Source organism: Stenella coeruleoalba (assembly GCF_951394435.1).
Source record: "Stenella coeruleoalba genome assembly, chromosome: X".
Lineage (NCBI taxonomy): Eukaryota > Metazoa > Chordata > Mammalia > Artiodactyla > Delphinidae > Stenella > Stenella coeruleoalba.
The window spans coordinates 49,436,067-49,497,014 of record NC_137152.1 but is presented as its reverse complement, the minus strand read 5'-3'; the positions used below and the strand labels follow the sequence as shown (position 1 = coordinate 49,497,014).

The 60,948-nt window shown below is 39.3% G+C and overlaps 1 protein-coding gene across 1 annotated transcript; it reads right to left on the bottom strand.

The window, feature by feature from the left end:
• Positions 1–249: 249 nt before the first annotated feature.
• On the bottom strand, positions 250–31,602 carry ZC3H12B (zinc finger CCCH-type containing 12B; the record flags this gene model as incomplete). Its single annotated transcript, XM_079910226.1, has 5 exons — positions 250–1,670; positions 2,852–2,958; positions 3,618–3,852; positions 5,289–5,428; positions 30,998–31,602. The coding sequence occupies 5 exons, from the start codon at positions 31,600–31,602 to the stop codon at positions 250–252; spliced, it is 2,508 nt and encodes an 835-aa protein (XP_079766352.1).
• Between the last annotated feature and the right edge of the window lie 29,346 nt (positions 31,603–60,948).

Below are 60,948 nucleotides of genomic sequence, written 5' to 3'. Positions count from 1 at the left end.
CTTTACTTGGTCACTTGCTAGCAGTGTGACCTCGGCAAGTCACCTAATCTCACTGAGCTTCAGTTTCCTTGTCTAGAAAGCAAGACATTAGTAAGACTTACCTCACAGGGTTGTTATGCACATCAATGACATAAACACTCTGTAACTTGTAAAGTGTAACACAAAATTATTAGTTACTATTATCATAGTATTAGTGCATTATTGGTATTCATATTTATATTTGTAAAATGAAATAAGTCCTATGTCATGTCAACGTGCAGCCCTAAGCTTAGAAACAATCAAGGCTGCTAGTTGCTGGGCATCTGCTGTGTGGGGATTCTTCTCCATCACTGCAAGGACGATGTTTGAAGGGAAAATATTGCAGAGGTTCTTGTAGGTCTGATACTGGTGCTCTGGGATCATATGCTCCCTGGAATCATTGCACATTCCAACCCAAGGATTCATCCAAAGCTGCTCCATCTTTTCAGGCACGCTCCGTACCATGACTGGCTCATAGCATGGTTGCATGAGGCTGTTACTCAAGGGATAGGAGTGGTAGCCATAGGAGTCAGTTGCACAGGGCAGTGGGTCCCAGCTGGCATGTTGTTCCCGGCACAGAGGAGGGCGTCTTTGCCTCATGGGGTTGCTCTCATACAGACGGGAATCAGAAATGCTGTCCATCCGAGTCATCACCAGGGCACGTCCTGGCTGGGGAGTTGCCCCAGGATGGATATTGGGAGGCATGGGATAGTCCCCAGGACAGCTGGAGTGTGCTCCAGTTGTCGGGTGCTGGGCATGTAGAACTAAGTGGGGGACTGATTGTTTGTTGGGGGCTTGCTTAGAGTCCTCTGGGCCATAGCTCTGCACTCGCGTTAAGGCTTCATGGTAACCATGAGGAAAAGGCTGAAGATGGTTCTGAGATGCTGAGCGATGCAGCTTCAAACTACCTTCAGGATGAGTATCAGCTACAGCCAAATACAGGTTGTTGTAAGAGGAATAGCTGTCGTTCCTGCTATGGCTCATACGATTGTCAGGACAGAGGTTGGGATTCCGGGCGTACAACCCCCGGTCTGTTTCAGCCATGTAGTACTCTCTATTATGCATGCTGTTGATGTTCAATTTGGAGAAGTCACCTAACATTGAATAGTAGCCGTGGTCCCCCAAGGACTCAAACTTTGGGTATTGCTCAGAGTAGCTAATAGGGGTCCCATGGCTATTGGTAACCAGGATCGGGGGGTACTGCATGCTGGTCATGTGCTCCAGTGAGGACTTCTGGTGGGAGAAATGAGAGGATCCTGGCACTGGGCTGCTGGCTGAACGGGTGTTGAGTGCACCCACTGCATGGCTTTTGGCGGGTGGGATTGTGGGGACACTTAGAGCAGTCACAAGTGAGGGGACAGAGCTGGCCTCAGGCTTACGGGCAATGGACAGCCATTCCTCAGGCTCCACAGCCACGGAACGGATGCTGGGATCCGATTGGCGCTTGGGGGCCACACGTTTGACTTCTGAGGTTATGTCACCTTTGGTACTAGACAGCCCTGTGCCACACTTGGCCAGGGTGCCTTCACTCATGGTTTTCACTGTGGACAGTTTGGCACTGATGCGGAGCTCATCAGCCACCGAACGCTGCGGTTGGTTGGCCCGCTCCGGATGGTAGTATTTGCACTTGTGGCCGTAGGTGCATTTTTTGCCTGAAAAATAATGCCTTGTGGTAAGACTCTCTCTCAGAGTAGTGCAACTCTCTGTGCCAGAAGCTGTCGTAACAATCTGGTCACTCAGGTTAGAGTTTTACTGTTTGGGGTTAAGGCAGAAAATTAACTGTTCATAAAGATAGGAGACAGACAACACCGCGGTGGCATCACACACTGTGAGGGGAGAGAGAAGTGGAAACCTGGGGAGGAAACTGCAATGCGAAAGCTAAGAGTTGAGCCATTGAACAGCCTTCATTTTCCTGTAATTCACAACTTTGCCTAGGTATAACCCACATGCTGAGGCAGTGTAGGGCAGCAGCAGGCAGGGTGGTTCAGTGCAAAGAGCACCGGCTTGGAGGCCGGTCAGACCTGAGTTTGAATTCCAGCTATGTCACTTACTAGCCCCGTGACCTTGGTAAGCGATTTTACTTTCTGTGCCTCATTTTCCTATTCTGTAAACAAGGCTCATAATAATACCTTTATTATAGGGTCATTGTGAGGATTAAATGAAAATAATGAACATGAAATACTCTATGATATGAATAAATGATAGTTGAGAACAAACACCTAGTCATCCTATAAATAAATGACTATCCAAAAATAGTGAACATTCAAAGTAGCCTCAGACCAGGCATCCCATGTCATATTATTAGGCTCACAAATTTGTATCCTAGGGACTTGGGTAAGATCATGAAAGTACTCTAGAAAACTATATTTTAAAAAGAAAATGAAAATAAAGTTTGAAAGCAAACTGGAAAGTACAGATTGGAAGAAAAGGGTATTATTAGTTGACAGAGTGTGCAGTCACCTGCCTGAAAGACATGTCCTTCTTCAGGCCAAACCCAATTTGGCATTGCCCTTTCTGATTCCATAGGCCAAGTGGGTTTCTGCACTTCCCTACACCCAGCAACCCTGCTCAGGACAGAGGCAGCTAGAACACATGCATCATTTTAACTAGTGACAATTATTCTTTCCTTCAATCCTAGTTACCTTTTCCTCATGTAATTTCTAAGATGTTTCTTTAAATGCCTAACTGATAATACATGAAGACACAGACTTTAACTCAGAAAGTGGACAAGCCAGGATTTTCCCTTTGGAAGGGAAACCTTGAAGAGAAAAGTATTCACAGAGTTCTCATGTTTCTCTCAGTACAGAACTTGGTTCTGCACATAGGTACTCACCATAAGGGCATGGTTGCTTCTTGTGTTCAGGGACAACGGGTCTCTTTCTTAAGAAGTTTTCAAGGCTTGGGCCATGGCGTCCTAAAGGATCATCTGGAGGCATAAATCTGAAAGCAAGCAAGCAAGAGGCAAATGTCTTCCATTCTGTCTCCACTATCCCTTATCAGGAGTTCAGACCATCACTACCTCTTGCCTATACTGTTGTCACAGCCTTCTAATGGCCCTTCCTGCCTCAAGTCTATCTTCTGCTAAGCCAGCAGTTCTTCCCTCTGTTTCCACTTTAACACAAAAAAGGAATGATTTTTCCCGTGCATCATTCTTCTGTGGATTATAAGTTCTAGCCATACTGGCATGCCTGCTGGTTCCCCCAACATGCAATCCACTTTCACATCTTTATAGCTTTATTCATGATGTCTTCTTTACCTGAAATGCCCAGCAGCCCTCTTTCCTCTGCAGAAACTTCATCTCAAATGTTATCTCCTCTGTGGGGCTTTTTCCTATCATTTCACATAGACAAAGCAATTTAAAAAAATTCTAACCATAGCACATGTCATGACACATTGTGGGAATCTTTCTCTTCTCCAGTACACTTTGAGCCTCTTAAGGGTGAGTCCTGTTACTCATTCAGCCTTTTATCCCCATGGTGACCAGCATAATGCACTGTACACAGTAAGTGTCCAGCAAATGTTTATTGAAATGAAATGAAATCTATCCCTAGTAGTAACTTGGATTTAGGCTATTCAGAGCCTACAGGAAAGAAACATACTTGTCATTCACAAAAGAATACATCAGCAACCGCTCCTCTATAAACTTCTTCCATTCTGGCTTTTCAATTTGAAGGTCTCGGTAGTTATCATTGGATACAATGATGCCATCAGAATCAAAAGCCAGTTTGACTATGAACCGGTCATCATAGCAAACAACTCTCCTGCCCTGGACCCTTCTGGATGGTGTGAAGACAAGAATCTTTTCCTTCTCCAGTTTACGTAGGATATCTTGATCTGTTGAAATACGGATTATATGCCAGAGGGTAGAAATAACCTTTGGAAATCAACAGCATTATCCCCATATTACAAATACAAAAGTTGGTACTAGATTAATATATTATTTGCCCGTAGAGAGAAAGTGGCCTCTATTCCTGGCTATGGCACCAATTTGGATTGTGACCTTAGGCAAGTTACCTTCCCCTTTGCATTCCAGTTTTCTTTCTGATAAAATGAAGGAAATAGATTCAATGACATCTAAGTTTTTAAAACCTACCATGAACAGTGAGAAATAACACTGATATCCTAGCATTCTTGAGGCTTGTTTTGCCCTTTGGCTGAAGCATCAGCTTTTGGTTGCTGAAGAAACCAGGGCAGTATGCTGAGGATGTGTCTGCCAGAAGGAGAATAAAGCATCCCTCCTAGGGACAACATTTTTGCCTTCTGCCTGAGGGAAAGCCATGACTAAGGAAAAACATTAAGCGGTAGCACGTGAGTACTGACCCCCTTTCCTTTTAGCTTCTTAATTACTGAGGAAAGAAGCCAGGATCCACTCTCAGACTGAGGCTGGGAGCCTGTTCAGCAGCTGGCAGATAGCTCCATGACACGGTTCTGACAGCCATTCACTGAACCTTCTCATTTTGCACAACAGGCAAGAGCTGATACTCAGAGGACTGGGGTATTTATGCTCTCAAATGCTGTAAAGAGCTAGCTTCATATACTACTACAAGTGAATGTAGTGATCCTCCTGCCAATAGGGCCACATCATGACTTTTGTGGACTTTAGGCACTTTTGCCTTCATGGGTCCCTTCTTCCATTAAAGAAATATTAAAAATTATACTTTACAACTGGGTTAGTATAAAAACAAACAATCCAGTTAGGTACATTATTATACATTCATTGTTATATTCAATTTTCCCCTCTGATGTTAAAAAAATAATAAAATTAAAACTTTTACATGGGACCCTAAAAGTATCTATCATAGGCCCTAGGCACTGGGCCTCCTGTGCCTCATGGATAAGTTCGCTCTGAATGCCATGGGACTTTTCTCTTTTTCTATTCTACCCCCTAATCTGCAAATCCCACAGTCACTTATCTGGTACAGAATAAGATCCATTGTCTACTATGGTTTCTTTAGTATTTTGGAAAACTCAGATTCATCCCCCTTTAGTCTGAAGTCTGTGGTCAAATAGAAAAAACACTCCTTTTTTTCAACTGTGTGCTTTATTCTTTGCTTGAAATTGAAGTCTTTATTTAACTGCTGTATGCCACAGCAAAATTGTTTATTTGGATCAGGAAAAATATGCTTTAAAATATACTTAATAAAAACATTTTAAGTATACTTAATAAATTTAGAAAAGTAATTATCTAATTTGGGAGCATCAAGCTGTCCCCAAACTATCTTGCCAGCTTTGCCTCTGGATGAGAAGAAATGTCTTATATGAAATGGTACCTGTAATTGGTGCATCAGGGCGGGATTGCTCCTTTCTCCACGCAGGCACAAATACAGTAATGTCTTTATGGCCTTTATCTAGAAACCATTCCACAGCAAGTTGTATTCCTCTGCAGGAGAACTCTTCTTTATTCCCATGGCTTCAGGAAGATAGAGAATGAGAGTAGAGAAGATTGACAACAGGTAGCAAAGAAATACTCCGAACAGGCTTTTTCTTAGCACCAAGGCATTAACGACAGACATATTATTTCTTGAGGATGGCAAAAATGTATTTTTAAAAAAAACAAATTCTTTTTTATTCCATCATTACAAATATTGCAGTTATTATTACACATTCATTCAAGGCCACACCTCCCAACTTATAGCAGCCTTAGTGACTATTTCCTATCATTATTTCCATTTTCTCTCATCTCTTTCTGTTTCTATTACCACTTTCTTTTCAAAGATTCAGATGTTTATCAGATGAAAAAAGAAGAGGTGTCACCAGAGGTTTAGATAAAGTTTATATTGAGGATTAATTGGAGATGAATTTTAATCACATATAGTAAGCTTATAAAACAACTGATAGCAAAAAAGGCACACATAAATGCTGACTGAAAAGTTATCACATTTAATTAAATATGATGTGCCAACAAAAGTCACAGTCTTGAAAATTTTAAGATGTGGGAAATGCTCACAGTGTAATGCTAAAAGAGAAAAGAAAGGATTTGGACTACATGTAATGTAATCTAAATTTTATAGAAGAAAGTATATGTACAGTATTCTTTCCTTATTGTGGCTTCACTGTGTGCAGTTCCACTTACCCACGGTCAACTGCAGTCCAAAAATATTAAATGGAAAACTCCATAAATAAATAATTCATAAGTTTTAAATTGTGCACCATTCTGAGTGATGAAATCTGGTGAAATCCCATTCCATCCCACCCCAGGAGGTGAATCATCCCTTTGTCCAGCATATCCCATCTCTGAGTCACTTAGCAGCATCTCTGTTATCAGGTTGGCTGTTGCAGTATCATAGTGCTTGTGTTCAAGTAACTCTTATTTTACTTAATAATGGCTCCAAAGTGCAAGAGTAGTGGTGCTCGCAATTTGGATATACTGAAGAGGGGCCATAAAATGCTTCCCTTAAGTGAAAAAGTGAAAGTTCTTGACTTAAGGAAAGAAAAAAAATCATATGCTGAGGTTGCTAAGGTCTACTGTAAGAACGAATCCTCTATCCATGAAATTGTGAAGAAAGAAAAAGAAATTCATGCTAGTTTTGCTGTCGCACCTCAAACTGCAAAAGATAAGATGGAAAAGACACCGAATTTGTACAGTAAGATATTTAAGAGAGAGACACACTCATACAACTTTATTACAATATACTGTTATAATTGTTCTATTTTATTATTAGTTATTGTTGTTAATCTCTTACTGTGCCTAATTCATAAATTAAACTTTATCATAGGTATGTATGTATAGGAAAAAGCAGAGTATATACCAAACAGGGTTTGGTATTATCCCTAGTGTCAGACATCCCCTGGGGTTCTTGGTACGTAACCCCCACCCCCACCCCGTGGATAACAGGGGACTACTGTAAAAAGTTAGAAAAACTATTTTAGCAGGGAAGAGCCAATTTTGACTCCATGCTGGATCTGTTTCTTTGACCTTAGCATTTGCTTTTCGTTGCTTTTGTTATTATAGCCATACATAACGGCCTGCCTCAGGGAACCCTACCCACCTGTGAATGGCTGCAAGAAAAAAGAAATTAACACATCCCTTCCCATTCCAGGAGATGTTTTTCAAGACTGATGGCCCTTTTTACTTTACTTCCTCCCCACCTCTCCCTCTCTATTCTGACTTTTTACTTTACTTCCCTCTCTGATTCTATAAAAGAAACTGGCAACCAGACCCTAATAAGATGGGTTTTGGGGGGACCCTAGTCTGCCATCTTCTCAGTCTGCTGGCTTTCCGAATACAGTAGCTATTCCTTGTCTCAACACCTCGTCTCCCAATTTATTGGCCTGTTGTGCGGCGAGCAGAGCGATCTTGGACTTGGTAACAAATTTAGCTTAGCCAGCCAGGAGCCTTGCTGCTTGTGGCTAGGCGGCGCCAGTCAGGGAATACTGGGGCTAGGCCCTAGCAGCTGCGGGGACCATTTGTCCTGAGGGTGTTCCCTTCAAAATTCCCTGAAGTGGCGCTGGCTACCCCAGCTCTTGGCAGTTGAAGCAAGGAACCGACAAACTTCTATAAATCGACAGACTCGATTTTGGAGAGTAAGTCGCTCTGCCGTGCACATTAGAACATATTTCCCCCTCAATTTGGGCTTTTCCTTTACAGGACAAACCAATTTGTTTGGTTGGGGTACCCTGTTGGAGAGGGGAATTGTTGGGGAACCGGTTTGGTGGGTTTGGTTTTGGTTTTGTTGATGTTGGAATTTGTGCTTTTTGTGTTGGAATATGTGTCTTTTGTGTTCTGGTGTTATAAAACTTATAAAAATGGGAAATACTCCATCTATCCCAAAGGAGAGCCCTTTGGGGCGTATATTAGATAAATGGGCAAAACATAGCTGTGAGCCTATGACTAAGAAAGATATGATATACTACTATAATAGGGTACAGATCCAATATATGTTAGGAACAGAAGAACAATGGCCCCTGAATGGCTCATTCAGTTATTTTATTTTTATTTTTATTTTTTTGCAGTACGCGGGCCTCTCACTGTTGTGGCCTCTCTGGTTGCGGAGCACAGGCTCCGGACGCACAGGCTCAGTGGCCATGGCTCACGGGCCTAGCCGCTCCGCGGCATGTGGGATCTTCCCGGACCGGGGCACAAACCCGTATCCCCTGCATCGCCAGGCGGACTCTCAACCACTGTGCCACCAAGGAAGCCCTCAATTATTATATGATATCGCAGTTAGAAGTGTTTTGCAAAAGAGCAGGGAAAAGAGATGAGATTCCATATGTAGAAGCATTTATGCTATTGCATCAGGAGGAAAAGGAGTCAGAGGGCTGTCACCTTATGGTGTAGCAGTCTGAAAGAAAACCTAAGGGGGAACCTATTCTACAAGGGGAAGAGGGAGAAAATGAGAGTGGGGATATGTTATTTCAAAACTTAAGCCTCCCTCTAGCCTATCCAGCTCTCCCAGCGGCCGAGCAAGCTGCCCTGGCAGTTGTTCCAACTGCCCTCTGACCCATGCTGCCAACATATTCACCACCTCCTATTTACCTTACCCATGGGGATCAAATAATAGTTTCTATGTTAACCCCTGGAGCACAGGAACCTGGTTTAGTATCACCATCTAAGACCCGACAGAACACCCAATTTGGACCGGGAGCCGTTTCCGCAGCAGGGCAATTTCCCTTGCTCCGATATCCTCTAAGAGGCCCGGGGACTCCCTTGGACTTGAGGTGCCCGATTCTAACTTTCCCACAAGAGCCCCCAGGTAACATTGACAGTGAGGAATAAGTTGATTGACTTTCTAATAGATATGGTGTCACATATTCTGTGGTAAACACCATAGTGGCACAGAAAACATCTCAGTCTATCCTGGTCATGGGAGTTTCTGTAGAAGTACAAAACCATTTGTTCTTACAACCTCTAGAATACCAGCTAGGGGACCTCACCCTACAGGGCCATGGATCCCAAATGAATATGGATCCCTCCTCCCCCTAGGTACAGGCCCTTTTGGCTATGCATTTCATGGCCCAGTCTGCCCCAGCCATCAGGTGCAAAATTCAGAAAGCAACTGCTGGTCTTCAGACCCCAAAGAACGATTTGCTCCAATTGGCTTATTTGTTTTTCAATAATAGGTATATGGCCAAAAATGCTGAATGCATGGAGAGAAATATGCAAAAGGCCCAAATGATTGCAGTGGTTTTGTCTGCTCAGAGACCACCAACTGTGAGGCTGGCTTTTCCTGGACCACTAGGCCCATGGATACCCAGACAGGACCAATATACCCTGTGTGGACAAAAGGGGCACTGGAAGGAGAGTTGCGATCTATGTGCCCTTTGCAAACAGCCAGGTAATTGGAAGAAGGAATGCCCCAGACATCAGAGAGTGATGGGGGCCCCTCAGCCATTGACGGTTTCACAATCAGAAGACTGAGGGGGCCCGAGGCCAAAAGTGGCTCTGCCTAGAGATACCATCTACATAATAAATGTTGAGACTTGGGTGGTCATTGATGTGGCAGGCCTCCTGATAGAATTTTGCTTATAGATACTGGTGCAACCTTTTCGGTCTTAACCCAAAGTATTGGAAAACTTAGTAACCATAAAGAGTATGTAATGGGGGTGTCAGGGAAAAGGCAGGGGCACACTTTCCTGGAACCCCTTTTGTGCAACATCAATGGCCAGCTGTTTTTACATTCCTTTCTGTTTGTGCCTGACTGTCCCATCCCTTTAATGGGAAGAGGTTTATTAACTAAGTTAGGGGCCACTATATTTCTTGAGGGGCAAGGGAACCACCCTCACAAATTTCTTAAACCTAGGGAAGATCCTCAAAAATATTTGTACATAGATTACCAAAATAGGAGGCCACTGGTCTGACTAAATTAATCACAGCTGATATTCAGAGCCTGATTGGAATTTTGGAAGAGGCCTTCTCCCCTAAGCTAAATGAGGAAAAGTAAAACTTTCCAACATAGGTAAATGGGTATGTTAGTCCTTCAATATCATTGAGGTAGCCACCCAATTCTTTGAAAAAAGAAAAACAAAACTGTCCTTGTTTTACAAATGTAGTCTTTACAAAACCAGGAGTGTGGCTCCAAAAATAATCCAAAGCCCACCAATCCTTTTACCACTCCCAAACCTTCCCTATTTATCTTAAGAGGCTTGTAAGTATTAAACAAAGGGGAAACAAAGTCATCCTAAGAGAAACTTGCCTGTATCTTTGAGATGCCAATGTGCTATCTGGTCTTCTCAGGAACCCTTATCTCTGCCATCGTTTTAAAATGCAAATTTTGAAAAAGAAGGTAAAGTAATTTAGAACTTGACTTGTTTTCCATAAATATTAGTAAAAAGGGTTTAGCAATCTAGACAAGCGAGCTTGATTTGTTCCATCTGCCAGAAACCCAATTTTAATCCAACCTCTTAAAAGATAGTTTCCTTACCCAGAGAGGGAAAAGAGGAAAGAAAATAGGCAGGCCCAATTATTGGCAGCCCTACAGGGGCAACCCCCATCCAGAGAAACCCTGACCCGTCCCAGCAGAAGCCAAGACGGATGTTGGGTTTGTAGAAAGCCTGGCTACTGGGCGGGGGGAATGCTTCCACAAGGGCAAGCCTCCTCAGATGCCTTGTCCAAAATGCCAAAAAAGTGGCTGTTGGGGAGCCAACTGCCCCTTGGGCTAAAGGGCCCCGGGGCCAGGGGCAGCCCCTCAGATGACCCTGGATTGACGGGACCCTCCGCTCCAAATGGCCCCCCTGTTTAACGTCAGTATTACTGGATTGGAACCAAGGGCGAACCTGGATGTGGCAGGTAGGACCATATCTTTCTTATTGGATACAGGGGCCGCTTACTCTGTCCTAGTTTTCCTTCTCTGGACCCTTCTCCGACTCCTGTCAGGGTACAGGAGTCTCAGGTAAACTTACTACTAGGCCCTTTACTGTCCCTTTGTGTTGTTACTGGGAAGGATATACTCTCTCTCATTCCTTCCTGGTCATACCTGAATGCCCCCTTCCACTGTTCCCAGCAAGCTGGGAACCAGATTGCTACTTGGGGGAACCACCCCAGTAACACCCCTCCAGTTCTTAGTCTTAGAGACACAGCCCCCTCTGAGAACTGGCACACCAGCCTTAGATAAGTTGTCAGTAGACCCCCAGGTCTGGGCTGATAGAATCCCAGGGAGAGCTATAACCGCCTCCCCAGTGCTTATCACCTTAAAGGAGCCAACCTCTTTCCCCAATCAGAAACAATATCCAGGGCTTCCCTGGTGGCGCAGTGGTTGAGAGTCCGTCTGCCAGTGTAGGGGACACGGGTTCGTTCCCTGGTCCGGGAGGATCCCACATGCCGCGGAGCGGCTGGGCCCGTGAGCCATGGGCGCTGAGCCTGCGCGTCTGGAACCTGTGCTCCGCAACCAGAGAGGCCACAACAGTGAGAGGCCCGCATACCACAAAAAAAAAAAAAAAAAGAAACAATATCCAATTTGCCCAGAAGCCCAAAGGGTACTGCAGCCTCTCATATCCAGATTTTTACAACACGGGCTACTTATTCCTTACAGTTCTCCTTGCAACATCCCTATCTTACCTGTTAAGGAGCCGAATGGAGAATACAGACTGGTCCAAGACTTAAGAGCTGTCAATGAGGCAGTTGTCCCACTCCATCCAGTAGTCCCCAACCCATACAACTTGTTGGGGACCATCCCAGGCACAGCCTCCTGGTTTACTGTGTTAGACTTAAAGGATGCTTTCTTTTCCATACCTCTGGACCCCCAGTCCTACTACCTCTTTGCTTTTGAGTGGCATGAGGAAGGGAATAGAGGACAACTCACCTGGACAGTCCTACTTCAAGGGTTCTGAGACAGCCCTCACCTTATTGCCCAGGCCCTGGCCAAGGACCTCCAAGATCTATACCTGGAGGAAGGGACTATCATCCAGTATGTGGATGACCTTATTTGCTCCCAAAACCATGAGAGAGCCTTAACTCATGCTACCCAGACCTTCAATTTTTTGGCCAAAAAAAGCTATAAAGTTTCTAAGTCTAAGGTCTAATTGGCACAGCAGGAAGTCAAATATCTGGGAGTAATCCTCTCCCCAGGGGAACGAAGTATCTCCCCATATAGAATACAAGGGATTTAGATCTGCTGGAACCAACTATCTGAAAGCAGCTCTGAGCCTTTTTAGGCCTCATGGGGTATTACAGACTATGGATTCCTAATTACAGATTAAAATCACAACCTTTTTATGAGACCTTGAAAGGAAAATCTGACTCTAAACCTCTGCTCTCGGGCCCTAACCAAACCCAAGATTTCTAACAGCTAAAGACATTACTATCTCAGGCCCCATTCTTGGGAATCCCAAGAACTGATAGACCTTTCCAACTATTTGTGGCAGAAAATCAAGGGATGGCTTTAGGAATCTTAACTCAGGAACTTGGCCCTGTCTGGAGACCTGTAGGATATTTGTCAATGAGACTGGACCTGGTGGCTACTGGATGGCCCAACTATCTTAGGGTAGTTGCTGCCTTGGCCTTATTAGTGGAAGAAGCCTCCCCTGACAGTATATACCTCCCATCAGGTTACCTCTCTCAGAAGAGAAAGGCCATTTCTTGCTCACAGATAGCAGGATCCTCAAATATCAAGCATTACTGTTGGAGAATCCAGACTTATGTGTCATGGTCTGTTCCTCTTTAAATCCAGCTACCCTGCTCCCCCTACCTGAAGAAGGTCTACCAGTTCACCAATGTGAAGATAATATATCATTCCTTGTTGCCCCGACCAGATCTAACTGATATTCCACTTACAAAACCTGAGGAGGTTTGGTTTACTGATGGAAGTAATTTTGTTTCTGAAGGATGTAGAAGGGCAGGGTATGTGGTGGTCTCCTTGACACAGGTTATTGAGGCCCGGACTCTTCCCCCAGGGACCTCAGCCCAATTGGCAGAAATAATTGTTTTAACCCAAGCCTTAACCATGGCTGAAAATAAGGCCCTTAATATATATACTGACTCTAAATATGCTTTTTTGGTTCTGCATGCTCATGCTGTTATCTGGAAGTAATGTGGCTACTTGATGGTCCAAAACAACCCAGTTAAGTATGGACCTCAAATTCTCTCCCTCTTGGATGTAGTCCTCAAGCCTTTCCATGTACCAGTGATTCATTGCAGAAGTCACCAGAAGGGTGACGATGAAATAACAAAGGGAAATCGGCTAGCTGATCAGGCTGCCCGACAAGCAGCCCTTCAGCACTTTGTGATAGAGGGTGCCTTAGTTCCTTCCCTTAGTTCTCTCCCTTCCCTGTCTTACCTGCCTAAGGAAATCAAATGGGCCATAAATCATGGGTACCACCTTGACCCAGATGGATGGTACTGGAGAGAGGACTTAACTCACCTGCCCCAGTCACTCTAGTGGAAAATTATTAAATTTTTGCATGAGGCCTGTCACCTAGGGAGAGATGCCTCATACCAGATTGTTTCTTCTATCTTCTCTGGGAAGGGACTTTACGATGTAGTTAATAAGGTAACCTCATCATGCCCTATTTGTCTGACTAACAATCCTCAGGGAAAAAGCCACCCCCATTGGCCCTTCTAGCTCAGAGACACAGAACATATCCAGGGGAAGACTAGCAAATGGACTTTACAATGGTTCCTCCCTACTGAGGATATAAGTACATTTTGGTGTTTCTGGACACCTTTACTGGTTGGGTGGAAGCTTTCCCCACCAGGACAGAAAAAGCTTCGGAGGTAGCCCAGAAGCTTTTAATTGAAATAATCCCTAGATTTGGCCTCCTGTTGTCTCTTCAGAGTGATAATGGTCCTGCCTTTGTTTACCAAATTATTCAGCAGATATCCAAGGCTCTAGATATTGAGTACCACCTTCATTCTTCCTGGAGACCCCAATCCTCAGGAAATGTAGAAAGAGCCAACCAACATTTAAAGAATACCTTAAGAAAAATAACCCAAGAGACCTCCCTTAGTTGGAAGGAAGCCTTCCCTATTGCTCTTTTAAGGGTCAGAACATCCCCAAAGGCCTTACTTAACCTTAACTCTTATGAAATGCTGTATGGTAGCCCTTTCTTATGAGGGGACCTACTGACATACTCTGTCACCTCCTTTGGACAATTCCAAAAAGCCCTCCAGAAACATGTGGTAAAAAGGCTTCCTTCCCCAGAGTCTTCTCCTTGCCTCTACTCTCCAGTAACACAAGTATTCATCAAAACTTGGAAGGATGGCTCCCCTGGTTCTCAACTTCAGCTGACCTGGAAGGGACCCTATCCAGTCTTGCTGTCTTCTCCTACAGCTGTTAAAGTACTTGGGATCGCCATTTGGATCAGCCTGAAGTGATCCACAGTGTCTTTAGAGGAAATTTTTTGGTTTGCGGGTATACACCTCTTAGAGAGAAGCATTCTCAATCTTACCATCATGGTCCAGGAATCCTGGAAGGCTATGGTAGCAGCCATTGAAGAGCAACAGTCAGCCCTAGATTCTCTGGCTGAGGTGATTTTACAAAATAAGAGGGCCCTCAATGTTATAACACAGCAGTCCCCAACATTTTTGGCATCAGGGACTAATTTCATGGAAGACAATTTTTCCACAGACTGGGTGGGGGGCAGGGATGGTTCAGGCAGTAATGTGAGCGATGGGAAGCAGCAGATAAAGCTCCACTCACTTGTCCACCACTCACATCCTGCTGTATGGCCTGGTTCCTAACAGGCCACAGACCGGTACCGATCCACAGCCAGGGAGTTTGGGACCCCTGTTATAACAGCTGAGGCCGGGGGTGTCTGTGCCCTGTTAAATGAAACATGCTGCTTCTATGTTAATATCTCCAGCCAGGTTGAAGAAAACCTTCTGGCTTTAAAGAAAAACATCAAAATAATAGAAGATCTGAAAGAGAGAGCAGGACAGGGCCCTAGTTGGCTTTCTACCTTCCTCTCCTCCATGGAGACCCAGATATGGACATAACTGTTGCCCTTGTTGGGACCATTAGTCCTGACAGCCTTTGTTTTGTTATTAGGCCCTTGTATCATAAACCTACTTGTTCGACTCATTTCAGAACGCATACAGGCTGTTCGATTCCAAATGGTTCTGCGAGGTAGCTACCAGCCCATTCAGCCTGGCCCTGAGACCAAGATCTACATGGGACCCCTTGATGATCATCACTCCAGCCTACCTCCTAGCTGAAGGAGAGCAAGAGGAGGGACCCAATCAAGACTCCGCCCCTTAACAGCAGGAAGCAGCCAGAGCAGTCATCGCCCATGTCACAAAGAATTGGGTCCCATACTCTTGAGGGGGGAATGTTAGGTAGTTAGTCAGACATTAGCAGCAAGGAGGTGACAGTGGTGAAAAGACAAGAAGGAAACTATCAAGTCACACCCCAACCCTCTGGGCACCCTCCCCTGACATTAAGAGCAAGGAGGCAACAGTAGCAAAAAGACAAGAGGGGAGTAGTTGAGTCATACCCCAACCATCTGAGGACCCTCCCCTGACATTAGCAGCAAGGAGGTGACAGTGGAAAAAAGACAAGGGGGGAATAGTCAAGTTATACCCCAACCATCTGAGGACCCTCCCCTGACCCCACCCAGAATGGGTGAAACTATGGTCAGGTGGTGGGCAATTTATCCTGATAAAGATAAAGAGGGAACCCAATAACACAAGGGAACTTCTCTGGGCTGCACATGCCCAGACCAGACAGGCGTATAACCTATAGTAAACCCAAACTCATTATACCATCATTATAATAAAATCTGTAAATGGTTTTGCCCATCTGGGTAGGCTTTTCTTAGTGAATTAAGGGTAAGGGCATGCATAATAATGAACTTGTTACATAGTTCGGGACTGTCAATCAAATAATGATCCCCTGTCACCCATGATCATGACCCACCTCCTCACAGAACGTTCCTTACAAACACTCTTAAGCCTGTACAGGAGTGCTGGTTTCACTTCACAGAAATAGCCCACTCTCTCTCTGAGAGTGTAACTATGCTTTAGTAAACTTTGCTTTGCACTTAAGCCCAAAGTGGTAGCCTGCAATTCTTTGCTTGCTATCACAAGGACAGAGATTACTGGTCTGGGTCTTCCTTTGACCTCCTTAGTTGAAGCTATTTGACACAAGGCACGCCAACCCAGTAACACTACATAAGGGCCCAGTATGCAAAGTTTAGAGATCAATAAATATTTAAGGAATAAATGAATGAAAAAATGGAAAATAAATCCTGCAAGATGACCTGTTTTAGCCTGAACCTGCAAAATGTCCTTTTGCAATTTTAAAAAGCTAGGACCTAAAATCCTATCTAAAAAGCAATATAAAACCTAGGACCTGAAAGTTACAGAATGTTTTAGGGACACTACAACTCACTTTGTTCTGTCAAGTGGCTTAGATATGTCTCACGATCTAGGTTCCAAGCCAAATTCTGTCTAGCAGATGGGTCACTGGCCTCTCTTTCTGACTTTTTTTTTTGTAGGGTTCAAATATTTGGGCTTCTCCTAGACTTAAAAAAGAACATGGTGGGGTGGCTTCCCTGGTAGCCCAGTGGTTAAGAATCCACCTGCCAGTGCAGGAGGCACAGGTTCAAGCCCTGGTCTGGGAAGATCCCGCATGCTGCAGAGCAACAAAGCCCATGCATCACAACTACTGAGCCTTGGTGCTACAACTACTGAAGGCTGCATGCTTAGAGCCCATGCTCTACAGCAAGAGAAGCCACTACAATGAGAAGCCTGTGCACCACAATGAAGAGTAGCCCCCACTCACCACAACTAGAGAAAGCCCATGTACAGCAATGAAGACCCCACACAGCTAAGAAAAAAAATATATGGTGGCGTTTACCTTTGAAAGCCTTAACTCCACTGAAATGGATCCCCCCCAACCCCCAAGGAAACAGCTCTCTGAATGAACAAACCCTTTAGGATTTTACCATACATCAATATGTGAATTACAGGTACACCACTATTGCAAATGTTAAACAAATGCTATTAATGACAAAGCATCATGATTTCAATGCAGTCTCATCCAATACATTGAGGAAAAACAGACATCAGTATATAGTTTGTTTAAGTACCAATCTCATGATAAAGTTACAGGAGAATGGGGAAAACAAAATGAATTCAGATTAATGGCACTAAAAATCATGAGCAGACTATGGCACTGAACTTTTGACCGTGTGAAATGTGATTGCAGAATAAATGGGACTCATCAGTAACTTTCCTAGTCATACAAGGAAGAGATGCTAACAAGGACACAGTTGGCAATTAAAAAAAAAATATGTTGTCCATTATGCACTATTTTAACATGCTCCTAAAAATAAGGTTGAGTGCTGATTTTTTTTTTTGCTCTCTTTAAGTTGTGTGAGGTATCTTTAACATAGTAAATCAACTACTATAAAAGACAAAAGTTTATCTTCCTATCAGCATGAGAGTTTACTATTGGCAAAGACTAGATATGTTGAAACTAATTACCTTGGTAATTAATCTCTTCATTATTCCTTACAAAGCAAAAGAACCATAAAGCGTCCTTCATAATCAGCAATCCTTGAACAGAATTCCAAATATAAGGAAGATCTTATATCACCATGAATTCAAAGTTCTCAAAGAAGTCCTGGGTTCTTCTCATCCCCACCCCCAAAACACAAAACACTTAAAGAAGAGTGGGTCTTGGGAAATGAGTCCAATCTAAAGTGTTTTGGGTGGCCTGATCTGGAAAAAAAAATTGATTTTAGCAGATCCATACCTCTTCCCCTCAAGAATCACTCTAGTTTATGCCTATTAGGGAGGGGGGCAAAGTTACCTTTGGTCCTTTGGGCACAGAAATCACTCTCTGCTTTTCACCGCCCATTGCATCATTCTGATTCCTGGAATATTGTGTACAGGTCACTTAACTTTCTTGTTACTATGCTTCTAGTTTCCCCTCATTAAAACAGGGGAGATGTCTAGCCTCCTTTACATAGCCTATTATGATGCTGTGATTTTTAAACATATTTTAAAAAGGGGGAATCAAGATGGCAGAGTAGGAGGACATTTGTGGGAGCTCACCTCCCCCCACAAACACATCAAAAATATATCTACATGTGTAGCAACTCTCACTGAAAACTAACTGGAGGCTGGCAGAAAGGCTCTTCTACAACCAAGCCTATAAAGAAAGATCTGCAAGGAGTCAGGCAGAGAGGAGAAGTGATCAGTTTGGGACCTGTGCTACTAGCGGGGGACACAGAAGTAGAGGGGTATATCATAGGCTTGGAGATACTCCCTAGGAAGTGAGTGGATGCCAAATATATGGTTCTAGCCACATATTTGGCATTCCAGCACTGGGGTCTCACACTGGGAAGATGAGTCCCCTTACCTTGTTTGAAAACTGGTGGGACTTACTAGAGGGGCTGTGAGAAACTGAGACTCCATCATGAACAGTATGCATGCACACTTCCTTACTCCCAGGAACAAGGCAAAGAAAGCATATTGAAAACAGCCTGGGACTCTGGCTGGTTTCTCACAACTGCCCCAGAATCCACTCCAGCCCTCACTGGGCTACTGTTCCAACTCCACTTGCTCTGGCTCTGCCCTCCACTAGGGTGGAGGTGCTGCTGCTGGGGGAGAGTGCACACTTAGAGAGTATGGGACCAGCTTGGACCCAACCCTTAGGGCTTCTACTCCAGCATCTTGGACCCCAGCCCCCATAGGGTGGTGACAACCATTGATCATAGGAGAAGCCCCAGCTCACATCTGTTTCTGGCTCTAGCTCCTCCATATCCAGCCCTACCACCAACTAGGGTGGTAGCTGTCAGCACACACCTGGGGAAGATGTGACCTGTGCTCATTTCAGATTCAGCTCTCCCACCAAAGTCACTGGGCACACACAGACTGCATAAGGACACTCCCACAGAAGAACACCGCTTCAAGATCAGGAAAAGTAACAGTTTCACTTAATTCTATAGAGACAGAGAAAGTTAAACAAAATGAGAAGACAAAGGAATGTGTTTCAAATGAAAGAAAAAGAACCTGCCTTTGAAAAAAACCCCTAATGAAAGAGAGGTAAATAATTTACTAGATAAAGAGTACAAACCATTAGTAATAAGAAGGCTAACTGAACTTGGGAAAAGAATAGACAAGCAAAATGAGAATTTTAACAAGGAGCTAGAAAATATAAAACAACTGGTCAGAGCTGAAGGATACAATAACTGAAATGAAAAACACACTGGAAGCAGACTAAGTGATACAGAAGATGGCATAAGTACCTGGAAGATAGTCTAATGGAAACCACCCAATCAGAACAGTAAATAGAAAAACAAAATTTTAAAAAAATGAGGATAGGGCTTCCCTGGTGGCGCAGTGGTTGAGAGTCCGCCTGACAATGCAGGGGACACAGTTTCGTGCCCCAGTCTGGGAAGATCCCACATGCCGCGGAGCGGCTCGGCCCATGAGCCATGATGGCTGAGCCTGCGCATCCGGAGCCTGTGCTCCACAACGGGAGAGGCCACAACAGTGAGAGGCCCGCGTACTGCCAAAAAAAAAAAAAAAGAGGCTAGTTTAAGGGATCTATGGGACAACATCAAGCATACTAACATTCACATAAGGGTCACAGAAGGAGAGGAGAGAGAGTAAGAGGTAAAGAATGTAGTTGATGAAGTTATGGTTGAAAAATTCCAGAAGAAGAAGAGATTTCCATTCACAGGGAGCACAGAGTCCCAAACAACACAAACCCAAAGAGACACATACCAAGGCATATCATAATTAAAATGGCAAAAGTTAAAGACAAAGAAAGAATTTTAAAGGCAGCAAGAGAAAAACAAGAGTCACATAAAAGGGAACTCCCCCAAAGCTATCAGCTGATGTTTCTGCAGAAACTTTGCAGGTCAGAATGGAGTGGCATGATATATTTAAAGTGCTGAAAGTGAAAAACCTACAACCTAGGATATTATACCCAGAAAAGATATTCAGAATTGAAGAAGAGAAAAAGCACTTCTGAGACAAACAAAAACTAAAAGAGTTCATCAGTATTAAACTGACCCAACAAGAAGTGTTAAAAGGTATTTTCTAAGTAGAAAATAAAAGGTTACAACAAGAAGTAAAAGTTTATAGGAAAGAAATAGTCCTGCTAGTAAAAGCAAATATATAGTAGATGTGGTGGATCAACAATTTACATAAGCAAGTATGAGACTAAAAGAAAACAGTTGTAAAATAAACTATAATTACAATAGAGAGTTAAGGGGTAGACGTGATGATATAAAATATGACATAAAAAACACAAACTGTGGGGGGAGGGGAGTATAAAATGTAGATTTTTTAGAACGTGTTTGACTTAAATGACTATCAGTTTAGAACATGATCTATACATTTAGTTGTAGGTCAACATATACAAACCCCATGGTAACCTCAAATCAAAAACCTATGCTAGGGGCTTCCCTGGTGGTACAGTGGTTAAGAATCCACCTGCCAATGCAGGGGACATGGGTTTGAGCCCTGGCCTGGGAAGATCCCACATGCTGTGGAGCAGCTAAGCCCGGGTGCCACAACTACTGAGCCTGTGCTCTAAAGCCCATGAGCTACAACTACTGAGACCATGTGCCACAACTACTGAAGCCTGTGTGCCTAGAGCCCATGCTCCACAACAAGAGAAACCACCACAATGAGAAGCCCGCACACCGCAACAAAGAGTAGCCCCCGCTCGCCACAACTAGAGAAAGCCCGCATGCAGCAATGAAGACCAAACACAGCCAAAAATAAATAAATAATTTTATAAACATCAACAACAAAACCTATGATAGATACACAAAAACTAGAGAGAAAGGAACACAAGCATACCATTAAAAAATCATCAAACCACAAGAGGAAGAAAAGAATAGAGAATAACTACAGAAACCACCAGAAAACAAGTAACAAAATGGCAATAAGTACATACTTATCAATAATCACTTTAAAAGTCAATGGATTAATGCTCCAAATCAAAAGATACTATATATACAAAACCCTAAAATCTCCACAAAAAACTACTAGAATTAATAAATGAATTCAGTAAGGTTGCAAGATATAAAATTAATGTAAAGAAATCTGTTGCAGTTCTATACACTAAAAATGAACTGTTGGAAAGAGAAATTCAGGAAACAATCCTTTCCACCATCACATCAAAAAGAATAAAATAGTTAGGAATAAAGCTACTTATGGAGGTAAAAGGCATGTACTCAGAAAACTGTAAGACACTGATGAGAGAAATTGAGGAGGACACAAACAGATTGAAAGATATACCCTGTTTTTAAATTGGAAGAATTAATACTGTCAAAATGACTATATTACCCAATGCAACCTACAGATTCAATGCAATCCCTAACAAAGTATCAAGGGCATTTTTCACAGAACTACAACAAATAATTTAAAAATTTGTATGGAAACACAAAAGACCCCTAATAGCCAAAACAACCTGAGAAAGAAAAACAGAGCTGGAGAAATAATACTCCCTGAATCCAGACTATACTACAAAGCTACAGTAATCAGAACAGTATGGTACTGGCTCAAAAACAGACACATAACTCAATAGAAAAGAATAGAGAGCCTAGGAAAAAACACACACTTATGGTCAATTAATGTACAACAAAGGAGGCAAGAATACACAATGGAGAAAAGACAGTCTCTTCAATAAGTGGTGCTGGGAAAACTGGACAGCTACATATAAGAGAATGAAATTAGAAAATTCTGTAACACGACATAAAAAATAAATTCAAAATGAATTAAAGATCTAAATGTAAGACTGTAAACCATAAAACTCCTAAAGGAAAACATAGGCAGAACACTCTGACATAAATCAGAGTGATATGTTTTTGGATCTGTTTCCCAAAGCAAAGGAAATAAAAGTAAAAATAAACAAATGACACCTAATTAGACTTAAAAGCTACTGCACAGCAAAGGAAACCTTTGACAAAATGAAAAGACAACCTACTGAATGGGAGAAAATATTTGTTAGTGATATGACTGATATGGGGTTAATGTCCAAAATATATAAACAGCACATACAACTCAACGTAAAAAAGCCAAACAACTCAATTAAAAAATGGGCAGAAGACCTGAGTAGACATTTTTCCAAAGAAGACATACAGATGGCCAACAGGCACATGAAAAGATGCTCAACGTTGCTAATCGTCTCCGAAATCCAAATAAAAACTAAAGTGAGACATCACCTCACACCTGTCAGAATGGCTGTTGTCAAAAGGACCACAAAAAATAACAAGTGTTGGTGAGGATGTGGAGAAAAGGGAGCCCTACTGTACTGTTGGTGGGAATGTACACTGGTGTAGCCATTATAAAAATACTAAGGCGATTCTTCAAAAAACTAAAAATAGCATTACCATATGATCCAGTTATTCCATCCCTGTGTATATATCTGAAGAGAACAAAATCACTGATTTGGAAAAAATATATGCACCCCAATATTCATAGCAGCATTATTTACAATAGTCAAGATATGGAAGCAACCTTAGTATCCATAAACAGATGATTGGATACAGAAGCTGTGGTGTATATACAATGAAATATTACTCAGCCTTAGAAAAGAATGAAATTTTGTCATTTGAAAAAATTTGAATGGACCTAGAGGGTATTATGCTGGGTGAAAAAATCAGAGAAAGGTAATTACTGTATGCTACCACTTATATGTGGAATCTAAAAAATAAAACGAATGAAAATAGCAAAACAGAAACAGACTCACAGATATAGAGAACACACTAGTGGTTATCACTGGGAAGAAGGATGGAGGAGGGGCAATATGGGGTAGGAGATTAAGAGGTACCAACTGCTATGCATAAAATAAATAAGATACAAGGTTTTATTGTATAGTGCAGAGAACAGTCATAGGGAAATAGTCAATATTTTATAATAACTTTAAATGTAGTAAAATATAGAATTTTACTATACTGATTCAATACTATAAAATACTGAATCACTATGTTGTACACCTAAAATTAATATAGTATTGTAAATAACTGTACTTTAATAAAAAATAAAAATATAATACTCAAAAAAAGAATTCTGTAAATCTATTCCCTGCTACTAGAAATTATGTCAGATGGATTTGAGAAGATGGTGGAAGAGTAAGACGTGGAGATGACCTTCCTCCCCATAGATACATCAGAAATACATCTACACATGGAACTGCTCCTATAGAACATGCACTGAATGCTGGCAGAAGACCTCAGACCTCCCAAAAGGCAAGAAACTCCCCATGTACCTGGGTAGGGCAAAAGAAAAAAAAAACAGAGACAAAAGAATAGGGGTGGGACCTGAACCAGTGGGAGGGAGCTGTGAAGGAGGAAAGGTTTCCACACACTAGAAGCCCCTTCGTGGGCTGAGACTGTGGGTAGTGGAGGGGGGGAAGCTGCAGAGCCACGGGGGAGAGCGCAGCCACAGGGGTGCAGAGGGCAAAGCGGAGAGACTCCTGCACGGAGGATCGGTGCCGACTGGCACTCACCAGCCCAAGAGGCTTGTCTGCTCACCCACCGGGGTGGGCGGGGGCTGGGAGATGAGGCTCTGGCGTTGGTCGGATTGCAGGGAGAGGACTGGGTTTGGCGGCGTGAACACAGGCTGAAGGGGGCTAGTGCACCACGGCTAGCCAGGAGGGAGTCCAGGGAAAAGTCTGGACCTGCCGAAGAGGCAAGAGACTTTTTCTTCCCTCTTTGATTCCTGGTGTGAGAGGAGAGGGGACCAAGAGTGCTGCTTAAAGAGCTCCAGAGACCGGCGCTAGATGTGGCTATCAGCACAGACCACAGAGATGGGCATGGGATGCTAAGGCTGCTGCTGCAGCCACCAAAAAGCCTGTGTGCGAGCACAGGTCACTACCCACACCTCCCCTCCCTGGAGCCTGTGTAGCCTGGCACTGCCAGGGTCCCGTGATCCAGGGACAACTTCCCCAGGAGAACGCATGGCATGCATCAGGCTGCTGAAACATTACGCAGGCCTCTGCTTGCCCCGCGTCCGTACCCCTCCCTCACCCCAGCCTGAGTGAGACACAGACACCAAATCAGCTTTTCCTTTAACCCTGTCCTGTCTGAGTGAAGAACAGACGCCCTCAGGCGACCTACACACAGAAGTGGGGCCAAATCCAAAGCTGAACACCAGGAGCTGTGCGAACAAAGAAGAGAAAGGGAAATTTCTCCCAGCAGCCTCAGAAGAAGCAGATTAAAGCTCCACAATCAACTTGATGTACCCTGCATCTGTGGATTACCTGAATAGACAGTGAATCATCCTAAATTGAGGAGGTGGACATTGGGAGCAAGATATATTATTTTTTCCCCTTTTCCTCTTTCTGGGAGTGTGTATGTGTATGCTTCTGTGTGAGATTTTGTCTTTATAGCTTTGCTTTCACCATTTGTCCTAGGTTTCTGTCCATCCGTTTTTTTTTTTTTTTTACTTAAAAATTTTTTTCTTCAGTTATTTTTTATTTTAATAACTTTATTTTATTTTATCATCTTTCTTTCTTTCTTTCTTTCTATTTTTTTCTCCCTTTTATTCTGAGCCATGTGGATGAAAGGCTCTTGGTGCTCCAGCCAGGAGTCGGTGCTGTGCTTCTGAGGTGGGAGAGCCAAATTCAGGACACTGGTCCATAAGATACCTCCCAGCTCCACATAATATCAAACAGCAAAAATCTCCCAGAGGTCTCCGTCTCAACACCAACACCCAGCTTCACTCAATGACCAGCAAGCTACAGTGCAGGATACCCAATGCCAAACAATTAGCAAGACAGGAACACAGCCCTATCCATTAGCAGAGAGGCTGCCTAAAATCATAATAGGTCCACAGACACCCCAAAACACACAAGCAGAAGTGGACCTGCCCACCAGAAAGACAAGATCCAGCCTCATCCACCAGAACACAGGCACTAGTTCCCTACACCAGGAAGCCTACAAATCCCACTGAAACAGCTTTACCCACTGAGGACAGACAACAGAAATAACGGGAACTACAAAGATGCAGCCTGCGAAAAGGAGACCACAAACACAGTAAGATAAGCAAAATGAGAAAACAGAAAAACACACAGCAGATGAAGGAGCAAGGAAAAACCCACCAGACCTAACAAATGAAGAGGAAATAGGCAGTCTACCTGAAAAAAAATTCAGAATAATGATAGTAAAGATGATCCAAAATCTTGGAAATAGAATAGAGAAAATGCAAGAAACATTTAACAAGGATGTAGAAGAACTAAAGAGGAAACAAGCAATGATGAACAACACAATAAATGAAATTAAAAATACTCTAGAAGGGATCAATAGCAGAATAACTGAGGCAGAAGAACGGATAAGTGACCTGGAAGATAAAAGAGTGTAAATAACTATTGCAGAGCTGAGTAAAGAAAAAAGAATGAAAAGAACTGAGGACAGTCTCAGAGACACCTGGGACATATTAAACACACCAACATTCGAATTATAGGCGTCCCAGAAGAAGAAGAGAAAAAGAAAGGGGCTGAGAAAATATTTGAAGAAATTATAGTTGAAAACTTCCCTAATATGGGAAAGGAAATAGTTAATCAAGTCCAGGAAGCACAGAGAGTCCCATACAGGATAAATCCAAGGAGAAATACGCCAAGACACATATTAATCAAACTGTCAAAAATTAAATACAAAGAAAGCATATTAAAAGCAGCAAGGGAAAAACAACAAATAACACACAAGGGAATCCCCATAAGGTTAACAGCTGAACTTTCGGCAGAAACTCTGCAAGCCAGAAGGGAGTGGCAGGACATATTTAAAGTGATGAAGGAGAAAAACATACAACTAAGATTACTCTACCCACCAAAGATCTCATTCAGATTTGATGGAGAAATTAAAAGCTTTACAGACAAGCAAAACCTGAGAGAATTCAGCAACATAAAACCAGCTTTACAACAAATGCTAAAGGAACTTCTCTAGGCAAGAAACACAGGAGAAAGAAAATACCTACAATAACAAACCCAAAACAATTAAGAATATAGGAATAGGAACATACATATCAATAATTACCTTAAATGTAAATGGATTAAACGCTCCCACCAAAAGACACAGACTGGCTGAATGGATACAAAAACAAGACCCATATATATGCCTCTCCTATGTTCTATAGGAGACCCACTTCAGACCTAAGGACACACAGAGGGTGAAATTGAGGGGATGGAAAAAGATATTCCATGCAAATGGAAATCAAAAGAAAGCTGCAGTAACAATTCTCATATCAGACAAAATAGACTTTAAAATAAAGACTATTACAAGAGACAAAGAAGGACACTACATAATGATCAAGGGATAAAACCAAGAAGAAGATATCACAATTGTAAATATTTATGCACCCAACATAGGAGCACCTCAGTACATAAGGCAAATACTAACAGCCATGAAAGGGGAAATCGACAGTAACACAATCATAGTAGGGGACCTTAACACCCCACATTCACCAATGGACGGATCATCCAAAATGAAATCAAATAAGGAAAAACAAGCTGTAAATGATTAAACAAGATGGACTTAATTGATATTTGTCAGACACTCCATCCAAAAACAACAGAATACACATTTTTCTCAAGTGCTCAGGGAACATTCTCCAGGTTAGATCATATCTTGGGTCACAAATCAGGTCTTGGTAAATTTAAGAAAATTGAAATCATATCAATTATCTTTTCTGACCACAATGCTATGAGATTAGATATCAATTACAGGAAAAGATCTGTAAAAAATACAAACACATGGAGGCTAAACAATACACTACTTAATAACCAAGTGATCACTGAAGAAATCAAAAAATACCTAGAAACAAATGACAATGGAGACACGATGATCCAAAACATATGGGATGCAGCAAAAACAGTTCAAAGAGGGAAGTTTATAGAAATAAAATCCTACCGCAAGAAACAGGAAACAGCTCAAATAAACAACCTAACTTTGCACCTAAAGCAATTAGAGAAAGAAAAACAAAAAAACCCCCAAAGTTAGCAGAAGGAAAGAAATCATAAAGATCAGATCAGAAATACATGAAGGAACCGATAGCAAAGATCAATGAAACTAAAACCTGGTTCTTTGAGAAAATAAACAAAATTGATAAACCATTAGCCAGACTTATCAAAAAAAAAAGGGAGAAGACTCAAATCAATAGAATTAGAAATGAAAAAGAAGTAACAACTGACACTGCAGAAATACAAAGAATCATGAAAGATTACTCCAGCAACTCTATGCCAATAAAATGGACAACCTGGAAGAAATGGAAAAATTCTTAGAAATGCACCACCTGCCGAGACTTAACCAGGAAGAAACAGAAAATACGAACAGACCAATCACAAGCACTGAAATTGCAACCATGATTAAAAATCTTCCAACAAACAAAAGCCCAGGATCAGATGGCTTCACAGGCAAATTCTATCAAACATTTAGAGAACAGATAAGACCTATCCTGCTCAAACTCTTCCAAAATATAGCAGAGGGAAGAACACTCCCAAAATCATTCTACGAGGCCACCATCACCCTGATACCAAAACCAGACAAAGATGTCACAAAGAAAGAAAACTACAGGCCAATATCACTGATGAATATAGATGCAAAAATCCTCAACAAAATACTAGCAAACAGAATCCAACAGCACATTAAAAGGATCATACACCATGAGAAAGTGGGGTTTCATCCAGGAATGCAAGGATTCTTCAATATACGCAAATCAATCAACGTGATATACCACATTAACAAATTGAAGAAGAAAAACCATGTGATCCTCTCAACAGATGCAGAGAAAGCTTTCGACAAAATTCAACACCCATTTTTGATAAAAACCCTGCAGAAAGTGGGCATAGAGGGAACTTACCTCAACATAATAAAGGCCACATATGACAAACCCACAGTCAACATCATCCTCAATGGTGAAAAGCTGAAACCATTTCCAATAAGATAATGAACAAGACAAGGTTGCCCACTCTCACATTCTTATTCAACATAGCTTTGGAAGTTTTAGCTACAACAATCCGAGAAGTAAAAGAAATAAAAGGAATCCAAATCAAAAGAGAAGAATTAAAGATGTCACTGTTTGCAGATGACATGATACTATACATAGAGAATCGTAAAGGAGCTACCAGAAAACTACTAGATCTAATCAATGAATTTGGTAAAGTAGCAGGATACAAAATTAATGCACAGAAATCTCTGGCATTCCTATACACTAATGATGAAAAATCTGAAAGTGAAATTAAGAAAACACTCCCATTTACCATTTCAAAAAAGAATAAGATATCTAGGAATAAACTTACCTAAGGAGACAAAAGACCTGTATGCAGAAAATTATAAGACACTGATGAAAAAAATTAAAGTTGATACAACTAGATGCAGAGATATACCATGTTCTTGGACTGGAAGAATCAACATTGTGAAAATGACTCTACTACCCAAAGCAATCTACAGATTCAATGCAATCCCTATCAAACTACCACTGGCATTTTTCACAGAACTAGAAGCAAATATTTCACTATTTTCATGGAAACACAAAAGACCCCTAATAGCCAAAGCAATCTTGAGAACGAAAAATGGAGCTGGAGGAATCAGGCTCCCTGACTTCAGACTATACTACAAAGCTACAGTAATCAAGGCAGTATGGGACTGGCACAAAAACAGAAATATAGATCAATGGAACAGGATAGAAAGCCCAGAGATAAACCCACACACATATAGTCACCTTATCTTTGATAAAGGAGGCAAGAATATACAGCGTAGAAAAGACAACCTCTTCAATAAGTGGTGCTGGGCAAACTGGACATGTAAAAGAATGAAATTAGAACACTCCCTAACACCATACATAAAAATAAACTCAAAATGGATTGAAGACCTAAATGTAAGGCCAGACACCATCAAACTCTTAGAAGAAAACATAGGCAAAACACTCTATGACATAAATCACAGCAAGATCCTTTTTGACCCACCTCCTAGAGAAATGGAAATAAAAACAAAAATAAACAAATGGGACCTAATGAAACTTCAAAGCTTTTGCACAGCAAAGGAAACCATAAACAAGACCAAAAGAAAACCCTCAGAATGGGAGAAAGTATTTGCTAATGAAGCAACTGACAAAGGATTAATATCCACAATTTACAAACAGCTCATACAGCTGAATAACAAAAAACAAACAATCCAATCCAAAATGGGCAGAAGACCTAAATAGACATTTCTCCAAAGAAAATATACAGATTGCCAGCAACACATGAAAGAATGCTCAGCATCATTAATCATTAGAGAAATGTGAATCAAAACTACAATGAGATATCATCTCACACCAGTCAGAATGGCCATCACCAAAAAATCTAGAAACAATAAATGCTGGAGAGGGTGTGGAGAAAAGGGAACATTCTTACACTGTTGGTTGGAATGTAAATAGATACAGCCACTATGGAGAACAGTATGGAAGTTCCTTGAAAATGTAAAAATAGAACTACCATATGACCTAGCAATCCCACTACTGGGCATACACCCTGAGAAATCCATAATTCAAAGAGAGTCATGTACCTAAATGTTCATTGCAGCTCTATTTACAACAGCCAGGACATGGAATTAACCTAAGTGTCCATCAACAGATGAATGAATAAAGATGTGGCTCATATATACAATGGAATATTACTCATCCATAAAAAGAAATGAAATTGAGTTATTTGTAGTGAGGTGGATGAACCTAGAGTCTGTCATAGAGTGAAGTAAGTGAGAAAGAGAAAACAAATACCTTATGCTAACACATATATATGGTGTCTAAGAAAAAAAATGTCACAAAGAACCTAGGGGTAAGATGGGAATAAGGACACAGACCTACTAGAGAATGGACTTGAGGATAAGAGGAGGGGGAGGGGTAAGATGTGACAAAGTGAGTGAGTGGCATGGACATATATACACTACCAAACATAAAATAGATAGCTAGTGGGAAGCAGCTGCATAGCACAGGGAGATCAGCTCGGTGCTTTGTGACCACCTAGAGGGGTGGGATAGGGAGTGTGGAAGGGAGGGAGACACAAGAGGGAAGAGATTGGCTTCCCTGGTGGAGCAGTGGTTGAGAATCTGCCTGCTAATGCAGGTGACACGGGTTCGAGCCCTGGTTTTGGAAGATCCCACATGCCACGGAGCAACTAGACCCGTGAGCTCAACTACTGAGCCTGCACGTCTGGAGCCTGTGCTTTGCAACCTTAGAGGCCACGATAGTGAAGAGGCCCATGCACCACGATGAAGAGTGGCCCCCGCTTGCCACAACTAGAGAAAGCCCTCGCACAGAAACGAAGACCCAACACAGCCAAAAATAAATAAATAAAAGATAACTATTAAAAAAAAAGGAAGAGATATGGGAACATATGTATATGTATAACTGATTCACTTTTTTATAAAGCAGAAATTAACACACCATTGTAAAACAATTATGCTCCAATATAGATGTTAAAAAAAATAGAAACCGTGTCAAATATTCTTTTTTTTTTCTTGCGGTACACAGGCCTCTCACTGCTGTGGCCTCTCCCGCCGCAGAGCACAGGCTCTGGACTCACAGGCTCAGCGGCCATGGCCCACGGGCCCAGCCGCTCTGCGGCATGTGGGATCCTCCCTGACCGGGGCATGAACCCGCGTCCACTGCTTCAGCAGGCGGACTCTCAACCACTGCGCCACCAGAGAAGCCCAATATCAAATATTCTTAATAACATTAATAGCCACATACTGTTGCATGATATTGCAGAAGGAGCATTGGAGTCAGATTCAGGTTTTAATACAAACTGCCATTTATTACTTGTGTAACCTTGGCGGTTACTTAACCTCTGAACTTGAGTTGGCTCACCTGCAAGTTAAATCATATATGCAAAGTACTTGGCACAAAATAGATTACAAATGTTAATTTCATTTCATTCATCTGAAGCCAGAAAACTTAAATCCTCACTTTGCTACATATTACCTATATCAAGTGTTCGCAAGGAAGTCATTTAACCTTGCCGAGCTCTAGTTTTCTCATCTGTAAAATAAAGTTGCTATGAAGATTATATAGAACTGTATATTGAAATGTACCTCTAGATAGTCTGCTAAGCAATGTCTGCATACAGGGCAGTTTTAAAGAAAGAGAAAGAAAATATACCAGTCTTACCTCATTGCCACATTACTTCCATCTATGACAACTGGTCTCAAATTGTCACTGTTGTCTATTTCATCTTCAAGAGACAGTTCAGGGCTTGCAACTTCTCTGGAGCTGGGACCCCGAGGCACTAACAAACTCAAGTTGACTTGCCCTTCCAAATCACCTTTGTTTCCAAGTCTGACAAGTTCTGCCAGTACATCATTAATAAGCGATTCTGGACCCAGCTTATTCAGTACTAATTGAATCTGTTCCTCTGCATAGCCCAGCTTTAAAGCAAAATCCATCTTGGTTTGGTATTCTTTTTCCAAGTCAAGCTTCCCATCCTGTAGAATGCTACTCTGGGAGAAGCTTGGATGATCTAGGCAGGGTGATCTACAAAGCTGGCGGTGTGGCTTAGAGGGAATATCCTTTTTCTTCAACTGAACATCTCCAGGTTGGCAGCTGTTGTCATTACTGCTGCTTTTAAGGCTCATCTGTTCAGGGTCACTCTCAGAGTTCAACTCTTCAGAATCAGCATTATGCTGCTCTGTGTTCTCTTGCTTAGGCTGCTGCTTCTCTTCCTTGGAGGCATTCTTCTTCATTTTTGGTGTTTCCACTGCAGCTGTGGCCGTCATCCCGTTTAGTGGGCAATCTGAGGTCTAATCAGCTCTTTTTCTTTTTAGCCTTCTTGGAATCCATGTACATTGGCCTCCCTTTGTGTAAAATGGGGTGGTAGTGATGGCACAAGGGTTTGCCTGTTTGGTTTGTTATGTTTAGATGTTACCAGTTCCTACAAATAAACACACATACCATAATCATGTTTAGTAAACTTATGAAAAAGTATTTTAGAACACAGTGTTTTCTTCCTAAGAAACTACAGTTGTCTGACATTATATTTTTCTGCTTATAATGATTGGACTCTTGAAATATTACCAAGCATCTTTTCAGACCACAATGATATGAGACTATAAAATTTACTACAACATAAACAACTAAAAGAAAATAATTGAACACATGGAGTCTAGACAGCATGTTACTAAATGACCAATAGGTCATTGAAGAAATCAAACAGAAAATAAAAAATATTTTGAGATAAAAATGTAAACACAATGATACAAATATCTATGGGACTGAAGCAAAGCAGTTGTAAGAGGGAAGTTTATAGTGATGCAAGCCTGCCTCAGGAAACAAGAAAAGTCTCAAGTAAAGAATCTAAACTAAAGGAACTAGAAAATTAAGAAGAAACAAAACCCAGAGTTAGTAGAAAGAAATGAATAATAAAGATTAGAGCAGAAATAAATGAAATACAGACTAAAAAGCAATGGAAAAATCAATGAAAGTAAGGCCTGGTTCTTTGAAAAGATATACAAAATTGATAAAACTTTAGCCAGACTCATCAAACAAAAGAGACAGGGAGGGCCTAAATAAATAAAATCAGAAGTGAAAAAGATGTTACAACTGACAGCACAGAAATACAAAGAATTATAAGAAATTTCTACAAAAAATTATATGCCAAAAAGTGGACAACCTGAAAGAAATGGATAAATTCCTAGAAACACAGTTTCTCAAGACTGAATCAGGAATAAATAAAAATATGAACAGACCAATTGCCAGTAATGAAATTAAATCTGTAATTAAAAACCTCCTATCAAACAAAAGTCCAGCATAAGATGGCTTCACAGGTAAACATTTTTAAAAGAGTTACTGCCTCTCCTTCTCAGACTATTCCAGAAAGTTGAAGAGGAGGGAATGCTTTCAATGCTGCTTCCAAGCCAGCATTACCCTGATAACAAAACTAGACAAAGACAACATAAAAAAGAAAATTACAGGCCAAAATCACTGATAAACATAAATGCAAAAACACTCAACAAAATATTAGCAAACTAAATTCAACAGTAAGCTAAAAGGTTCACACACCATGATCCAGTGGGATTTATCCCAGGGATGCAAGGATTTTTCAATATCTGCAAATTAATCAATGTGATATACCACATTAACAAATTGAAGAATAAAAATCATATGATCACTTCAATTGATGCATAAAAAGCTTTTGACAAAATTTAACATCTGTTTATGATAAAAACTCTCCAGAAAGTGGGTATAGAGTTAAGATACCTCAACATAATAAAGGCCATATATACCCCAACAACCAACATTATACTCAATTGTGAAAACCAGAAAGCATTTCCTCTAAGATCAGGAACAAGACAAATTGGCCTACTCTCACCACTTTTATTCAACACAGTATTGGAAGCTCTAGCCACAGCAATCATATAAGAAAAAGAAATAAAAGTAATCCAAATTGGAAAGAAAGAAGTAAAACCTCTTGCAGATGACATTATACTATATATAGAAACCCTGAAGACTCCACCAAAAAAGCTATTAGAACTGACAAATGAGATAAAGTTGCAGGATACAAAATTAATATACAGAAATCTCTAATGTTTCTATACACTAAAAACCATCTATCAGAAAGAGAAATTAACAAAACAATCCCATTTACAATTGCATCAAAAAGAATCAAATACCTAGAAATAAATTTAACCAGGGCAGTGAAAGACCTGTATTCTGAACAGGATAAGATACTGATGAAAGAAATTGAAAACAACACAAACAAATGAAAGATATACCTTGCTCATGGATTGGAAAAATTAATATTGTTAAAATTTCCATACTACACAAAGCAATCTACAGATTCAATGCAATCCCTATCAAAACATTAATGGTAGTTTTCACAGAACTAGAATAAATAATTCTAAAATTTATATGGAACCAAAAAAGGCACTGAATAGCCAAAGCAATTTTGAGAAAAAAGAACAAAGCTGGATGTATTATGCTCCTTGACTTAAAACTTTACTAAAAATTTATAGTAATTAAAATAGTGTGGTATTGGTACAAAAACAGACACATAGATCAATGAGAGAGAATAGAGAGCCAAAGAATAGACCGAAGTCTATTGGGTCAATTAATTTATGACAAAGGAGACAAGAATATACAATAGAGAAAAGACAGCCTCTTCAATAAATGGTGTTGGGAAAACTGGACACCTGCATGTAAAAGAATCAAACTGGACTAATTTCTTACACCATATACAAAAATAAATTCAAAATGGATTAAAGATTTAAGTGTAAGACTTGAAACCATAGAACACCTAGAAGAAAACATAAGCAGTATGCTTTTTGACAACAGTCTTAGCAACATTTTTTGGATCTGTGTCCTCAGGCAAGGGCAACAAAAGAAAAAAATAAACAAATGAGACTACATCAAACTAAAAAGTGCTTGCGCACTATCAACAAAAGAAAAGCAACCTACTGAATCAGAGAAGATATTTGCAAATGACATGTTAGATAAGGGCTTAATATTCAAAATATATAAAGAACTCATACAACTCAATAACAAAAAGCCCCAAACTTTCTGATTAAAAACTGGTCAGAGATATGAAAAGATCCCTAACTTCATTAATCATCAACAAAATGCATCAAAACCACAATATCACCTCACACCTATCACCTCACACCTATCAGGATGGCTATCATCAAAAAGACAACAACTAACTAGTGCTGGTGAGGATGTGAAGAAAAGGGAATACTCCTGCACTGTTGGTGAGAATGTAACTTGGCACAGCCAATATGGAAAATAGCATGGAGGTTCCCCAAAAAATTAAAAATAGAACTACCAGCATTTCCACTTCTGGATATTTACACAAAGTAAGCAAAAACACCAATTCAAAAAGATATATGCACCCTTATGTTCATTGCAACATTATTTACAGCAACCAAGCTATGAAAACAACTTAAGTGTCTATCAATAGATGAATGGATAAAAGAGATGTGAGATATATTTGTGTATACACACACACACACACACACACACACAGAATATTATTCAGCTATAAAAATTAATGAAATCTTGCCTTTTGAGACAACATGAATGAACCTAGAAGGTATTATTTTTGTTGTTGTTTTTTGTTTGTTTTTAGTTTCCTGACCAGGTATCAAACCTGGGTCCTTGGCAGTGAAAGCATGGAGTCCTAACCACTGGACCTCCAGGGAATTCCTTAGAAGGTATTATGTTAAGTGAAATAAGTCAGACAAAGAAAGACAAATACTGTAAATTTCACTTATATGTGGGATCTAAAAAACAAATCAAATGGATAAACATAACAAAACAGAAACAGACCAATAGATACAGAGAACAAGCTCGTGGTTGCTGGTTGGGGCTGGATGGTGAGGGTGAGGGGTTGGGTGAAATAGGTGAAGAGGATTAAGTACAGACTTCCAATAATAAAATAAATGTCACAGGGATCCAATACACAGCATAAGGAATATATAGTCAATAATGTTGTAATAATTTTGTATGGTGACAGATGGTTATTAGAATTTTGGGGTGATAATTTTGTAATGTATTTAAATGTCAAATCATTACGTTGTAAACCTGAAGCTAACATAATATTGCACATCAACTATAATTCAATAAAAAATGATTGGACTCACATTAAAAAAATAGAGTCTCGAGAAGTCCGATGCCCTATCCATTGCACTACAGAGCCATCTAAGGGTCTCTAATTCTCTACTAAATCTAGACACAAAATTTTCAGTGATGGTCATAGTGGTTTAATTCCCCCCCACACACAAAAGTCATATCTAAAGTTAACTGCTTATCACAAAAACGAAGGAAGAGAAACATGGCATTTCAACAGGGTGCAGAAACATACACATCTTTTAAGAACTCTTTTTTACTTTCTGCCAGGTAAATTCTCCGAATACCACACCATATTCTTCTAGCTAAAGCTGAACTCCACTCCTGAAGAGGACAACTTCTCCAGCATTACTTTTTGCAAAATATCAGGGTCCCCATCTACTGGGGAGACTGGTAAACCATTAAAATTGCTTTAAAGCAATTGAAGCTGGCTATAAGAGTCACGAATAGAGACGTGTGCTCCAGACAAGAAAAGAAGGTGTGTGCACACTCATGAATTGTATCTGCAGCCTCTTTTATCTACTGTAATTGTATTTATTATATTGTAAAAAGGAGAAAATCAACTCAATTTGCATGAGAAACTAGAATATTTGAAAAGAACATTAATTACAGAAGAGAAATAGGGGCATTTTATTTCTAAACTCCTTTCACCTACATCATCTGTCCCCTCAGGTTTGAGTTCTAACCTGTCCAAGGTGTTTCCTTTACTTTGAGCCTCGGTTTCCTCATATATGAAATGAGGATACGGATAGTTACCTCACAGAACAAGGATTACATAAAATGAGTAAGGAGAGTGCTTAGAAAAGTGAACAGAACATAGTAGGCTCTCAATATATGTAAAGGGTACAACAGACACCACCAGAAGTTTGGTTTAAAAAAAGAGAAGATTGACAGTGAGGCAAGACTATAGACCTGTGAGCATTGATAAGCTCTTCAGATAGCAGCTGTGCTCACTAATCTAAAACCAGACTATCTATGTAATTAGTGTACTAGGGTTTTCCAGTTACACTTTAATTCTATTCATTTAAACAAGAAGAAAATTCATCAGTAGTTTTATCTAAGAATAATATAGATAACTGCATACTTATCTTAGGAAAGTCACGTTTGGAAACAACATATGCACACAGAATTGACATCTCAGACCTGACATTCAGGCAGCATATGACTTCTCTAATGATTATATCACCACTTGTTACTTCAAATTTTTCCCTTAATGAATAGACACATAGACACCCATTTCACTGTCACTTCTCCATTAATCTTTGTTATATAAATTTTAAATCCTATTTCCTTTATAAGTTCCATATTTACTACTGACTTACATTTTATTCTCTTGAAAATAATTTCTAGTGCACACAGGAAATTGAAAACTTTCCTCTTGCATTTATTCAAAGCTCCAAAGTCACTTAACAAGAACTGTTTATAAGACTAAATGTATATTTTCCTGGCAAATGACAGGTACCTGTAAAAGATAAGTTTGACTGCTCTTAGCTAGCAGACCAAATGTCTAGTTATTACTGTGAAAGTTTCTTACTCAATAACCTAAGATAGAAGATAAATAAATGACTTGGCAGACATAAACTTTGATTTACTTTTTAAAGGCTTAAGCAAGTTTTTAAGAGAATGCTGGTTGTCTGTCCTAAAACCTACGTAGGTGTGTAAGTATCATGTGTTTTTGTGTGTTTGTTTTGTGTTGTTTTACAATGCAAACTTCTTGAGGCAAAGATAGCAGGAAAGTCTTTTCATTCAAAAGAACAATCGCTGAGTGCCAGAGACTGTGATAAGCCCTGGGTCTAGAAGGAGAGATCAGAACTGATCCTGTCCTCAAAGAACTCTCAAACTAATTTTAAAAATGACTAGAAATGGCCCTAGGGAATGCTGAAACACAATTCTATAGAGGGTGATCATATCAATTTTAGTTCAAGTGGGGACAATTTTGAGAATGAAGGATCATTACTAATAACTACGTCAGAACAATAGGCATGAACTGGGGAATTCCCAGGCAAATATGGATGCATGGTTGGTCCTTCAAGTTACTTGAAAATTTCCATTTACATACAGAAGAGGGAATGTTCGATTCTAACTGCAGGTGGGAGATGAGGGTGGTGGTTGAAGGGATTATGAAGAATTCAAGAAAGATATAATATTTGGAGTAATTTTCTGACTAATTAATTAATTAACATCTACTTAGTGCTATGTACCAAGAGACATGTTATCTGGTAGGGTGTAAAAACAGACAAGGATTCTGATCTCATAGTGCTTATAGTGGTGGTGGTGGGAGTGGAGATAGACAATAATCAAATACTTATATAATTCATAATTATAACCTGTGACAAATGATTAACTGTTAAAAAGTATAGGGACAATATGAGTTGAGTCTTAAAGGAAAGAGTAACAATTTACTGGGTAGGAAAGAATTTTTAATGTTATAGATATATGAAGATTAATATGATATTGTGCCTTAATTAATGCCTCATGCTTAATATTACTGGTGAAGATGGCTAAAGGAAAATAGTTACTTTTACTGAAAAAGGAAGGTGACTGGGGGGAAAACTTTCAAAGACGATGTTCTAGCTGTTACTTACGACAGGTATTGTAAAGAGTTTTTATCTTTCATTGTTATTGATTTAAAAAATCACAAATACTGACATATTTTGGAAAATCACATTCATCAGAAGAAATTAAAGGACTGGATATAATTTGTTTTAAGAAGTTGAGAGATTTGTCATCAGTTGGCTGTGTGTTATAGGTACAGAGCTTGCCTATAATTTTCTTAAGAATATAATAAACAAATGATTGAAAACTTGCCTTTGAAGCTAAAAAAACAGAAAAACAAATGCAGGCAAAAGCTGTCAAGAGTGACAAGGAATTTCCACCAAGGGAAAAAGAATCTTCACCTTACCATTCAGTCTGCTCAGTCCACTTTCTTCCTCCACCCCTCCCCCATCCTTTTATTACAAAATATGATTCATTCATTTTGCATTTGCACAGAGTAATTTTCCAATATCAATCAGGTTCTACTACAAACCCCACTTCATCTTCTCCAAAATCTGCTAAACAACACCCTGTATGGAGACAGAAACATCTGACCATGTCTACTGAGCCAAAATCATTGGAAATGTTCAAAAAAGTCCAATAACCATGTAGAACAGAGCCATCAAGCAGTAGCCAAATCAAGAACAGAATAGTTAATTCTCAATTATCTACATGTGACTAAGCCACTTTCTTATTTGTAGAGCAGTTAAATCTCAAACTGTGATCTGGGAAGGCATGTTTCGAGAGACGCTTAGGGATACCTAATTAGACAGCTGCCCATTCCTTTCCCTTCTAGCAGGTTTTTCATAATAGGTATCCTCAAAGAAAATACCCATATCAAATACAGAAATACCCACAGGAATACAAATGATCATAAGAGATTACTATGAATAACTATATGCCAATAAAATGGACAACCTAGAAGAAATGGATAAATTCTTAGAAAGGTACAGTCTCCCAAGACTGAACCAGGAAGAAATAGAAAATATGAACAGACCAATTGCCAGTAATGAAATTGAATCAATAATCAAAAAACCTCCCAACCAATAAAAGTCCATGATCAGATGGCTTCACAGATGAATTCTACCAAACATTTAGAGAAGAGTTAACTCCTATCTTTCTCAAAGTATTCCAAAATTTACAGAGGAAAGAACACACCTGACCTCATTCTAAGAGGTCAGCATCACCCTGATACCAAAACCAGACAAAGACATCACAAAAAAAGAAAATTAGAGATCAATATCACTGATGAACATAGATGCAAAAATCCTCAACAAAATATTAGCAAACAAAATCCAGCAATACATTAAAAGTATCATACACCATGATCAAGTGGGATTTATACCAGGGATGCAAAGATTTTTCAATATCCAAAAATCAATCAATGTGATACACATCATTAACAAACTGAAGAATAAAAATCATATGATCATCTCAATAAATGCAGAAAATACTTTTGTTAAAATTTGATATCCATCTATGATAAAAACTCTCCAGAAAGTGGGAATAGATGGAACCTACCTCAACATAATAAAAGCCATATATGAAAAACCCACAGCTAATATCATACTCAACAGTGAAAAGCTGAAAGCATTTCCTTTAAGATGAGGAACAAGAAAAGGGTGCCTGCCTGCTCTCACCACTTTTATTTAACATATAATTGGAAGTCCTAGCCACAACAATCAGACAAGAAAAATAAATAAAAGGAATCCAAATTGGAAAGGAAGGAGTAAAACTGTTACTATTTTGAGATGCCCTGACACTGCACAAAGAAAATCCTAAAACTGCCACCAGAAAACTACTAGAGCTCATAAACGAATTTGGTAAGGTTGCAGGATACAAAACTAATATAAAGAAATCTGTTGCATTTCTACACTAACAACAAACTATTAGAAAGAGAAATTAAGGAAACAATCCCATTTACCATCACATCAAAAAGAATAAAATACCTAGGAATAAATCTACCTAAAGAGGTAAAAGTCTTGTACTCAGAAAACTCTAAGACACTGATGAAAGACACTGAAGAGGACACAGATGGAAAGATATACCTTGTTTTTGAATTGGAAGAATTAATATTGTTAAAATGACTATACTACCCAGGGCAATCTATAGATTCAATACAATCCCCAATGCAATCCCTATCAAAATACTAAGGGCATTTTTCACAGAACTAGAACAAATAATTTAAAAATTTGTATGGAAACACAAAAGATCCTGAATGGTCCAAACAACTTGATAACAGAGCTGGAAGAATCAGTCTCCCTGACTTCAGACTATACTACAAAGCTACAATAATCAAAACAGTATAGTACTGGCTCAGAAACAGACACATAGCTCAATGGAACAAAATGGCCCAGAAAAAAAAAAAAGCCCACACACTTATGATCAATTAATCTACAACAAAGCAAGAGTATACAATGGAGAAAAGACAGTCCCTTCAATAAGTGGTGCTGAGAAAACTGGACAGCTACAAGTAAATGAATGAAAATACAACATTTTCTAGCACCACATACAAAATTAAACTCAAAATGAATTAAAGACCGAAATGTAGGACCAGAAAACATAAAACTCCTAGAGGAAAACATAGGTAGAACACTCTTTGACATAAATCATAGCAATATGTTTTTGGATTTGTCTCCTAAAGCAAAGGAAATAAAAAGCAAAAATAAATAAATGAGGCCTAATTAAAGTTAAAAGCTTTTGCACAGCAAAGGAAACCTTGACCAAACAAAAAGACAACCTATTGAATGGGAGAAAATATTTGCAAATGATATGACTGATAAAGGTTGATATCCAACATATATAAACAGCTCATGTAACTCAAGATTAAAAAAAAGCAAAAATCTGGGTTAAATATATGTATGATGGAATACTGCTCAGCCATAAAAAAGAATGTAATTTTGCCATTTGCAGCAACATCGATGGACTTGGAGATTATTATGCTAAGTGAAATAAGTCAGATAGAGAAAGACAAACACTGTATGATGTCACTTATATGTGGAATCTAAAAAATACAACAAACTAGTGAATATAACAAAAAAGAAGCAGACACACAGATATATTTAGAAAACAAACTAGTGGTTACCACTAAGAGAGGAAAGGGGATGGGGGCAATATAAGTGTAGGGGATAAAGAGGTAAAAACTACTATATATAAAATGAACTACAAGGATATATTGTAAAATATGGGGAATATAGCAAATATTTTATAATAACTATAAATGAAATATAACCTTTAAAAATTGTAACTCACTATATTGTACACCTGCAACTTATGTAATACTGTACATCAACTATATTTCAATAAAAAATTATCTACTATGTGAGAGTTTTGGTGAGGCCCAGATAACTGAGAAATGATTACAGTTCAGTCATAATAAGAATACTAAACTCTTTTCTTGGTTTCTACTGCTTGAACTGTACCACCGCTTTTAGAATTAACTTTAAAGAGAACAAATCCAAATCAGTATTGTATCAACCCATCATATTTTACTCTAAAAGTGGCAAAGAAAATAAAAGCTATTATGAAACTTTAGTAATAGTAATAAAATATGAACAATCATTTACGTTTGCATTTCAAATTAGAGCTTGCCTAAGTGCTTTCACATACATGCTCTCAATCAACAAGGCCATGCCATTACCTATACAGCCCAGATTTGGGTTGTTATAACTTATATAGTCTACCTTTAATTCCCTGTGTCAAGCACATCAGCTAAAGAAGTTACAAAAATCCCAGGGAAAAATATGAAATGTAAGCTTTCTCAATGCTTGGGAGGCAAAGGGGTTTGAAATACTTACTGATTCTCAAAATGAAAAAGTTCACATGAGAGTGAACTGAAAAAATCCAAAATCTGAAACTTATCATTTTCATTTATATTAAATCAATTACATACAGCAATTATATCATAAAGGAGATAAAGACTTGCTTTATTTCTTCCTCAGCCTCCAACTGTATCCACTTGTCCATGTGCTCTTGAATGGTGGTAACACTTAGCAAAGAAATAAGTATAAGAAATAGCCTATTTTCTGTGGTTTGTAAAAATGGGATTTCCCTCAGGCAAAGAGAGTGTGTTTGTCAGCCTGTCCTTTCACTACCCTCTAAAAAAAATAGGCTTTTTCTTTCTTTCCTTTTTTACTTTTAATCTTCAATGCATTCTCAATAAGATGCATGTCATGGCTGGAGCTAAACACAACTAAGTTATTCAAAATTTAGGATTTCATTTCAAATCTTCGCATGATTAAATGGCCTCAATTCTTGTCCCCTGTATCAATGTTGAAGTTTTAGACAAAGTGTTTATAGGAAAGTAACACTCCGTTAACTTTTAATATCCATTCATTCTTCTAGGATTTCAAACATAATAAACATAAAATGATTGAATTTCAAGACCCATTATCCCTAGGTTTTAAACTGGAGCTCATTTTCTTGCTCCTTTTCAATGCACTCATCCCATTAGGAAAGTTTTATGTCAACAGAACAACTAAAACAAAGTACTACACACACTCTGCTGTCTAAACTAATTAAAACCACATTGGTAAATGTCACCTTAATTTATACTGGATTCAATCTCCCATACAAAATCATTTCTAGTGCTCAACCTTTCAGAAAAACAAGGAAGCTGTAGGTTACATACCTACTATTTTCTTCTTTCTGTATAAAGAAGGTCTAGATAAAGATTGGTTGAAATTCATGTGGGGACGCTGCATCACACACTACAAGAGATGGTCTTTATTAGAGTAACTGTGCAGTGCATGTATGTTCTCTGGCCACTAATGACAGCTGTCACTAGTGGGTTCCACATGTTCCAGAGAACATGTCAAGACTCATTGATGAAGTTTCTTATTTATTTTATTTTTTTGCTTTCTTCTGCCCTCTCCCCTTTTCTGTCCTTCACCATTCTCTTTTCTTTCTCTGTGCCATACACTCCCACCCCAAAAATTCTTTTGGTCAAAGCTGTAGGGAAATGTGCCTGTGCCATCCGATACTCACAGTAAATTGAAAAAAAATAGTGCCTGTTTTATGACTTTAATAGCAATAAACATATCTTGAGCATCCCATTCAGTTAATAATACCAGGCTTGATCTTTCTTGCTTCTCTCCAATTCAACTGCTTTGAAAAATAAGTAGAATAGAGTATATCCTATTTTCTTTCTTCATAATCAAATCATTAGACTAAAATAAGAAATCACTCAATGATCAGGACAGTTCTGAGGGGTAGCTTGCAGTGTTGCAGCCATGAGGTCATCAGCTTAAGTCTGGTTAACCCCAGTGATCTCCAAGAGGAAATTCAAAATGTATTTGGAGGAAAATGGGAGTAAGAGGGAAAGGGGGAGTGGAATGCTTGTAGAGGTTATTAGACTCTCATAAGTCTTAATTATCCTTATTTTAACCAACACACTATTTGTTTTCACTTTCTTTCTCAGACAGTTATGTACTGTTTTCTTTTCAACAGCTGCTCTGTTCTATCTCAGCCAAAGCTGCACTACTGTGGCCATTCAGGTTCATAAGAAAGAATTTTAAATATATTTTAGAGGCTTTCAGAATAGGAAATATTTAATGCAATATATGTTATAGTGAATAATATGTCAACCATTTTATGACATAGGCACTTTCCTGGTTGCTCCATGAGCATAGGGTGCTGTTGGTACTTGAACGTCTGAAGCAGGAGCAGCCTTCTATCATTTACTAGAGCTGTGTGACTTTAGGCAGTCATCTCACTTATTAGTCTGTTTTGTCCCCTGGAAAATGGGGATATTTTGATCTTTCTACTGAGAGGACCAGTGTGAGGATCAAAGAAGAAAATGGGGAAGGTATATTATAAAATAATATAAATGTAAGATATTGTTATTGTTGGTTATAAGAGAGAGGTGTGAACCACTTAATAATAAGCAGCAACAACTGTAGTAGAATGAGAGTCAGGAGACTTACATGCTAGTCCTAACTCTACCATGGCTAATTGTGTGATCTTGGACAAATTATATTACCTCTCTGAGCTGTAGTTTTCTCACCTGTGAAGTGAGAATGGTGATAGCACCTATTTCATAGGATTTTGTAAATATCAAATGAAAAACAGATATGAAAGCTGTTTATAAACTGTAAATTTCTATACCAGTTGTCCATATGACATATTTTCATATCTCCAGACTTGGTAGGTTGCTTCATCATCAACTATACTGTTGAAACATAATGTCAAAGTAGTATTTCTCTTGGGCTTACATTCCTCTCTTATCCATACATTTCCAGTAGGAGGATGTCCAAAATCTGCCCTTCCACATCATAAAATCACTGTTCCAATTTGGATCTTTGAAGATAGGAAGTTCTAATTTATCTCTTTCTCTCCCTTTCTCTCTCTCTTTTGCATACTATGTGCCCAGCACTACTCTAGATACTGAGGGTTCTAAAACAAATATGACACAGTCCCTATAAGATGTTCACATCCTAGTAGGTAAGACAAACATTTAAACTGTCACAGAATAATATACTCTCATAAGGTCGTTTATAAGTGCTAAGAGAAAACGAAGGAGGGAATAAGTAATTCTGCTACCTGAGGCAAGGGAAGTGAAATTGGAGCTGGCTTTGAGGGTTCATCAGGGAAAAGGTAAGGGAATTGTGGAAGACATGCTGGGCAGATGGAGTAACGTTGAAAGGGCATGGAGGTATGAAAGACCACAGTGGAGTTAAGACTAGTGATTAATGCTCTTCACAGTCAGGATTCTCTCCCCTCTACTTCTTCCACTTCACTCCCTCCTTCGTTTGTTACAAGTCTGTCTCTCTCCCTCACTAGACTATGAGTTCCACTAAAGGCAAGAACGATTCACATTCATGTTTGTAGTTCCTCTTTTCCCAGTCCCAACACTGCATATTGCTATGTACATGGTAATTTTTCAATAAATACTTTATTAAATGCTTCATTTTTGTACTGTTGCAGCCTCTGACATACTATAGCATCCTGCAGCCAAGTTCACTTGATCAAAATTATAAAAAATATTTGACTTTGTATCAGTTATATACAGTCCCGACTTTCACCTTAATAATGGTGAGTTGGGTTAAAATGATTTCTTGTGAGTCACTTATTATCTAGTGGCAATTTGCTTAAAAAGCTGCCTGTAATTGACTTTGTATTTCAGTAAACATTAATACTAATTGTTTGGAAAGCACATTTTTTCACAGTAGAGATTAAAAATAGTGAAAACTATGTACAGCATAACTCTCCAAATGTCTAAAAGTCCATGTAATTACCTTTATGTCATGAGATTTTTTTTATTGGAGTATAGTTGCTTTAAAATATTGTGTTAGCTTAGTTATGGGTGATGTCAACAGGAATGGTAGAGACAGGAACTCCAAAAACCGCTTGTCTATAAAAGCAATGAGAACACAAACAAAACTTGTTAAAGTCAACATTTCCAGAATTCTGGAAATTAAACAAAGACTTGCAGTAATCTAGGGAGTGTTTGTTCTAAACCAAAACACAACAACAACAAACAACTGGCTGAACCATGGTAAGAACAGAAATTGTGGCATTTTAATTTACCCTATTCCCATCTCCTCTCCCAAGATCCATAGTGGCCTTGAAAGCCAACAGCCTCACAATCACACTAGTAATGAAATACAGCAACTTAGAAGCCAATATAGGGATCAGAATGCATTTAGAGCTGCTCCAAAGTACCATCCCCTTAGAATCATCATTATCTGATATGTCTAGCAGTTCCTTAGAATACTTGACTCATAGAGCTTGTCTTTATTTGTCCTGACTTAGTGCTTGGGCATGGTGAAAAGATTTTTCCCCAGGGAGTTTTATCAAAAATAATTAGAGGCTATTGTTTAGCATTGCAGCTGTCTTCAGTTGTAATAACATTTGGGGTAAAAAATAAGCTGACTAAAACTCTTAAACATAAAAACTGGAAACTAGATGTCCATAGGGGACAATGAAAAGCTCCCACATATTCCTGGGGGATCTGGAAGGACACATGTGTGTGCAGGGCTGTGCATGTGCACAGGAAAGACTTGAAAAATCCTTTATCTCTCACCTCTGGCTGACATTAAGGCTCTGTGCATTAGGAAGTGTAGGCTAAGGCAAAGTTATCAAGTGCCTCCTAGAGTGCTGAAAGTGTGTGCCAACATGCACACAAAGTTCCTCTGCAAAGGGAGGGACATTTATTGGTTCAAGGTATTTAAGAAGAACTCTGTTGAACCATTAGCTGACAACTAAGCAATTTCAGGCAGAGACCGCAATGATCACACACAACAAAGAATTCTGTTGAAGAATTTATAGAATTACTTCAGAAATCACTAAATAACAACTACAATGACAAACGCTGGGAAGAGGCGGAAATTTGATTTCCAAAGTTACCACATTATATTACTTAAAATGTCCAGTTTTCAACAACAAAACAATATGAGACATGCAAAGAAATAAGAAAGTGTGGTCCAAGTGATATCAGTATGATGATGGAATAGGAAGTCCCCTGCTTGTACCCCCCCTCAGAGACAATAATTTGACAGCCATCCCTGAACAAAAGTGCCTTTGTGGGAGCTTTCGGATCCAGACACAAAACAGTGAAAACTCAGTGGATGGAGGACCTTCAAGATAGCGGAGGAGTAAGAAGTGGAAATCATCTTCCTCCCAACAAATACATAAAAAATGCATCTAAATGTGGAAAAACTCCTATAGAACACCTACTGAATGTTGGCAGAAGACCTCAGACTTCCCCAAAGGCAAGAAACTCTCCAAGTACCTGGAGAGGTGTGGCTGACAGGGTATTGGTGCTCTGGCCGGGTGTCAGGCCTGAGCATCTTTGGTGGGAGAGCTGAGTTCAGGACATTGGACCAACAGAGACTTCCTGGGCCCCCATAATATCAATCAGTGAGAGCTCTCCCAGAGATCTTCATCTCAATGCTAAGACCCAGCTCCACCCAATGACCAGCAAGCTTCAGTGCTGGACACCCCATGCCAAACAACCAGCAAGACAGGAACACAACCCCACCCATTAGCAGAGAGGCTGCCTAAAATCATAATAAGGTCACAGACACACCAAAACACACCACTGGATGGAGCACTGCCCACCAGAAAGACAAGATTCAGCTTCATCCACCAGAACAGGGGACCAGTCCATTCCACAAGGAAGCCTACACAACTGAATGAACAAACCTTACCCACTGGGGGCAGACACTAAAAACAATGGGAACTATGAACCTGCAGCCTGTGAAAAGGAGTCACCAAACACAGTAGTTAAGAAAAATGAGAAGACAGAGAAATACACAGCAGATGAAGGAGCAAGGTAAAAAACCACCAGACAAAACAAATGAAGAGGAAATAGGCAGTTTACCAGAAAAAGAATTCAGAGTAATAATAGTAAAGATGATCCAAATCTTGGAAATAGAATGGAGAAAATACAAGAAACTTTTAACAAGGACCTAGAAGAACTAAAGAGCGAACAAACAGTGATGAACAACACAATAAATGAAATTAAAAATTCTCTAGAAGGAATCAAGAGCAGAATGACTGAGGGAGAAGAACAGATAAGTGACCTGGAAGACAAAATAATGGAAATAACTACCACAGAGAACAATAAAGAAAAAAGAATGAAAAAGATTGAAGACAGTCTCAGAGACATCTGGTACAACATTAAACACACTAAAATTCGAATTGTAGGGGTCCCAAAGAAGAAGAGGGAAAAAAAAAGGGACTGAGAAAATATTTGAAGAGATTATAGTTGAAAACTTCCCTAATATGGCAAAGGAAAGAGCCAATCAAGTCCAAGAAGCGCAGAGAGTCCCATGCAGGATAAATTCCAGGAGAAACATGCCAAGACACATATTAATCAAACTATCAAAAATTAAATACAAAGAAAAAATATTAAAGGCAGCAATGGAAAAGCAACAAATAACATACAAGGGAATCCCCATCAGGTTAACAGCTGATCTTTCAGCAGAAACTCTGCAAGTCAGAAGAGAGTGGCAGGAGATATTTAAGTGATGAAAGTGAAAAACCTACAACCAAGATTACTCTACCCAGCAAGGATCTCACTGAGATTCGACAGAGAAAATAAAACCTTTACAGACAAGCAAAAGTAAAGAGTTTCAGCACTACCAAACCAGCTTTTCAACAAATGCTAAAGGAACTTCTCTAAGCAGGAAACACAAGAGAAGGAAAAGACTTACAAAAACAAACCCAAAACAATTAAGAAAATGGTAATAGGAACATACATATCAATAATTACCTAAAATGTAAATGGATTAAATGCTCCAACCAAAAGACACTGACTGGCTGAATGGATACAAAAACAAGACCCATATATATGCTGTCTACGAGACCCACTACAGACCCAGGGACACATACAAACTGAAAGTGAGGGGATGGAAAAAGATATTCCATGCAAATGGAAATCAAAAGAAATCTGGAGTAGCAATTCTCATATCATACCAAATGACTATAAAAGAAAGACTATTACAAGAGACAAAGAAGGACACTACATAATGTTCAGGGGATCAATCCAAGAAGAAGATATAACAATTGTAAATATTTATGCACCTAACATAGGGGCACCTCAATACGTAAGGCAAATGCTAACAGCCATAAAAGGGGATACTGACAGTAACACAGTTATAGTAGGGGACTTTAACACCCCTCTTTCACCAATGGACAGATCATCCAAAATGAAAATAAATAAGGAAACACAAGCGTGAAATGACACATTAAACAAGATGGATTTAATTGATATTTATAGGACATTCAGTCCAAAAACAACAAAATATACTTTCTTCTTAAGTGCTCATGGAATGCTCTCCAGGATAGATCATATCTTGGGTCACAAATCAAGCCTTGGTATATTTAAGAAAACTGAAATCACATCAAGAATCTTTTAGGTCCACAATGCTAAGAGACTAGAAATCAATTACAGGAAAAAAGCCATAAAAATAAAAACACATGGAGGCTGAAAAATACACTACTAAATAACATAGAGATCACTGAAGAAATCAAAGAGGAAATTAAAAAAAAATACCTAGAAGCAAATGACAATGAAAGCAAGACAACCAAAAACCTATGGGATGCAGTAAAAGCAGTTCTAAGAGGGACAATACAATTCTACATCAAGAAACAAGAAAAATCTACAGTAAACAACCTAACCTTACACCTAAAGAAATTAGAGAAAGAACAAACCCCCTGCTAAGTTAGCAAAAATAAAGAAATCATAAAGTTGAAATCAAAAATAAATGAAAAAGAAATGAAGGAAATGATAACAGAGATCAATAAAACTAACAGCTCGTTCTTTGAGAAGATAAAAAAAAATGATAAATCATTAGCCAGACTCATCAAGAAGAAAAGGGAGATGACTCAAATCAATAAAATTAGAAATAAAAAAGGAGAAGTTACAATGGACACCGCAGAAACACAAAGCATCCTAAGAGATTACCACAAGCAACTCTATGCCAATAAAATGGACAACTTGGAAGAAATGGACAAATTCTTAGAAACGTGTAACCTTCCAAGACTGAACCAGGAAGAAATAGAAAATAGGAAGAGACCAATCAAAAGTACTGAAATCGAAACTTTGATTAAAAATCTTCCAACAAACAAAAGTCCAGGACCAGATGGCTTCACAGGAGAATTCTAATAAATATTTAGAGAAGAGCTAACATCCATCCTTCTCAAACTCTTCCAAAAAACTGCAGAGGAAGGAACACTCACAAACTAATTCTATGAGGCCACTATCACCCTGATACCAAAACCAGACAAACACACTACAAAAAAAGAAAATTAGAGACCAGTGTCACTAATGAATATAGATGCAAATATCCTCAACAAAAAACTAGCAAATAGAATCCAACAATGCATTAAAAGGATAATACACCATGATCAAGTGGGATTTATCCCAGGGATGCAAGCATTCTTCAATACATGCAAATCAATCAACGTGATACACCATATTAACAAATTGAAAAATAAAAACCATATGATCATCTCAATAGATGCAGAAAGAGCTTTTGACAGAATACAACACCCATTTATGATAGAAACTCTCCAAAGAGTGGGCATAGAGGGAACTTACCTCAACAAAATAAAGGCCGTATATGACAAACCCACAGCAAACATCATTCTCTATGGTGAAAAACTGAAAGCATTTTCTCTAAGATCAGGAACAAGACAAGAATGTGCACTCTCGCCACTATTATTCAACATAGTTTTGAAAGTCCTAGCCACCACAATGAGAGAAGAAAAGGAAATAAAAGGAATACAAATTGGAAAAGAGGAAGAAAAACTGTCACTGTTTGCAGATGACATGACACTATACTTAGAGAATCCTAAGGATGCAACCAGAAAACTATTAGAACTAATCAATGAATTTGGTAAAGTTGAAGGATAGAAAATTAACACACAGAAATCTCTTGCATTCTCATACAGTAATATGAAAAATCTGAGAAAAATTAAGGAACCACTCCCATTTACCCTTCCCAGAAAAAGAATAAAATACCTAGGAATAATCCAACCCAGGGAGAAAAAAGACCTGTATGCAGAAAACTATAACACACTTATGGAAGAAATTACAGATGGAGAGATATACCATATTCTTGGACTGGAAGAATCAATATTGTGAAAATGACTATACTACCCAAAGCAATCTACAGATTCAATGAAATCCCTATGAAATTACAAATGGCATTTTTTACAGAACTAGAACAAACAATCTTAAAATTTGTATGGAGACACAAAAGATGCCAAATAGCCAAAGCAGTGTTGAGGGAAAAAATGGAGCTAGAGGAATCAGACTCCCTGACTTCAGACTATACTACAAAGCTACAGTAATCAAAACAATATGGTATCAGCACAAAAACAGAAATATAGATCAATGGAACAGGATAGAAAGCCCAGAGATAAACCTATGGACCTATGGTAAACCAATCTATGACAATGGAGGCAAAGATATACAATGGAGAAAAGACAGCTGCTTCAATAAGTGGTGATGGGAAAACTAGACAGCTACATGTAAAAGAATGAAATTAGAACACTCCCTAACACCATACACTAAAATAAACTCAAAATGGATTAGAGACCTAAATGTAAGACTGGACACTATAGAACTCTTAGAGGAAAACATACGAAGAACAATCTTTGAAATAAATAACAGGAAGATCTTTTTTGATCCACCTCCTAGAGTAATGGAAATAAAAACAAAAATAAACAAATGGGACCTAATGAAACTTAAAAGCTTTTGTAAAGCAAACTACAAACAAGATAAAACAACAACTCTCAAAATGGGAGAAACTATTTGCATGTGAATCAATGGACAAAGGATTAATCCCCAAAATATATAAACAGCACATGAAGCTCAATATTAAAAAAACAAACAACCCAATCAAAAAATGAGCAGAAGACCTAAATAGGCATTTCTCCAAAGAAGACATAGAGATGACCATGAAACACATGAAAAGCTGTTCAACATCACTAATAATTAGAGGAATGCAAATCAAAATTACAGTGAGGTATCACTTCACACCAGTTAGAATGGGCATTATCAGAAAATCTACAAACAACAAATGCTGGAGAGAGTGTGGAGAAAAAGGAACCCTCTTGCACTGTTGGTGGGAATGTAAATTGATACAGCCACTATGGAGAACAGTATGGAGGTTCCCTAAAAAACTAAAAATAGAATTAACATATGACCCAGCAATCCCACTACTGGGCATAAACCCAGAGGAGACCATAATTCAAAAAGACACATGCACCCCAATGTTCATTGCAGCATTTTTTACAATAGCCAGGTCATGGAAGCAACCTAAATGCCCATCGACAGATGAATGGATAAAGAAGATGTGGTACATATATTCAATGGAATATTACTCAGCCATGAAAAGGAAAGAAATGGGGTCATTTGTAGAGATGTGGATGGATGTAGAGACTGTCATACAGAGTGAAGTAAGCCAGAAAGAGAAAAAGAAATATCACATATTAACACATATATGTGGAACCTAGAAAAATGGTACAGATGAACCAGTTTGCAGGGCAGAAATAGAGACACAGATATAGAGAAGAAACATATGGACACCAAGGGGAGAAAGGGGAGAAGGGTGTGGTGTGATGAATTGGGAGTTTGGGATTGACATATATACACTAATATGTATAAAGTGGATAAATAATAAGAACCTGCTGTATAAAAAATTAATAAAATAAAATTCAAAACAGAAAAAAGGGAGAAGACTGAAATCAACAAAATTAGAAATGAAAAAAGAGAAGTTACAACGGACACTCCAGTAATACAAAGGACCATGAGAGATTACTACAAGCAAGTATATGCCAAAATAATGGACAACCTTGAAGAAATGGACAAATTTTTAGAAAAGCACAGCCTTCCAAGACTGAACCAGGAGGAAATAGAAAATATAAACAGACCAATCACAAGCAGTGGAATTGAAACTGAGATTAAAAATCTTCCAAAAAAGTCCAGGATGAGATGGCTTCAAAGGTGAATTCTGTCAAACATTTAGAGAAGAGCTAACATGTATACTTCTCAAAGACTTCCAAAATATAGCAGAGGGAGGAACACACCCAAACACATTTTATGAGGCCACAATCACCCTTATACCAAAACCAGACAAAGATGTTACAAAAAAAGAAAACTACAAACCAATATCACAGATGAACATACATGCAAAAATCCTCAGCAAAGTACTAGCAAACTAGATCCAGCAGCACAATAAAAGGATCATACACCACGATCAAATGGCCTTTATCTCAGGAATGCAAGCATTTTTCAATATACGCAAATCAATCAATGTGATAAACCATATTAACAAACAAACAATACAAAAATCTCAGTAGATGCAGAAAAAGCTTCCAACAAAATTCAACATCCATTTATAATAAAAACTCTCCAGAAAGTTGGCATAGATGGAACTTACCTGAGCATAATAAACGCCATATATGAAAAACCCACAGCCAACATCATTCACAATGGTGAAAAATTTAAACCATTTCCACTAACATCAGGAATAAGAGAAGGTTGTCCACTCTCACCACTATTATTCAACATAGTTTTGGAAGCTTTAGCCACAGCAATCAGAAAAGAAAAATAAATAAAAGGAATCCTTATTGGAAAAGAAGAATAAAACTGTCACCATGTGCAGATGATATGACACTATACATAGAGAATCCTAACGATGTTACCAGAAAACTACTAGAGGTAATGAATGAATTTGGTAAAGTGGCAGGATACAAAATTAATGCACAGAAATCTCTTGCATTCCTATACACTAATGATGAAAAGTCTGAAAGAGAAATTACTGAAACACTCCAATTTACCATTGCAACAAAAAGAATAAATACCTATGAATAAACCTACCTACAGTGGCAAAAGACCCGTATGCTGAAAACTATAAGACACTGATGAAAGAAACCAAAGACAATACAAACAGATGGAGATGTATACCACGTTCTAGGATTGGAAGAATCAACATTGTGAAAATGACTATACTACCCAAAGCAATCTACAAATTCAATGTAATCCCTGTCAAAGTACCAATGGCATTTTTCACAGAATAGAACAAAAAGTTGCACAATTTGTATGGAAACACAGAAGACCCCAAATAACCAAAGCAATCTTGAGAAAGAAAAATGGAGCTGGAAGAATCAGGCTTCCTGGATTCAGACACTTATACAAAGCTACAGTAACGAAGACAGTATGGCACTGGCACAAAAACAGAAATATAGATCAATGGAACAGGATAGAAAGCCCAGAGATAAACCCATGCACATATGGTTACCTTATTTTTGATAAAGGAGGCAAGAACATACAGTGGAGAAAAGACAGCCTCTTCAATAAACGGTGCTGGGAAAACTGGACAGCTACATGTAAAAGAATGAAATTAAAACACTCCCTAACACCATACATAAAAATACACTCAAAATTGATTAAAGATCTAAAGGTAAGGCCAGACTCTAAAAAACTCTTAGAGGAAAACATAGGCAGAACACTCTATGACATACATCACAGCAAGATCCTTTTTGACCCACCTTCTATAGTAATGAAAATAAAACAGAAATAAACAAATGGGACCTAATGAAACTTAAAAGCTTTTGCACAGCAAAGGAAACCATAAACAAGATGAAAGGACAACCCTAAGAATGGGAGAACATACTTGCAATCAAAGCAACTGACAAATGATTAATCTCAAAAATATACATGCAGCTCATGCAGCTCAGTCTCAAAGTAACAAAAAACCCAATCCAAAAATGGGCAGAAGACCTAAATAGACATTTCTCTAAGGAAGATATACAGATTGCCAACAAACACATGAAAGGATGCTCAACATCAGTAATCTTTAGAGAAATGCAACTCAAAACTACAATGAGGTATCACCTCACACCATTCAGAATGGCCATCATCAACAAATCTACAAACAACAAATGCTTGAGAGTGTGTGGAGAAAAGGGAACACCCTCTCCAGCATGGAATGTAAGAGCGAATGTAAACTGATACAGCCACTATGGAGACTGATATGTAAACTGATACAGCCACTATGGAGAACAGTATGGCGGTTCCTTAAAAAAATTAAAAATAGAACTACCATATGACCCATCTAACCCACTACTAGGCATATAACTTGAGAAAACCATTATTTAAAAATAATCATGCACCACAATGTTCATTGCAGCACTATTTACAATAGCTAGGATATGGAAGCAACCTAGGTGTCCATCAACAGATGAATAGATAAAGAAGATGTGGCACATATATACAATGGAATATTACTCTGCCATAAAAAGAAACAAAATTGAGCTATTTGTAATGAGGTGGATAGACCTAGAGTCTGTCATAGAGTGAAGTAAGTCAGAAAGAGAAAGACAAATACCGTATGCTAACATATATATGGAATTTAAGAAAATAATATGTCATGAAGAATCTAGGGGTAAGACAGGAATAAGGACACAGACCTACTAGAGAATGGACTTGAGAATATGGGGAGGGGGAACGGTAAGCTGTGACAAAGCGAGAGAGAGGCATGGACATATATACACTACCAAATGTAAGGTAGATAGCTAGTGTGAAGCAGCCGCATAGCAGAGGGAGATCAGCTTCATGCTTTTTGACTACCTGAAGGGGTGGGATAGGGAGGGTGGGAGGGAGGGAGACACAAGAGGGAAGAGATATGGGAACATATGTATATTTATAACTGATTCCCTTTGTTATAGAACAGAACCTAACACACCATTGTAAATCAATTATACTCTAATAAAGATGTTAAAAAAAAAGACCATGTGGCACATGTATATAATGCAATATTACTGAGCCAGAAAAAGAAACGAAATTGAGTTATTTGTAGTTAGTTGGATGGACCTAGAGTCTGTCATACAGAGAAGTAAGTCAAAAAAGAAAAACAAATACCATATGCTAACATATGTATATGGAATCTAAAAAAAAAGAAAATGTTCTGAAGAACTTAGGGGCAGGACAGGAATAAAGACGCAGACATAGAAAATGGAGTTGAGGACACGGGGAGGGGGAAGGGTAAGCTGGGGCAAAGTGAGAGAGTGGCATAGACATATATACAGTACCAAATGTAAAATAGATAGCTACTGGGAAGTAGCTGCATAGCACAAGGAGATCACCTCGGTGATTTGTGGCCTAGAGGGGTGGAATAGGGAGGCTGGGAGGGAGACATAAGAAGGAAGTGATATGGGGATGTATGTGTACGTATAGATGATTAATTTTGTTATAAAGCACAAATAACACAACAATATAAAGCAATTATATTGCAATAAAAATGTTTTAAAAATATAACATGAAAAGAAGTAAAAAATGATGTTACCCTGTACCATAAAATTCACAGAAGAAAACATAGGGCATCAGCTGCTTGACATCAGTCTTGGCAATGAATATTTGGATTTGACTCCAAAAGCAAAGCTAACAAAAGCAAAAGCAATTGGGACTACTTTAAATTAAACAACTTCTGCAGAGTAATGTAAACCATCAACAAAATGAAAAGACAACCTATCATTTAAGTGAAAATATTTGGAAATTATATATCTAGCAAGTGGTTAATGACTGCAATATACAAAGAACGCATACAAGTCAATAGCGAAAATCCCAAATCATTTGATTAAAGATGGTAGAGAGAGACTTCCCTGGTGGCACAGTGCTTAAGAATCTGCTTGCCAATGCAGGGGACATGGGTTCGAGCCCTGCTCTGGGAAAAGCCCACCTGCTGCAGAGCAACTAAGTCCATGTGCCACAACTACTGAGCCTGCCCTCTGAGCCCATGAGCCAAAACTACTGAGCCCACGTGCCACAACTACTTAATCCACCACAACCAACGCCCATGCTCCACAACAAGATATGCCACTGCAATTAGAAGCCCGTGCACCGCAATGAAGAGTAGCCCCTGTTTGCCGCAACTAGAGAAAGCCCGCACACAGGAACAGACTGAATGCAGCCAAATATAAAATTAATTAATTAATTAAAATATTTTTTTTAAAAATTAAAAAATAAAGATAGGTAGAAAATCTGTATATATTTTTTTTCTCATGGAAGCCATTTGACACTGAAATTTTTTTTATATTTTAAATTATAGATTTATTTTAATAGATATTGGACTGTATAAACATTTTTTAAAGAAGGCATACAGATGGCCAAGAGACACAGGAAAAGATGCTCAACATCATTAATCATCAGTGAAATGCAATTCAAAGCCACAATCAGATATCATCTCACACCTGTTAGAATGGCTATTGTCAGAAAGACAAGCTATGACAAGTGTTGGCCATGATGTGAAGAAAAGTAGAGCCTTGTTGACTGTAGATGGGAGTGAAAATTGGTGTAACTGCTATGGAAAACAGGATGGAGCTTCCTTAAAATATTGCAAATAAAACTCTCAAAATGATCTCACAAAAAACAAACAAACAAACAAACTCAGTGGAGCCCAAGGCTGATAAGGGCCATTTTGAGAAGGCAGGTCTGTTCCCAAGTTGCTGACTCACCAACCATGGCTATAGTTACAGACCTGGAAACAGCTCTGTTCCCCCTATGTTTGGCCTTGGTCCTGCCACCAGTACCATTTACCAAGGGACCCAGGAAGAGTCATATTTGCCTATGCCTCCAGCAATAGGCTTGCAGAACTTGGTCCTGGATGTGGATCCAAAACTGGACCATGAACCAGTTCCAGTCCCCTCAGCCATGGTCTGGGAGTCCTAGGAGGCAAGACCACTGAGGTGGGTCAAAGTGTAGATTCTGAATCAGCCCCGTAACTGGGCTCCAGATCCTCCTGGCATCAGTCTGAGATTCTGAAAACGTCCTATAACTCGGCTCCTGTCCCTACCAATAACAGTCAGGGAGCACTCCTGCCTGCCAAGGGATGTTGTGGGAGCCACACCCATCTGTGACTCTGGTAGTAGTCCTCCCAAGAACCCATGGGGAAACATAACAATTTGTGCCCCATGAGATTCAGAAAGGGCCCTAAAACTTGGCTCCAGCTCCTACCAGCTGTAGTCTGGGAGCAGTCCTGCCAACCCAGAGGCCTCGCAGGAGACTCACCTGTCTGTACCTCCAGAGATCCTGAAACAGCCTTGTAACTCAGCTCCAGCCCCTCCAAGCCATGGTCAGGGAGCATTCTTGTCTGCCCAGAGTCCGGCTGGGATATATATCCATTGGTGTCCTTGGAGGCAGGCCAACCAACCTTGGTCTGACAGCAGGTGCTAAAATGACCTTATGACTCATCTCTAGCCACACCCAGCCACAGTCTGAGCAGTCCAGCTGGCCCAGGGAAACACTGGGAGACATACCTGTTAGTTCCCTTGGAGGTGAGCAAACCAAACTTGGCCCAACAGCAGATCCTGAAACAGTCCTCTACTTTAGCTCAAGCCCTATCCCAGCTGCAGTTCATGAGCAGCCCTGCCTTTCCAGAGACACAAAACCTGTACTTGCAACCAGAGGGAAGACTGTAGACTACAGTCCAGTTGTAGATTCTGAAAAAGTCCTGTAACGTAGCTCCAGTCCCTTCCAATAGCAGTCAGCGAGCACTTCTGACTGCCAAGGTACTTTATGGGAGCCACACACATCTGTGCCAGGTCTGCAGACCTCAGTCTTAGGTGGGGATTCTGAAGTAACCCTGGGACTCAATTTCAGGTCCTATCAGCCACAGTATAGGGACTGTCCTGCCTGCCAAATGATCCATCCAGTAACCTGGCAGGAATCTTTTCAGGCATCTGGCAGGAGACAAACCTGTCCATGCACCTGGTAACAGACACACTGTCAGTGGACCCAACATGAGTTCTAAAGTGGGCCTTTGTCCCAGTGTCAAACTTACTAAACAAGTTCCTAGAGGCAGCTCCATCCACGCAAGTGCCAGACAGGATTCACACTCAGCTGAGCCCCTGGTAATAGACCCACCAACTGAGGACCCCACTGCAGACTCATCAAGAGCCACATGAATCAATCCTGAGCCACATGACTCAGCTCCTGAGTGAATGAAGAGCAGCTTCACTGCAATCTTGGAAGTAATTCCATCAATCCAAAGAATCAACAGGAAAAGGCCCTTACCTGCCAAAAGAACTTTGTAAAACCAGGAGAGATGATTGCTTCTTTAAATGCACACATAAATGCCAGTCTACATGGATACAAATAATCAGGCAAATATAACACCACCAAAATAAATCTCTAGGAATTGACCCCAAATAAATGGAATCTATTAATTGCCTGACAAAGACGTCAAAATAATCTTCCTAAAGAAACTCAATGTGAGGGGGCAGATATCAGAAGCAAGAAGAACTACAATCCTGCAGCCTGTGGAAAAAAACCCACAATCACAGAAAGGTAGACAAGATGAAAAGGCAGAGGGTTATGTACCAGATGAAGGAACAAGATAAAACCCCAGAAAACAACTAAATGAAGTGGAGATAGGCAACCTTCCAGAAAAAGAATTCAGATTAATGATAGTGAAGATGATCCAGGATCCCGGAAAAAGAACAGAGGCAAAGATCAAGAAGATGCAAGAAATGTTTAACAAAGACCTAGAAGAATTAAAGAGTAAACAGAGATGAACAATACAATAACTGGAATGAAAATTACACAAAAAGGAATCAATAACAGAATAACTGAGGCAAAAGAACAGATAAGTGACCTGGAAGACAGAATGGTGGAATTCACTGCTGCTGAACAAGAATAAAGAATAAAGAATGAAAAGAAATGAAGACAGCCTAAGAGACCTCTGGAACAACATTAAACACAACAATATTCGCATTATAGGGGTCCCAGAAGGAGAAGAGAGAGAGAAAACACCTGACAAAATATTTGAAGAGATTATAGTCGAAAACTTCCCTAACATGGGAAAGGAAATAGCCACCCAAGTCCAGGAAGTGCAGAGAGTCCCATACAGGATAAACACAAGGAGAAACATGCCAAGACACATAATAAACAAATTGGTAAAAATTAAAGACAGAGAAAAATTATTGAGAGCAGCAAGGGAAAAATGGCAAATAATATACAAGGAAACTCCCATAAGGTTAACAGCTGATTTCTCAGCAGAAACTCTACAAGCCAGAAGGGAGTGGCATGATATACTTAAAGTGATGAAAGAGAAGAACTGACAAACAAGGTTAATCTACCCAGCAAGGATCTCATTCAGATTTGATGGGGAAATCAAAAGCTTTACAGACAAGCAAAAGCTAAGAGAATTCAGCACCACCAAACGAGCTCTACAACAAATGCTAAAGGAACTTCTCTAAGTAGGAAACACAAGAGAAAAAAAAAGGATCTACAAAAACAAACCCAAAACAATTAAGAAAATGGTCATAGGAACATATATATCCATAATTACCTTAAACGTGAATGGATTAAAGGCTCCAACCAAAAGACACTGGCTTGCTGAATGGATACAAAAACAAGACCCATAAATATGCACTCTACAAGAGACCCACTTCAGACCTAGGGACACATACAGACTGAAAGTGAGGGGATGGAAAAAGGTATTTCATGCAAATGGAAATCAAAAGAAAGCTGGAGTAGAAACACTCATATCAGATAAAATAGACTTTAAAATAAAGAATGTTACAAGAGACAAGGAAGGAAACTACATTATGATTAATGGATCAATCCAAGAAGAAGAGATATTAATTATAAATATATATGCACCCAACATAGGAGCACCTCAATACATAAGGTAACTGCTAACAGCTATAAAAGAGGAAATAGACAGTAACACAATAATAGTGGGGACACCATACTTACACCAATGGAGAGATCATCCAAACAGAAAATTAATAAGGAAACAGATGCTTTAAATGACACAGTAGACCAGATAGATTTAATTGATATTTACAGGACATTCCATCTAAAAACAGCAGATTACACTTTCTTCTCAAGTGTGCATGGATCATTCTCCAGGATAGATCACATCTTGGGTCACAAATCAAGCCTCAGGAAATTTAAGAAAATTGAAATCATATCAAGCATCTTCTCTGACAACAATGCTATGAGATTAGAAATAAATTACAGGGGAAAAAGACGTAAAAAACACAAACACATGGAGCTTAAACAATACATTACTAAATAACAAAGAGATCATTGAAGAAATCAAAGACTATATCAAAAAATACCTAGAGACAAATGACAATGAAAACGCAATGATCCAAAACCTATGGGATGCAGCAGAAGCAGTTCTAAGAGGGAAGTTTATAGCTATAAAAGCTTACCTCGAGAAACAAGAAAAAGCTCAAATAAACAATGTAACCTTACACCTAAAGGAACTAGAGAATGCAGAACAAACAAAACGCAAAGGTAGCAGAACGAAACAAATCATAAAGATCAGAGCAGAAATAAATGAAATAGAAACGAAGAAAACAACAGCAAAGATCAATAAAACTAAAAGCTGGTTCCTTAAGAAGATAAACAGAGCTTCCCTGGTGGCGCAGTGGTTGAGAGTCTGCCTGCCAATGAAGGGGACACGAGTTTGTGCCCCAGTCTGGGAAGATCCCACATGCCA